Raw genomic sequence first — 72,089 nt, 5'->3', positions numbered from 1 at the left:
CTCAAAAGTATAAATTGCTAAAAAAATATCATATGCTTTTTTTTGTTGTTAATTTTACAGTGGAGATGGGAGAGCGCGGTCGTGGGTTTAATTTTCCTAGCTTTCCTCCAATTCACTAGATATGTTGTGAGTTTTTTCATCGTACTTATACAAACATAAATATGTCAATATGTTTATATCCTTAACCTAATTTTATCTATGGATGTGGATATTTACTCATGTACTTAGGTATACATATATATGGAAAATTTTAAATTTGCAGAAGCAAAAGAGACCAAGGCTGTTTTGGGTATCGGCCATAGCTCCAATGATGGTTGTCGCTACTGGCTGCCTTTTTGCTTATTTTGCTCATGCGGAGAAACATGGCATTCAAATTGTTAGTTTTCTTTTCCTTCTTCACCGTATCATGTCACACTACATATTTGGAAGGTAGCTTCATGCTTTATATGTATACTCATGCACATATATCAACTCTTTAATTAAAGGGGAAAAAAAATTACACATAGTACTTTTTATTTGTAAAAAAGTACACAAAATACAATGATGTCATTCATTCTTGATAGGACTCATAGTCCACCAGTATGAATGTTGTGGAACAAAAAATTATTCATAGTGCTACTAGCGTTGCTTGCGCATATATATATATATATACTACTTGAAAATCAAAATTCATTTCGATTAAAAAAAAATAGTTGCAAGAATTTTCAGAACTATAATTGGCATCCCATTAATATTCATCACTCTCCGTGTTCCTCGTGTCCAAGCTCTAAGTAATGTCACTCAACCTAAGAGCAAAAAACTGTGAGCTACCCAATGCGTGTGTAGTCGGAAAATCCCTCCGACGATCAAGTTAGCACATTTAGAGAAGAAGAAAGAGAGAAGAGACAAGATGCAGGTAGCTCTAATAACAAGAATTCCAGACGTGTGCATGGAGGCACTATACCGTTTATATAGTTTCTGCACGCACCACCCTGCTCATCCTTACCTAGACATGTGGATGTACCGTCCTGTTGTCTCCTTCCACGTATAGAGACAAATACTGCCAAACACTAATGGCAAAACTGCCTAACAGTATTGACGCGCACAAACGGTGGAATCTGATCACCTTTCAATTGGGCCACGTAGCAACTTCTGCCGAGCTATCTTTAACTCTGCATTGTGCCCATCTTTAGAATCATGCCTTCTGCCTGGTCGTGAAAGACATACTGCAGATTGATTTGATTGAGCTTGCCGACCCCGGTCAGCCTTCTGCTCGGCTCTACCTAATCAACGGGTGAACTCATCTAGCCCTTAACTCTAGGTTAGACCGAGCTAGCACCTCGGTCAGGCAAGTACCCTTGATCCAACCGCGCTAACATCTTGGTCCCGTGCAAGGTCTCACTCGACCCGGGCTAAAATATCGGCCCAAGGCCAAATCTTCCTCGGCCAAGGCCCAAACTTGCTTGGCCCACCAAGCTAGAGTAAATTCCCCTCTCACATAGTGCTACTAGTGTTGCTTGTGCATATATATATATATATTACTTGAAAATCAAAATTCATTTGGATTAAAAAAAAAAAAAAAAATTAGTTGCATGAATTTTCAGAACTATAATTGTTATCCCATTAATTCAACAGTTGTTTATCTTTTTTTTTCTTTTGAGGGGAAAAAAAAAAAGATAAATGAAAATTTTTAATGGGGTTTCATGATTGCTATATATGCATGACAATCCAAAATTTATAATGGTCATTCTTTTATGGACAAAATACGACAGTAATTCATGTATTTTGGTTTTTATGTTATTTTGGTGTCTGTAATTTTAATTGGTTCGATTTTAATCTTAAATTTATGACTTTATTTCAATTTAATCCAATTAATTATAATTCTTAGCATTTTTTTATATATATAAAATATACCCATATAAGTGGCATGTGCCATAGTTTTGAGAGAAGAATTATAAACTTACTTAACGCAGTGCGTTAATTTCAACCAATTCAGTGATTATTTTTCGTCAAAAACACTAATAACATTATCAGTTGAACCAAATTGATACAAAATCTAAAATTAATGATCAAAATTAAATCAATTGAAAATGTAAAAACTAAAATGATATAAGGTACAAAATATAAGTACCACTGGTGTAATTTGCCCTTCTTTTATTTATGTCTTGACTTTTTTGGGCTTCTCATATGTTGAAGGTGGGTGACTTGAAGAAAGGGATAAATCCAATCTCCCTTACGAATCTAAACTTTGATTCTAAGTATATATCAGCAGCTTTAAAAGCTGGGATCATCACTGCAATGGTGGCTCTCGCTGTAAGCGTTCTGATAGCGCCCTTTTCTTTCAGCTTAAATTTATGTTTCTATTAATATTGGCTTTACTATAATATTTTGCAGGAAGGAATAGCAATTGGGAGGAGTTTTGCAATAATGAAAAATGAACAAATTGATGGAAATAAGGAGATGATTGCTTTTGGTTTTATGAACATTGTTGGATCTTTCACTTCATGCTACTTGACTACTGGTACATGCCTACATGCTTTCTTGAACATATATATGACTTTTTTAATCTTAGAAAAATAAAAAGTTTTCTTTGGAGAGTAACTTTCAAGTGTATAGATATGATTAATTTGCAGGGCCATTCTCAAAAACTGCGATTAATTTCAATGCTGGGTGTAAGACAGCGATGGCGAATGTAGTTATGGCAATATGCATGATGTTGACGCTCCTATTCTTGGCTCCTCTGTTTAGTTACACCCCTCTTGTCGGACTTTCTGCCATTATCATGTCAGCGATGCTTGGTTTAATCGAGTATGAAAAAGCTTATCACCTATTCAAGACTGATAAGTTTGATTTTTGCATTTGCATGGTTGCATTCTTTGGTGTTGCCTTCGTAAGCATGGATGTTGGCCTCATGTTGTCGGTAAGGATTTTTTTTCAAAGTAATACAGCCTTGATTTTATAACATATATGTCTAGCAGGAGTTTTATACATTGAGCAAGACCTTTTTAATTTTACTATTTGAATATTATGTATAATTAAATGAACTTTCACTAATTTACACGAGTTCCCACTTGTTTAAAATAAGCTGACCAAATGGTTTGGTCTATTAGTTGTGAATTGGATGGTATTGATCAAATATTTGACAAAGCCAAATCAATCCAAATTATTCAACTGTTCTATAATTTAAATTGAGGTGGTTACAATATGATTACCAAGTCACTAGACAAGCTTATTGTAATCCATGGTGATGGTGGAAGTTGATAGCAACAAAGGATGTTGACTAGTGGTGGATGGGAGCAAAACTCAACAAGTTAGCAATGAAGATTTGGAAATTAGTCCCTGTAGCAATGCTTAGGCCAGTGTGGAAATTAAGGAATGATTGTGTGTTCAATGGCTGCCAACCAAATCTGATTGAACTTGGTGAGATTGTGAAGTTGAGAGTTGCTCTATGGGCAAAATCCAATCTCACAGCCATTTCCTATTCTGCTCTGATATTGTTTGAAGCTTAGTCTCAGACTTTGTATTTGAGGGGATTGTTTCTAGTTGTTGCTTTTTTTTTTTTTTTTTTTTTTTTGGGCAACATAAAAAATACTCTATTAATGAAATTCAAGGTACATTGTACAAAGACAAACATCAACTGCTAGCTTGGTGTTGTCATATTATTGTGTGTGCTTTTCGGTGCCAACTTAGTTGGGATCGTGTAGTTCATTATGATGGCCTTTATTGATGAATAACTATTTATCAACAATAAAAGCTTTTCTTTGTTGATTAAAAAAAAAGAAAAGAAAAAATCGATTCAAGCTAAAATAAGTGGGATCATTGAGAATCGCAGAAAAGGCACATATTAGGCACAACTACAAATAAGTGGTAGAATAAAAAATAGGCATCCCACATCTACCTTACCCTTGTCTATTCCATGCTTTCTATGTGAGTTTTTTTTTTTTTTTTTTTTTTTTTTTTTTTTTTTTCACTTCAATGTCTCTATAAAACAAATGCATCAAATATGCAAGATCTCCCTTTCCCATTTCACCAAATTTAATGAACACTAATGAATACTACTTTTCTTTCTCTCTCTTTTTTATTTATTTATTTTATTATTTTATTTGAATTTCAGGTAGGACTTGCCATACTTAGAGCACTTTTGTATGTAGCTAGGCCTGCTACTTGCAAACTTGGTAGCATATCAAACTCAACACTATATCGTGATGTAGAGCAGTATCCTGAGGCAACAGGAGTCCCCGGGATCCTTGTTCTACAACTTGGTTCCCCTTTATACTTTTCAAACTGCACTTACATTAGAGAAAGGTAATTTTGGCTTCAGATTTTCTAGTATTTCTGACAAGTTGATAAGTGTTGGTCATTTATGTATTCTATGCTTTGTTAACTTTGAGTAGGATTTTGAGATGGGTTAGAGATGAACAAGCTGCTACAAATTCTAAAGGGAATGATATTGAGCATGTTTTGCTAGATTTGGGAGGTATGCATGATAATCGATCCTGTAAATTCCAATCCAAGACTGACAATGTCCTAATTGGTCTGACAACAACTTTTAAGTTGGTTTCTTAGGTTTTTTAAGTGCCCCTTTTTTTTTATTTATAATCTTTACCAGTAATCTTTACCAGTAATTTGTAGATAACTATTTTTTTTTATAGAATTTTAGTCTAAAATCACATAAAAGCTTTTTTTTTAAATGATATTATCTAAAAATTACAAAATCTGCTGCCAACCCAATAATATTTATGTCACATGAATAACACTACTATATGTATTGGTGTTGCTAATGTAAATGTGATTATATAGGGGTTACATCCATCGACATAACGGGTGTTGAAACCCTAATTGAGGTGTTTAAAAGCATGGAAGCAAGAGGGATTAAGGTGGGTTATTATTTTCTTATGTACCATTTACCATATATATTAAATTTCTTATGGTCTAAACTTATTCATTTTTTGCAGGTGGGTTTTGTAAACCCTAGGCTTGAGGTCTTGGAGAAGTTAACAGTAACAAAATTCATTGAAATAATTGGTAAAGAAGATGTGTTCTTATCGATCAAAGATGCAGTCGAGACATGCACATTTACACTTAGAAGTTCAAAGCAATTTGATGATGCATAAGGTTGTAGTTGTGCAATTGATGATAGTGTAAGAAAAATCCTAAGGACATAAAAACTATGGCATATGTATATATCGTACTCAACTCCCCATGAGTGTTATGTGTCATTCTGTATCTCTAGCAAAACCGTGGCATAAGTGTAGTTAATGCACAAAGTTATTGGAATCAATGTGTTTGGCTTGGCTCAAAGAAAATATTTCTATATATACAAGCTTGCTACTCTGTACTAATTACGTATTATCATAATTCACTGATTTTCATTTTAATATCATGTATTAATAAATAAATAAAGCAATGATAAAGTGAGAAGGATGGATGCTACCAATCCGAGGGAAAAAGAAAAAAAGTCTAAGAGATCTAGGAGGATGGAGGCCAATAATTAGAAAGCAAGGATTTTGGAGACCAGTTTTCGATCTCCATCATCAAGGTTTGTTTACGGTTTTTGTGGATGAGATCTCAGAGTCCATGAAAGAATCTGTTTGGGCTATTCTCTCAGTTCGGAGTTGTGAAAGATGTCTATATACCCATGAAGAGAAGGAAGGCAACCAGATCAAGATTCGGGTTTGTGCGCTTTGATTACCTTGTGGCTGCTAAAGTGGTTGTGCAAAAAGCAAATGGATTATGGTGGGATAACAAGGAGCTCAAAGTAAAGTGAGCAGAGTATCAAAAAGGGCAAGGCATGCAGACAAACAAAAACAAGCTTCCTTTTTGGCGTAGAGTGAGTCATCTACACGCCAATTCCATATCAGAGCAGGGTCCTCATTAGAGATTCCAAACAGTAGGGTTCAAGTCCTATGTCGAGGTGGTGAAAAAAGGAAACCCCTGACAAAATAGCTTGTTGTCCATCCATGCTAAGGAAGATGGGAATGCTTGGCTGTATGACAGCATATTTCTTAAACTTAAATCCTTTTTTGCCTTTTCTGATTTTGTGCAAGAATGTAGGCAAAGAGGGCTCAAGGACACAGTTATCCGAATGGGTAGTGGACGAGTAGTTGTGCTAACATTTAACTCAATACAAGAGATGAAGAGCTATGAAGAGAGTTTAAAGGAGTGTATCTTCGACTGGTGTGATTCATTACAGGAATGGAAAGCTGGCGCAGATATTGTTCAAGAGAGGTGTGTTTGGCTTAGTTGCTTTGGTATGCCTCTTAATTTATGGAATGTTGAAACTTTTAGAAGTATAGGAGCTTTATGGGGTGAAGTGGTCCAATTTGTGAGAATAGCACCAGAGGAGTTTCCTTTCAACATGGTAAGGTTAGGATTATCACCAGTTGTATGGATTTTATCAATGGTGTAGTGATGGTAAAAAATAAAGGCCAGGATTACCCCGTGAGAGTTTGCGAAAATCTTGATTTCTCTATGGTAATGGAGAGGAGCCTATCCCACTGTTCTTGTAGACAGATGGGTGAAGGAGCATCTGTAAATGAGGATGATCAGAAGCAAAGAGATGTCCATGGCCCTATATTAGAAGGCAGTGGAAGATGCAGTGATGAGGGGACATGTATGGGAGCATACGTGGAGGAGGAGGTGGCTAACGGCAAAAAGGTCACATCATAGAGCACCAAAGTCGATGAAGATGATTAGAAAAGTTAGGTGTCAGAGACTGTAGCTGATGCAGTAGGTAGCAGTTTTGAAAAACTACTCAAAGGGGTTATTAGTAGACTGAGGGGAGGAAGGTTGGAAGAAAGAGCAGTATATCTGCATGTAGATAAACCCATTACACTAGATGAAGGTATCTGTACTCCAGGCTTCATGAAAAGTATTAATGGGTCTGAAAGGGAGAGGCCAAATATCAATTTAGAGGTCGTTATTGGCGAAGCCCAGCAGATGGTGTCTGGTGTTAGGCCTTTTGATGTGACTATTCCCATTTGTAACCTTTCAGCACATGTATCTAATTTTCTTAGTAACCGTATGGCCCAAGCCTTGAACAGTGCAGATGGGTCTAGTTCCTCTCAAGGTTCTCTAGTCAGCTCCTCTATTCGAATGTAGAGTGGTGGAACAGGTAGCAGAAGCAAAGAAAAGCGAAGACTTAATCGCAAAGGTCATCCATATCCTAATTTTTTTCCAAAGGGGAGCCATCTTTAGGGCTGCTGCAGCTACTATATCCCAGTCATTTTTGCAAAAACGTCAATCCAGTAGACTCAGTAGTAGAAGAAGAAAGTTAATGGAGGAAACACAAGGCACTTTTATTCTTGGCAAATCTTTGGGCATCAATTTTGAAGGAAAGGACTCGGAAGTGATGAGCAAACTGGTTGATTTGGAAGTTAGAGATGCACAAAGAGTAGCAGGTGGTAATCCAGGTTTGGTGGATGGCAACACTTAGCAGATCTATCAGCTAGGGGTTGTTGCAGCAAATATGTTTGTAATGAAGTTGTTATCCTGGAACATTAGAGGCTTGGGAAGATCGGAGAAAAGGTGTAGAATCAAAAGTATGGTCAAGGATAGGCAAATTGATATCTTACTTATTCAATAGACCAAGAGAAGTAATATTGAAGTTAGAGATGGAAAATCAGTGTGGCCATGGGATAATATGGAGTTTTTGGCAGTGGATGCTGAAGGGAATTTAGAGGGACTGTTATGTATTTGGAATCTTGATGTATTCATTTTGTCATATTGTTGTAGCACCAGAAATCTCATCATCCTATCAAGTACCACTCATGACCTTTTTGAATGTGTTGTTCTTAACATTTATGCATCGACTGATGCTGTTAGGAGAAAGAAGCTTTAGGATTCAATTATCAATCTAAAACGACATTTTTTGAAGCCCTGGTGTCTGGGAGGGGATTTCAATGAGATAAGGTACATGTCTGATAAAAAAGGTTGTACTAGGAGAGATAGAGGTATGCTAGATTTTAATAATTTCATTGACCAATTGGCATTAGTTGATATCCCTTTGCTAGGTAGAAATTTCACTTGGTGCAACTCAATGAAAGGTGAAAGATGGAGTAAAATTGACCGATTTCTTCTAGAGCCAATCTAGTTGAAGTTTCTGATCATTGCCCCCTGCTGCTTATGGAGGATTTGAGAAATTAGGGTCCCAGGCCTTTTAAATTTATAAATGCTTGGCTTTTCCATTCCAAATTCTTAACAACAGTGGAGAAGTGTTGGGTGGAATCCTCTGTCCAAGTATGGGCCAGCTATAAACTGATGAGGAAGCTCAATTCCTTGAAATTGGAGTTGAAAAAATGGAATGTTGAAAGAAATGTGGTGAACCAACTGAAAAAGGCTGAAGATGATCTCCATGCTCTAGATATATTAGTTGAATTGCGACCACTTAGTACCCTAAAAATAACAAATAGGAGAGAAATTAGGAATCAGGTCTGGAAGCTCAGGAAGAGGAATGATCGGATTTGGTTCCAAAAATCTAGGTTGAATTGGGAACATAATGGGGATAAAAACACCAAATTTTTTCGTATCATTGCTAGTAAAAGGCAAACTAGAAACTTGTTGGATTCAGTGCTGTTTAATGGAATTAGATATGATGATCCTATAATAATCAAACAAGTAGTTTTAAGGCATTTTTCCTCAGCTTTTGCATTGTGTTTGTAGACCAAAATTAGTTGGCTCATTTGTGACTCTAAGCTCAATCGAGTCTAGAGAGGTTTTGGAAGCTCCTTTTACCATGGAAGAAATTTGGAGGGTGGTGAAGGAAAGTAATGCGAACAAAGCCTCGGGCCAAATGGTTTTAACATGGGTTATGTCCAAAAGTGTTGGAAAGTGATGAAGGAAGATGCATTCCATTTCTTACAAGAGTTCCACTCCAATGGCAGATTGGTTAAAGGTCTGAATAGTTCATTTATTGCCCTTATTCTCAAGGTAGTTAGTCCTTCAAGCCTTGTGGATTTCAGATCAATCAGTTTATTGAACCCTGTATACAAAATCCTCTCCAAAGTTTTATCTCGTAGACTAAGCTTGGTGTTGCCAAATTTTATTAGTGAAGTTCAATCTGCATTCATAGGTGGTCATCATATCTTTGATGGCATCATGATAGCCAATGAGCTAGTGGATTGATGGAAAAAACACAAAAAGAGGGGGCTGATTCTGAAATTGGATTTTGAAAAAGCATATGATTCAGTTAACTGGAATTTTTTGTGGTCTATCCTAACAAATTTTGGTTTTGGGGATTTATGGGTTAGTTGGATGAAAGTGTGTGTGACCACAACTAGAATTTCTATCCTTGTTAATGGTTCTCTGACTGATGAATTCTCTCATAGTAAAGGGTTAAGGCAAGGAGATCCTCTTTCTCCAATCCTCTTTAATATTGTAGTGGAAGGTCTAAATTTGTTGTTGGCTAGAGCTAAAGATTTGGGGTTACTTAAGGGCATTTCAGTGGGTCATTCCGAGATTCAACTCACCCACCTACAATTTGTGGATGATACTCTACTATTTTGTGAAGCAGAAGAGACAAAGGTGGTGATTATTAAAAGAATTTTGAGATGCTTCAAGATTGTCTCAGGCCTGAAAATAAATTTTTGTAAGGGTGTGCTGTGTGGAGTAGGAATTGAGGAAACTCTTGCTTAGGTTTTTGCATCCAAACTCAATTGTCAAAGCCAAAAATTATCAATAAAGTATTTAGGACTACCTCTGCGGGCTAACACTAAGTCACGTAAGTCCTAGCAACCTGTGGTGGACAAAGTGAAGTCAAAATTGGCCCTTTGGAAAAGAAGTTGCTCTCTTTTGCTGGTAGACTAACCTTGATTAAGTTTGTCCTATCCAATTTACCATGTTACTATTTATCTATGTTCAAACTACCTGAGGGTGTGGCGAAAACTATTGATAGGCTACAAATAGCTTTTTTGTGAGGGAGCTCTGAACAAAAAAGAAAAGTACACCTTGTTAAATGGAAGGCGATCATAACTAGCAAGAAGCAAGGAGGATTAGGCATTGTGAATCTAAAAGAAATCAATAGTAGTCTTCTATTGAAATGGTGGTGGAGATATGGGGTAGAGGAAAAGGCATTATGGAAGCAGGTTATTAGTAGTAGGAATGGAGCCATAGGAAAGGGTTGGTTACCTAATCTTGAGCCTTTTGGGAGGGTGTCTAATGTGTGGAATGGAATTCTATCTGGGGTAGAGGTTCATTCAGATTTACATATTTTTTTCCTATCCAGTATAGAAATCATTTTGGGTGATGGTAAGCAAGTGTTCTTTTGGCTAGATAATTGGCTGAGGAATATTAAGCTTAAAGATGAATTCCCGAGGCTATTTAGTCTGTCTACTGATAAGGAAGAGTCCCTGGAATTTGTTGTGCAAAGAAATGAAGGTTTAGGGGGCTGGAATTTAACTTTTAGGGGGCCTCTAAGGTCTTAGGAGGAGGCCGAGGTTAATAGATTATATGTTCTGCTTGCCGAGGCACCATCCCTGAGACCAAACCTCCTAGATTCTCTTAGGTGGCAGAGGTCTTCATCTAGGCAGTTCACAGTTCCTGCAGTGAGAAATTGGTTGGCTGCTCATCATGGGCCGAAGTTGATGATCCCTACACTATTATGGGGTAATGTGGCTCCTCATAGAATTCAATTTCTGGGTTGGTTGATTTGGAAGGGTAGAGTTAAAACCACTGATTTTCTACAAAGGATTGGTGTACTTAGTAGCAATTTAAGTAATGTTTTCCCCTTTTGCAAAGCTGAACCTGAATCTTTAAACCATATTTTTTTGATGTGCAGGGGCATATGGGAGTCTTGGAATGAATTGTTACTTTGGTGGGATATGAAATGGGTAACACGTGCTGCAGCAGTGGATTTGTTCCATTGGTGGATGCGTTTTAAATGTAAAAAGATTATAATAAAACTTTGGAATTTAGTACCAATGGCTATGCTCTGGTCTATCTAGAAGATGAGGAATAATTGTATTTTCAATGGGTGTCAGCCTAATCTAAAGGAATTGAGTGGTCTTGTCAAGTGGAGAGTGGCTCTGTGGGCCAAATCCAACATTCCAGGTTTCTCTTACTCAAGGCATGATATTGTGCACAACCTAAGTCAGATAATATTATGTTGTTAAGTGTGTTGGTCTTTGTATCTGTGTCCCGCTTATTCTGATTTTTTGCTTGGCCTGCTTGTGTGCTGGCTCTGATCATTTTTCTTATTCTGTTTTGGTGTTGTTTGTTCTACACTACTGTTAAGTGTGTTGGTCTTGATATCTGTGTGCTGCTTGTTTTGATTTTCTGTTTGGTCTGCTTGTGTTTAGGTAACACCTGCCTCAGTCTTGGCTGTGTATCTAATTGTATCAGTGCTGGTTTGCTGATTATGCTGGTTGGGTAACTCATGTTTTAGTCTTGGTTGTGTATATTTATCTATCTAGCTTTGTTGAGATGGGCAACACCTGCTGGTTACCATCATTTGATGTGAGCAAGATCTGCGGACTTTGGTGCCTCTGTGCTTTTGTAGTGGCTAGATCTACTATTGTGTTTCTTTGTTTTTTGTTGGTCCCTCACCAATGATTCTTGGTTTGGTGCTGTGCATCATCTCCCCTCTCCCCTTCTCCCTTTTCCCCCCCTTTATTAATGTCTTATCTCCTTCTTGTAAGGTTTTCTTTTGTCAATAAAGTTTTTTGCTGATCAATATATATATATATATATATATATATAAGCTTGCTAGCAAGTTGTATATGCAGACTTTGCAAAGTAAAAGTAGAAAATATGCCCAAAACTAAAATCATCAATACAAAACATGTGGCATGTGTACACATCTCACCCAAAAATGAAAATAAAAAATATATATTTTTAAAAAAATGGTATGACATAGATGATAGGTACAAGAGATATTTTAGCTTTCTTTTAAAAAAGTTACGTTGTGTTTAGTTGAGAGATTTGGGAAAGAATTTAAAAAAGAAAAAGAAAAATGTATGTAAAACTATGTGAAATATAGATATATTTTATTTAAGTTTCACATATTTTTTTCCTTTCTATTTTCAAATATCTTCCCAAATTTTTCAACTAAACACAACATTAAGGTCACATGAATAGAAAGACCATAGAAGTTTCCAACTCCTTATCAAGAAAACGTGGAATTCATCCATGCATGTAAAAAACAAATAAATAAGTAAATAAAATTAGTAATTTTTTTATATGCCCCATAATTTGCTGTTTTACTAGAATAATATGTATTATAAACTCTTTTTTTTTTATTAACCTACTAACACATCACTACTTGATTGAAATACTTTTGTGTAATTAAAATGCGATATGCTTATAAACAACTAAGAGTTGATTATATGCTTTTTTTTTTCAAAACTTTAGTTTTGTAGAACCGTGACCTATATGTTATGACTCTCAAATTCTCTTAAATTTATATTTATATTTATATTTATATTTAAAGTTAAGGACATTTTTAAGTATGCAAATGCATATCATATATACTTGTGTAATTGTGAAAGTTTTTACAAACATAAGTAAGTTAACCCACAAAAATTTGAGAAATCATAACTTATGTATATTCGTGAGAACTTACATGATTTTATGAGATAACTTATGTATATTTGTGTGAACTTACACAAACATATATGGCATGCACCTTGCACATCTAAATAGAAAATCTATTTTGGTATTAATTATAATTCATTGTGATTATTATTTGAGAAAATTAGTGATAAATTCAATTTAAAGAGGGTAGAAGGCATTAAGTCTAGTGGTTATTTTTTATTGGTGAAAGGTCTACCATTTGTGAAATAGTTTAGTGACAAATCATTTTATTTGTTTATTTTCAATTTTATTTTCAATTTTATTCCTTAATTTATCTGTTGACTTTTTTTTGACTATGTTCAAATTATTTTTTATCTATTTAAATTTATATCTATATGTTCAAATTATTTTCTATCTATTCAATTTTTCCCCTTATCTATTCAAATATCTGTCCAAATTGTATTATCTGTTCAAATCTTTGTTTTTAAAATACAACAAGCCACTATCTATTAAATTTTTTTTTATTTGTTGAAATTTGTAGAGCATGATTTGTAACGCCCCTAAAATTATGCAATAAATACAGCTCATATGCTGAAGAATAATAGAAATAAGATACATTTATCCATCAGAGTTCAGAATTCGTTTACAAAGGTTAACACATGCGATATACATTCACCAATGTTCATCATGAATCTATAGCATGTGTTATAATATTGAGAGAAATAAAACTAAACATATAGTCTGATGCCCTATAGGTTTACATTTTTCTAAGTTATTGCTTGGTTACATAAAAGTAAGCCTAGCTCAATATAATCAAAGCCCTTAGCTATACAAAAGAGTAAAAACAAAATAAATAATCTCTTGCTTCCCAAATGTCCGAGGCATGTCACCAGCACCTGAAAATATTTTTCCCAAATAAGGTGAGCCAAAGCCTAGTAGAAATAATCTAATACAATATATGATGTTTAACAAAGATATAGGTACAATGTGCATATACAATGCCTGTGACAAAACATTTACATTTTTCATAATCATAAAGTACCATGTTCATGTCTTATTCCATTTTCCTTCAATCCATGAGTCAATCTCATTATCTTTCAACAATCCAACTGAGACTACAACTCAGTGGTTATCTAATCAACACAATTACCACACAAACACTTCAATCTGCCATTTTACGAAAATTTCGTCCGTGGGATTGGCACCCATGTATACACAAGATTTCGGGACTTTCACCCTGGGCACTCTGACCAACTTAATTTTAATGGAGTACATCCCCTTTCTCTTCCCAAACATCATACACATACAATGTATTTAAAACATAGTCATATTCAATGACAATTAACAATAGATTAGTTTTAATTCACCTAAACCTCATGCAATTTCTACAACAATCATAACTATCCTCCACTGATAGCCCAATACAGTTATTTCTAAACAGATATTCGATCTCAAGATAGATAATTTACTCAAAACTTCCAAAGGTGAGAGGTATTACATACTCAACTCCACCACCTATTTCAATATTCGCCCAATTTCATGTTTACAACATCAATTTCATTTTTTTATACAAAATAAATATTATAATCATTTTAGGGAAAACTCTCATTTTCAAATATCAACCCAAGGCCAAAATCAACTATAGTGTAACCATAACATCTTATATTTAACCTTATAACCATTTCCACAACATACACTTAGAAACCCCTCTTTTGATTTTACAACCCAAATCCTAGGTTTGTCCATAATACACCCAAAGCCTACCATTTTTACACAATCATCAAATAACTAAAATAAAAATCATATGAAAGTGTAGAAAATCCCTACCTCAAGAAGAGAAGACGAGCAGAGCAAAACAAAGTTAAAACTCCAAAGACACTGAAACCCACTTTTGTTGGGATAAAAAGAGAGCCCGCAACGCGCTCTACATTTTTCTCAAAGGCACTAGGGTGAAGAACCCAATGGATCTAGGTGAAATAGAAGAGAGAAGATGAGTTTTAAAGAGAGAAACTCAAGATCTAGGGTTTGGAGAGTTTTAGAGAGAGAAAAGGTGAAAAAGTGATGAAAAAAGTTATCCTTATGATCTGTTATACACGTAGTCCGCTCGAGCATAAAAAATGATGCTTGAGCGTCAAACACAATGTTCCGCTTTAGCGTAAGAAGTGACGCTCGAGTGTCGAATACACACTTTCAGAAGTTTTGCAGATGAAGGACATTGCTCGAGCGCAAGATTGGACGCTCGAGCGTCCACTTGCTCGAGCATAGAATACACTCTTCCAATATTTGTAGGTCTGCAAAAATACTAAGGGTTTGCAAACCCCGCTCAAGCGGAGGAGCAAAATGTACAAAGCCTTTCAAGCGCAAGAATGGTCACTCGAGCGGAAAAGCAAAAATCTGGGCAATAAAGGTTTAGAAAAACAAGCAACCAATCTGTTCCAAACACGCAACTACACTCCGAATGGGCAATCCAAGGAATAACAAGGGAAATAAAATATGAACAACAACATTGAACCATGAAACCCAAGTCCGAAACATAATAAAATGTCAGGTCAAAACCGGAGTCGCTATAACCTCCCCTCTTAAGGAATTTCGTCCCCGAAATTTCAAATCAAGTTCAAAATCATTATTAAACCATTCACAACAACGTTAATCTTACAAGTTCAACACCATGACCCACTCTTCAATCATTCAATCCCATCACATTATGGATATACATTTCATATTTCTAACATATTCAATGCTTATAATAAACTCATATTTCCAAAACTTAAACAACGTATACAACATTTCCAAAAGTGATACAACGCACCCAATATTCCATATTCTCAAAACATATGCAATGCTTATATTGAATTCATGTTTCCAAACACCCCATAACACATATAATGTTCTCGTGCTTTAAAACATATACAATACTTTTACATTTCATAGTATAATCAAAATCTCAATACATATTCAAACACCAACAAAAAAGTCCGGATATTTCTCTCGGACTTCTGATTCATGCTCCCAAGTTGTTTCCTTAACTCCGTGGTGTTTCCACAATACCTTAACCAAAGGAATCGTCTTGCCTCGCAAAACTTGGTCCCGAGTATTCAAGATTCTCACCAGTCTCTCCTCATATAAGGCATCCTCATCTACCTCTAAGTCGGTCTAATCCAACAAGTGCGATGGATCTGGCTCATATTTCCGAAGCATGCTAATATGGAACACATCTTGAGCCTTGGAAAGCTGCGGTGGTAATACCAAAAGGTAAGCCACCTCCCCGATCCGCTCAAGGATCTCGAAAGGCCCAATAAACCGAGGGGACAACTTCACACTCTTCTAAATCTCATCAAATCCCATCTAGGTGATATTTTCAAAAAGACATTATCTTCCACTCGAAAGACAATGGTCTCCTCCTACGGTCAGCATAGCTTTTCTGGCAACTCTGAGCCGTTACTAACCTCTTACGAATAAGTGTCACCTTCTCCGTCGTTTCCTGAACCAACTCTAGACCAAACAAATGTGCATCACCCACCTTGGCCCAACACACCGGAAACCTACACGGTCGGCCATACAAGGCCTCAAATGGTGCCATACTAATACTCGACTGGAAACTATTATTATAGGCAAACTCCACTAAAGGAAAATGCCTTTTCCATGACCCCTTGAAGCCAAGGACACAACCTCTAAGCATATCCTCAAGGATCTGAATGGTACGCTCGGACTGCCCGTCAGTTTGAGGGTGATACGCTGTGGTAAAGTCAAAGCTCTGCAAACTCTGCCACAACCGAGCTGTAAAATGAGGATCTCTGTCTTAAACAATCGTTACTGGGACACCGTGCAATCTCACTATGTCCCTGATGTAAAGGTCGGCAAGATAATCTACCGGTCACCTATTCAAGACTCATAAGTTTGATTTTTGCATTTGCATTGTTGCAGTCTTTGGTGTTGCCTTCATAAGCATGGATATTGGCCTCATGTTGTCAGTAAGGATTTTTTTCAATGTAATACAACCTTGATTTTATAACATATATGTCTAGCAAGAGTTTTGTACATTGAGCACGACCTTTTTAATTTTACTATTTGAATATTATGTATAATTAAATGAACTTTGACTTATTTACACGAGTTCTCACTTGTTTAAAAGAAACTGACCAAATAGTTTGTTCTATTAATTGTGAATTGGATGGTATTGATCAAATATTTAACAAAGCCTAATCAATCCAAATTATTCAAATATTCTATAATTTAAATTAAGGTGGTTACAATATGATTACCAAGTCACTAGACAAGCTTCTTGTAATCCATTGTGATGGTGGATGTTGACTAGCAACAAAGGATGTTGACTAGTGATGGATGGGAGCAAAACTCAACAAGATAGCAATGAAGATTTGGAAATTAGTCCCTGTAGCAATGCTTTGGCCAGTGTGGAAATTAAGGGATGATTGTGTATTCAATGATTGCCTACCAAATTTGATTGAACTTGGTGAGATTGTCAAGTTGAGAGTTGCTCTATGGGCAAAATCCAATCTCACAACCATTTTCTATTCTGCTCTTGATATTGTTTGGAACTTAGTCTAGTTAGACTTTGTATTTGAGGGGATTGTTTCTAGTCGTTGCTCTTGAGCTTCTTTTTTTTTTTTTTTTTTTTTGGAAACACAAAAAATACTTTATTAATGAAATTCAAGGTACATTATACAAAGACAAACATCAACTGCTAACTTGGTGTTGTCATATGATTGTGTGTACTCTTTGGTGCCAACCTAGTTGGGATCGTGTAGTTCACTATGATGGCCTTTATTGATGAATAACTATTTTGTAAGAGTTATTCATCAATAAGGGCTTCTTTTTGTTGATAAAAAAAAAAGGATTCAAACTAAAATAAGTGGGATCATAGAGAATCGCAGAGAAGTCACATATTAGACACAACTACAAATAAGTTGTAGAATAGAATATTTTTTTTGTTCAACAAATGAAAGAAACTTTATTGATGTAAGAATGAAGTACAAAGTGAAAAACACATTACATCCAAAAAGGAAAGGGGAGTGCAAAGGCATCACAATGAGCTAAATCATCCCAACTAGGTTGGCACCAAAAAGCCCATCATATCATTTGCTAGCACCTCCAAAGTTGGCGAGAAACCAACAATAAAGCAAAACAAGACACCACACCAGCAGATCACAACCTAGTCCATCACAGACCTAAAAAAACCTTAAAAAAAACAACCACTAAAACAAACAGAACAAAATAGACCAACAGAACAAAATAGGAACAGAACCTAAGCATAACTGAGCAGCCTGAACACCCAAAGAAACCAGCAGCCAACTAGCATACCAGGGACCATCACAACAGTATTGGTAGCATATATTTACTTCAAAGGTTGGAGAAGCCACCATTCAGCCACCATTCCAGATCTAATATAGTGCAAAATAGCAGAAACCAACTTCTTCAACAACATAGCAGCCAGTTGGGTATAGCAGACCCACAGATCTGTTCAACCATCACACCCTTCAACAATTACCAAGACTATGCAGCCACAAACTCAACCATCATTCCAAAAGCAGAACAGCATCAAGGAGGCATCAAGCACAAAATAGAACAGCATCAACAGTCAAAAAGGTAGAATAGAACAATCAAAGTTTTACACTTCATATCTGCAGTAGTTGCTAGGATGACTCCCAACTATACATAATAGCATACCCACAGATCTGTTAAGACAGAAATCAGTCACCACAAGACTATATTTGAACATAGCAACAAAGCACTAAGACTATACAGCCATAAAACTATGCAGCCAAGACTATCTATACAATTCTTGAATTGATTTAAACATAGCAGATCTGTTCAACCATCACACCCTTCAACAATCACCAAGACTATGTAGCCACAAACTCAACAGTCATTCCAAAAGCAGAATATCAGCAATGCCTCACTCCCGAATGTAAACCTGATAAACACAGACACAGATAACATGACAAAACAATCAAAAAGGCAGAGCAGCAAGCACAAAACAAAACAGTTAACTCTGGCCAGCAAATCTAGCAGCAGCTCTATATCAACAGTTGCCAAGCTTTACACTCCATATTGTGGACTCACATTTTCCGCGCCCCGCCTTTCGGAAAGGGTCTGAAAAGAAAGCCTCACAGTTCGGACTCCTGCAGTTCTGAATCTAGTCTTACAAGTGCAATGTGAAACTGATAAACACCAAAGAGTCCAAATCCAGCAAACCTTTTTGAAAAATCAATTTTCAATCAAATAATGCCAAAATAAGACTGCTTTGCCAGATATAGAGTCGCCACCTAAATATTTTGTTTTTGAAAAAATTTAGGAAACCCTGATTCGTGCCGAAGGCCACGTGTCACGTCATCACCAAGGTTGCCTCGGATCAAGAACTTAGGTACAAGGGGAGAAGGTCTTGAAATGAGCACCCTCGCTCGTCCGATCAAAGATCAGCCTCTACTAATCATGATATGATGTTTTATAAACACTATGTGTTCTTATTCCGGTTATTAAGTTAACTTTACTATGTGATGCTTACAAGCAAGTGTAGACTAGTTTGTAAGAATTGGAACATTTCAAGTCATGTTTCTTTGCGAAAATGGTTTGAATCTGCCACCCTCAAGTGGGCTTAAAGTTTGCGAATTTGCCACCAAGCATAGTGGGCTTGAAACATAATTTGCCACTCAACAAAGTGGGCTTAAAATATACATTCATTGAATCGTTCCAATTCAAACAACAACCCTTCATCCACAAGCATTCATGCAGTTAATCATTTAAGCATATAGCCTCATGGCAAGCATGCAAATCATGGCAATATGGCAATCACACTCATGCAAGTATGCTAAAGCGTAAAAGCTTACCGAGTACTCCAAGCCAAAATAAAAACTAGTTAGAAATATGTATGATCCTAACTATACAAGATGCCTAATACAACATATGCAATAATGCACTTAATAGGCTCGACTACTAATATGGCATATGAATCAATTTGAACAAGATGCGATTAAACACGTATTCAAAGAAGTATATTGAAATTGCAATGCAGTTTGAATGATGTGCCAAGCCCCGGTGCATACAACACAAGATGAATGGATGCAAGCATGCGAGCATAAGGTATGCTAATCAAAATATGTCCCTAATCTAACCATCAAAAGCGATTAAATAAAAGGGAGAAAGACGCGGGGTTGGAAAACATGCACACACGCATACACACTTATTACAACATCATGCGCTCACGAAAGAGGATCCAAATGAATAAGAGCTAAGCTAATCTAAGCTAAGCTAATTAAACCAATTAGACTAATTATTACAAATCAAATGAATAACTAGCAAACCAATTACTAATTTATTACAACACTTTAACTAATTAGCAACTAATTAATTAAAACAAATGCACACTAACTAATCATGCAAGGCATTAAACTATGCTGCCACTGCTTCGTTTCAGGAAGTGAAAGATGCATGCGCTCGATTTTTGCCCTGAAAAGGCCTCCGTTTTGTTCTTGAGAGGCTTTGTTTGTAGGGTTGAGCACACTTCAGAATCTTTTTACTCCAACTTACCAAATATCTGCTGAGGGTTACATCAGTGGCCTGTCGGACATGGATGGCTGCTACCAGCCCTCTGCTGGCCAAAGATGTACACTGCCAGCCAGAAATGAGACATTGCCGGCCACGGATGGGGCCTTGCCGACCACTGATGCTTTGGGTCACCACATTGCAATGGTATATTTGTACTGTATTGCTCCTTATCATCTCACAACCTCAAAGGAGTGGCACTCTTGGATCCAAAACCACCAATCAAGCAATTTCATTGCATGATGGCCAAAGAACCAAGTTGTATAATTTCAATAAATGCACAAATACGACCAACAAGACCACCACCCTATCATGAACGATCAAGGGTGATGGAGATCAAGGTTGATGGAGACCAAGGAAAATGGCACATCTCATCACTTTTGAGTATGAAATGTCTCATTTTCCTTGTGTTCAAATTAATTTCCGATTCGAACACATGCAATGCAACACAAATGATGCTTATCTAGCATTTTTTACTTGCCATTTTTGTTTACTCATTTTACATTACCGATCCATTCTTTAATCGACTAAGTCCATTGGTGAGTGTCTTCTAATGCGAAAGAAGTGTCAACCAAGGGGTAATTTAAGGCATGAGAGAGATCATGCCGTTGGTAATGAACCCTCAAATAGGATTAAACCATTAAGCATAACCTCAATCTTAAGCGTAAAAGATCCCAAGTTTGAAATGACTCTCAAAAGCAAATAAAAGAGTGAAGCAAAAAGGGAGGTTGCTGAGATTTTAAATGCTGAAATGGAGTGCAAAACAACACTAAAACATGCTATCAACTCAAAACAATGATATTTAAAGCATTAAAACGCTAAGCTAGTGAAAGAATTAACACTATAACTATGCAAAACAAGCCTCAATTGAACTAACCAGCCTGAAACAGAGCCAAAACAGGTCGTTTCAGAGGCAAAAACATGCTGGACTAGAGTTAAGTTAAGCTAGAAAAATATGCTAACTCATGAAGCTAACTAGGCATGCAAACAAAACACAGGAGGGGAGGCTAACCCCTCCAATTTTCAACTTCAAACCATGGTTTTTACCACTGAAAAACCTCTGAGATTTAGTGGTTAAAAGACCCAAAAGAAAGTTGTTTTCAAAGTGGTGAAAAGATGGCACAAAAACTTAACAAGCTAAGAAAACAAAAGGGTGGACAACCCCCTAACTCAAAAGGAATCAAACCACTACTTTTATGGCTCAAAAATAGAATTTTTTACATGCCAAAACCAGCCCCCAAAATAGTTTAAAAGGATGGCAAAGAAGGTAAACAAAACAAGTCTAAGCAAGGTAAGTTCTATACCTTTGAAGCACAACACAAAATAGCCACAAATTCAAGCTCAAACCCTCTTCTAGAGCACCAACAAGACTCCAAGACACCTCAGTCCCAAAGTGGTCAAGTTTGATTAAGGATTGATGTGCAAAAGTGTAGAGAAACTAGACTTTAAGGCACAAAATAATAAGAGAGAAAGAGAATTTTAGAGAGAGAGGGATTTTTTGTCTTCAAATTTTTCTAACCCCTTCACATGCAAGGGGGGTCCTATATATAGAAAATGCAAAATTCCCTTACAAAGATCCAGCCACACACGTGTTGGAAGATGCATGAACCTGTGCAAACAGCTGTGGCACAAAATATCTGTTAGAAATACTAGTGGCCGGCCGGCTATCAGTGATGGCCGACAAGGCTTCATTGACGGCCAGCAAGGCTCATCAATGGCCGGCATACCAAAGACCATGGCTGACATCCTTCAAGGATGGCCAGCAGGCCATCAAAAACTTCACCCTGAAAAAACCCTAGCATGACCCAAAGATGAGGCAAAATGGATGCTGGGTTTAGAAAACTCAAACCTATGGCGTTCTGCCGCGGACTTCGAGCATTCAGTGGGCAATCAAACTCATTATCGGATGTACCAGCAAGAACTTCCATGTACCTGCAAGAACATCCAAGTCTTAAAGGGCCCGTGAAAAATGGGGTGTCTACAGTTGCCCCTCTTTGATAGAACTCAAAAGTAATGAAATGACGGGAGTGAATGTCAAAGCCCAGAGACGACCCATTTTGACAAGGCCGCAAGACTTGGATGAACAATCAAAACAACAATATATAGTTGCGCTCGCAGGCCGCTTACGCATCCCCTTACAAGGAATCAAACTAGCGTAGTTCTGGGACAAGACGCAACTGATATGCACAATGCAAAAACATAACTTACAGTCATGTAATGAGGCCGTAATGAAACATCTAGATGCAAATGTTATGCAAAGAAATGCTATAGTAATCACATACATAAACAAGTAAACATGAACCAAACCACATTTCATGCAGAAAGGATGTAAGAAAATTATGCAAAATTAACTACGCATCATGCAGGAAAGGCAAAGAACAACACAACCATCAAGCGCACCCAAGGTGTCAAACAAGGTCTTAACGCGTCGTACGCAAAAGGAGAGAAGGGATGGTATGAACGCCGGGACGTACCCAACTATTCTTAACCAAAGGGAATGGTGATAAACATCGGAGCTCATCCAAACGTTTGTAACCAAAACAGGGTATGGCGATTAGCATCGGAACACGTCCAAATGCTTTTAACCGAAACAAGGAGTTGTATAAATATCGAAACACGTCCAAATGCCTTTAACCAAAACGAGAGGGGTATAAACATCAGAATACGTCCAAATACTTCTAACCAAACGAGGGGGGTATAAACATCAGAACACGTCCAAATGCTTCTAACCAAAACAAGGAGTGGTATAAACATCGGAACACGTCTGTAGACGTCCCCGAACGCCCCGGGAGGATGAGTCCCGTTTTGTTCGTTTTGGCCTCACTACAGTTCAGGACTCTCAAATGGTCACGGTTCTTAATCTGAACCAAAAAGTCCAAATCCGACAAATCGTTTTGAAAAACAGATTTTTGTAAAGAAGTGTCAAACATGGACTGCTTTGCCAGATACAGAGTCGCCACCTAAATATTTTATTTTGGGAGAATTTAGGAAACCCTGACTCGTTTTCCTAAGGCCACGTGTCCGTCATCAGCAGAGATGCCTCGGCTCGAGAACTAGGGTACGATTGGGGAAGGTTAGCTATGAGCACCCCCTCTCGCCTGATCCAAAGATCGGCCTCTACTAACCATGATATCTTATTTTGAAAACATTATGCGTTCTTATTCCGGTTATTAGCCTAAATTTACTATGTGATGCGCACAGCATACAAGTATAGACTGAATCGCCTGAGTTAGAACAAAACATTTCATGTTTGTTTTTGAAAGCAGTTTGCTACTCGTAAGTAGGCTAAAATGCAGGTTTTGCCACCCTCAAGTGGGCTTTAGAAAAGATGGTTTTTGCCACTATCAAGTGGGCTTTAAAAACTCACAGTTTTAATGCATTATTCCAATTCAGGTAATTCAACCTCCATCCACAGGCATTCAAGCAGTTATATCACATAAGCAAATAGCCTCATGGTAATTATGCTGTCATGGCAACACTCATACGCATGCAAGGATGCTAAAGCGTAAAAGCTTACCGAGTACTCCAAGCCAAAACAAAAGCTATGTTAGAAATCCATGCATGATCCTAACTATACAGAAATGCCCAATGCAACACATGCAGGAATGCAAATACAATAGGCTCGGCTATTCTAAAATGACATGCGAAATGCTACAACTAACACGTATTCAATTTGGAATTGAAACACAAATGCAGTTAGTATGGTGCGCCGAGCCCGATGCATGCAAGACAAATGTATGAATGCACGCATGCATAACATAAGGTATGCTAATTTAAATATGTCCTAATACTAACCATCGAAAGCTGGTAAATAAAATGGAAGAAAGAAGTGGGGTTGGAAGACATACACATACTCACATACACTTATTACACAATTGCCCTCGCTCGGAGGGTCCAAAAGAATACAGTCCGAATAATGAATCAACTATCCTAGCTAATTAATCATTACAGACCCTCTTAATTAATTAACAAATTAATCACAAAAATAATTTAAATGTGAAGCTAAAGAGACTGCTGCAGCTCTGCCTCGGAATGCGCAAATGATGCATGCTTGACTCGTCTCGCCTGGAAACCCGTACCATGCCACTGTTGCCTCTGTTTACACTGCCCTGCTCCTCTGAAAATTTGCACAAGTCCCAAAGATACTTCTCTGAACACTGGGGAGCATCACCGACCAAGTGGGAACACCACCGGCCGAAGGGAATGGTCATCGACCATTGGTTGAGCCACTGGCTAATTGTATTTGGTCGGTCGGCACTCCAAGTAACCGGCCGGCTATTTCTTCCTGCAGAATCCTGCAGTTGACAGCAGTAAAGGGCAAGCAGTGTATGGCATGGAATTTTCAAGCAAATGTGAGCATGGATACACTCCCCATCATGCAATGGACTCAAGAGAGCATGACCCTCAGCCTTCGGGCCATCAATTATGCATTTTGATGCATGATGGCCTAAGAGGTCAAGTTTGCCATTCAATGTAAAATGCATGCAACAAAAGAGATGAATGCCAACACCCTATCATATTGAGATCAAGGGCGTCGGCGACCGAGGATTGAGACGTGTTACGTCACTTGGAGTACGAACACTCTCAATCCTCATGCTTGGTTTGACACCCCAAACCAAGCAATGCAATGCATGTATACAAACATGGCTCAAGAATGCAACATGAGGCTAAGATGCAAAACATGCCAAATGTAATGCAATCTATTATGCAAGCATGCAATGTGCTAATCATGCAAGAGGCAATGCAATGCAATTTAGCATGTGATGCAAACATGGTACAATGTAGCATGCAACAAGAGGCAACAAGTCAAGCATACAACTATGTACAAGAATGGATTTAGACTGAAATGGGCGGCCTCAGCCACACTCTAAAACAGTGGCCAAAAGGGTAAAAAATGGCACAATTTATGCATGCAAGCATGCACACACCAAGGCCTATCATCTAAGCATGGAAGGAGATAACTCTAAGCATACTTAAAGGAAATATGCTTGGACATTAAACACTCATGTTAAACTCTGAAAAGCATGTAAACGATGACACCAAGACATGCTAGGGAATGGATGCAAAATAGAAGGTATTCAAGGCCACAAAAGAGAGCATTGCTCAACACCTACCCCAAGCAAACATGGCATGAACTAAGCAACCCAAAACAGAGTTTTTATGCATCCAAATATGCCCCAAAACCCACTGATATGGTAGCCCCAAAAAACTTAAATACATAAGCATGCACAATGCTCATTTCAAGGCATAAAAGGACACCTCTTCAAGGCATGAAAAGGGTGATGGATACAAGCATAGGAACATGGATTAGGGACTGAAATGGCATGTGAAATGACTCCAAATCATTGAAACAACCCAACTAAAACATGCTTATGACTCACACCCTCAAGGCTCACAAGCCAAAATACAAAGGGGCTATACCAAACATGGTAAATATGATCAAATAAGCTCCCAACAGACCTTAAGCATGGTAAGACATGGCTAAGAACTTCACAAAGTTAGGCCAAAACATGAGAGCATAGCACTTCTAGGCATAACGGGGGAATACAAAGCAAGTATATTATGCATGCAAGGGACCTTTAATCCGACCAAAAACAGAGGCATAATATGACCCAATAACACCCAAAAACCTCTGGAATGAAGCCAAGAATAACTAATCATACAAGCTACCCTTATGGGCCAAAAATGCAAACAAAAGAGAGACCAAGGGAGAGGGGTGTCCCTCCCTTATGCAATACTTCAAAACCCCTTCTTCACCACTGAAAATCCACTGGATTTCAGTGGTGAGAAGGCCAATATACAAAAGTCCCCGAAGCTTATCAAAGAGAGCACAAAAAGGGCCAAACAAGGCCTAAGAGGGGGAGATCGACCCCAAACAACAAAATGACCATAATGAAGTATCTTAAGCATGCAAATACAAGACTTTTTTCAGTTATACACGAAGCTCAAATCAGTATGCAAAGCAGGTCAAAAGCTAGTGCAAGATTAGGGAATCTAAAGCAAAAGTGTTATCCTTGAAAAACACCTCAAGAACAGCAAGTCCAGCCACCTTCTTCTGATCAAAACCAGCTCAAAACCTCAAGAATAAACCCTCAAAACCTCCCAAAGTCGAAGTATGGTGTAATGGTGTGTGTTTTAGTGTAAAAGTAAGAACAAATCACCCTTTTAGGCCCTCAAACACACACAAATGAAGAGAGAGGGAGATACAGAGAGAGAAGATGTATATCAGATATATATATGTATTTTGCTCTGGTTTTTATCTACCTCTTAAAAGGAGAGGGGATGTCTCCTTATATAGACAGGGTAATGGCTCCAAGCTTCTTAGAGAAGCTAAAATAAAAGGGTCAAGAGGGTCAAGCTTCCAAGGGAAGCTAATCCAAAGGTCCAAGTTTCTTGAGGAAGCTAAGACAAAGGGTCAAGCTTCCTCAAGAAGCTAGACCAAAAGAGGTCAAGCTTCCATGAGAAGCTTGAGTAAAAAGGGTGCAAAGGTTCAAAACAGCCACACACGTGTATGGGGGGGAGGGTCCATGCACTCCAGCTGGCACAGCTGGCTTGCACCATGCCTGAAAAAACAAAAAATGAGGTACCGGCCAAAAAAGGAGACAATCAGCCAAATAAATGGTCGGCTGGCTACTATAAATGGTCAGCCTGCTATTTTGCTGGCCGGCCAGCTAAATTGGTGGCCGGTACATGGCTGCCAAGGCCAAAAAGTAGTCGGTGGATGTCCAGATTGAAGCCTCGGAAGTTATCTTTCCAATGGAGCAAACCTTGCATTAAAATTCCTCCTGTGCAAAAAGTTATACCCGTTTTGGTGTAAAGCCGCGCAGATTCGATCCAACCGGATTGATCCCCTACTTCAACCAACCATATCTCCTCCACTCGGACTTGGCTTTAGGAGATTCTTGAGTGAAAAATGAAGCCGCAGAAGTAAGCTTTCCAATGGTGGTGGCCTCATAGCTAAAATCCAAGTATGCAAATGAATAAGCCTGATTTAGCGAGGGCTGCTCGACTCTCTTCTTCCTGGATTCATGCCGAGCTTTTCCCAAACTAGTTTTCTTCTCTTCTTTCCTCTTTTCTTCAACTCCAAACCCCTAAACAAAGTGTTTTGAAATATTTTTCAAAGATTTCATCTCTCTTTCATTCATCTCTACTTTGTCCTTGCTCGGTTTACCGAAAAGCGCAACATTTATCGAAATGCGAGCGTCGGAACATCGTAGGAACTTTATTTTCAAAACATTTTGAAAGAGAGGGTTTTAAGATCTAAAATTTTTTGATCAAGATTGTTTTGGTCCAAAAGGGGTATGAAGTTAGGATTTGACTCTCTCATTGCTGAAGAAATTGAACCTTTGCCCTGCACACCTTTTACCACCAAGTAAACCATCAGTAACGCCCAAGTCTTAAGGGCGATCAAAAATGGGGTGTCTACAGTTGCCCCTCTTTGACAGAACTCGTGAGTCAAGAAGTGACGGGAGTGAATGTCAAAGCCCAGAGACGACCCATTTTTGACAAGGCCGAAGACTTGGACAATCAAACAAAATACAGATGAATAAATGATTGTGCCCGCGGGCTGCCTACGTATCCCTTTGCAAGGAATCAAACCAGCGTAGTTCAGGGATAGGATGCAAATGATATGCAGGAAGACTTTGATAATTGGACTTATACGCTACGCGAAGCCGGTTTAAAAATTGGACTTATACGCTACGCGAAGCCGGTTTGATTAAAAATTCAGGATTTATGCAAAAAGGAATTACACCTTTAGAGGATTTGAGGTCTCCTAGACCCGAGAGGGCACAGGACATTGAGAGTGATACAAAAATACAATGTGCAGAAGACAGTGCGATGCAGAGTGGATGCACAAAACAGTGCCATACAGGTGCACAAGACAGTGCGATGCAATGCACTAACAAGTACAGGCAAAGTGTGCAAGATAGCGCGATGCAATGCACAAGCAAGTGCAGGTAAGGTGTGCAAGATAGCGCGAATGTAAACTGCACAAAACAGTGCGATGCGCAAAATAGCGCGATTGATAAATTGGACAAAATAGTACGATGCGTTAAACAGCGCGATGAGCAAAAAAGCGCGAATGCACAAAACAGTGCGATGCGCAAAAAAGCGCGAGTGTAAACTGCACAAAACAGTGCGATGCGCAAGAAAGCGCGAGTGCACAAAATAGTGCAATGCGCAAGAAAGCACGAGTGATTTGAAATGCACTAGACAGTGCAATACGCTAAACAGCACGATTGATTTTGAAATGCACTAAACAGTGCGATATGCTAAACAGCGCGAGTGATATGCAATGCACAAGATAGTGCGAGTGAGATACAACCATAAGATGCACGAGATAGTGCAAGCGAGATACAAAGTGTAAGTGCACAAGACAGTGCGAGTGAGGTAAAATACACAGGAAAGTGCGATAAAATGCATTTTCTATGTAAGTATAGGGGCATTTTCTATTCAAAAGATACGAGCATTTTCTATGCAAGTATGGGGGCACTTTCTATACATGAAGCAAGCATACTCTATGCAACTTTTGAAAGCACATTCCATGCAATATTGAAAGCAAATTCTATGCATGAGACAAACAAAGCATATTCTATGCAAAAATTGAAAACAAGCATATTCTATGCATGAATCATAACGATGCGCGGCACGCATGTAACAGAAGTGTATATGAAAGTGCACATTCTATGCAATCGAGGGACATAAAACGTGTACTCTGGTGCCTCTGATTTATCTCTCGGAGGGCTTTGTAACACACTCAGCTTAAAAAGGGCACACCCTGTTCATATTGGCAAGAGATAACATCTGCTGCTGCTTTAATTGCCATTTTGACTTGAAGCAGGCTTACACTTGGGGTCGAGATACACTCATACTCCAAAGAAATGGCGAGGTCTGAGAAGGTGCACCTGGAATGTAGTCTCGGAATTTGCCGAAGCTAAAACACACTAAGATGCTACAAATTTTCCTTTTTTCTTTTGCTTTGCAGTCTGGAACCCACATAGCTTCAGATAGGTCCTTGTTTTATTGTTTTCACATGACCTGGGTTGAACCCTACGGTTTTTATGAAAGAACAAATCTTGTTTTGCACAAATGTGGAGAATGGCACAGCACTCTGAGCACAAAATGACTCATTTTTGAAATTGAGAATGAGTTCTCGACCGGGTATTGAGCCTACAACTAACCACAGCCAAAACGACTCAAAAATGGAAAACAAAGGTAAAATAACCTAAACACAACGAGACACGCTCGGAACGACTCAAAACAAGATTTGAGACAAACAAAACAAAAGACACGACATACAGATGTGCATAGGGAGCCTGTTTCTTCGGGTATTGTTTCCCACCCTTTCTCATTTGTGATTCTCACATCGCTTGGCCCTCAAGCTCTGTTTTTCTGGAAAAAAAAAAAGCCCTTTTCTCACTTTTCCTCTCATCGCACATCTCTCTATTATTTAATCTCTCATTTTTAATCCCTCCCCTGGGTAGTTGATGAATAAACAGGAAGTCGCGGGTTCTTACCCCTAGCATTTTGCTAGATTCTCATTCTTCTGCTCACAACAGTGAACTCTCTCCACAGAGGGGTTGTGATGCGGTTGGATGTGCAGCAGATCTACAATTGACATTGGTTGACGATGCTCTACTGGGGAGTTTAGACGTGATTAGATCTGTCCAGATGAGAGAATGGAATATCCTGCTCCATTCCAGTTCGTGCTTCGCACTTAGCTTGATACCTTGTTGTTTGGAGGATGTGAGACCTTTCTGCCCTTTTGTGGTTAGCTTCAATGGTGCCCTTTCTGGCGAACAAGGTGCCCTTCTTGGCAAGTATGGTGCCTATTTTGGCAAATGTATTGTCAACGGGAAAAAGACAGAACACCTAACTCAACTGTGCCCCTAGTTCATCATTTTGACCATTTTTTTTTGTTTTGTTTTCTACTAAAACAATTTTGACCAAAATGAGAGTTTAGATTAACACGCTTGTTCGATTTTCTGATTTAAAATCATGTAAGTCAGGCTATGAGCACTGAAAATTTTCCCTTTTTTTTTGGTCCAAGAAAATGGTCCAGTTTTGAAAAATGAAATAATTTTCGAGAAATTAGTCAACCTCAGTAAAAATTCTCAAAAATTGTTTTTGCAAATGGCCACTGCTCAACGAGCACGGAACCTACTTTTGAGATGCGCAACCTCAGATCTGAAGGAAAATTGCCCCTTGCTTGAAGAGGGCTGCATGGCAACGGAAAGTTGCCCCTTGTTTGAATGGCACCGCAGCGCATTGAATGGCAACGGAAAGTTGCCCCTTGTTTGAATGGCACTGCAGCGCGTTGTAATCAGTCCTCAGAGCGATGAACACAACCAAATTCTCAGACACAGAAAAGGCTAAGATAATCAAAACCATTTCATGGACACAATCAAATTTGAAGTGTTTTATGGCTGGACTTCAGAATGAAGTTGCCTACGTATCCCAAAGATGGGAATCAAGCATTACGTAGTTCGGGGGTTAAGGTACACTCGGATATTAACCTCTCCTTTTACGCTCTAACTTTTGCCAAGGCCGCCCTTTCTGGGTTTTCAACTTTGCGAGCTTTGTTCTTCTTTTCTTTTCAATTCTTTTCATTTTTTCCTTTTTTTTTTCTTTTTCATCTTTTCTTTTCATTTTCTTTATTTTCATTTTTCATTTTTTTTTCTTTTTCTTCTTTTTCTTGCTCTAACTTTTGCCTGGGTCGCCATTTCGGGTTTTCGGCCTAGCGAGCCTCTCAAGGGTAAAAGTGTAGCTTTGTCCATGTTGAATGGTTTGAGATCCTGAAGTCATCTGAATCTAGGAGAACGGCTGTTGTTCGCTGACGATGCAGGAGTTCATTCAATGGGGGCTGAATTTGCCCCTAGTGTTGTGGATAGAAACTCGGTTGTCCTTCAGCAATACCTTCATCTTTCCTCCCTTCTGGGATTTGGCATTTTTGCCGATCTTCATTGATTTGCGAAGCAATCCATTTTGGGCTCTTCGAGCATGTCTGATATTTTTGCCCCTAGTTCGAGGGGTGCTTCTGATCTAGCTTTGCAAGCTTCTTTCGATCATAACTGATCTTCTTGATCTGACTTTCTTGCCTCTTGTTCGAGGGCTGCTTCAAATCTGGCCACACAGGCCTCACATTGTAGTTGACCTTTGAACTTTCTGAGTTCTAGTCCAAGGTTTGAAAATGAGGGGTCGAGTCTCGAGGCTGAGAGCGATCCTAAGCTGCACAATCTCAAGAGCGATTCCACACAGGTCTTCGCAAGACCGCGCAAAACATTTTTTGAAATCTTTTAAGAAAGCGACAAATTGCTTGCGCTGAAGACAGTGTAGAACCAATCTGGATCAAGCCAGGATTCTTCTCAGTACTCACGTTAACAAACATGATTTCATTCATTAAGGGCTTAGCATGCCTCTCTTTCTCTCAATTGATCAAGTTTTTGCAAATCCCAAGGAATTCCTTCCTCTTCGTTTTTATCACAATGTTCAAAAACAGTTTTGAAAAACTTAGGTCAATGCAATGATTTCGAGGCACATAAAGGCAGGTGAAAAGCACTGTCGTTTCATTCAAACTTCTAGCACAACTGGCGCAAGACAGAAGCAAACACAAGAGTGTGAAAATTACCGCTGCTCATTCAAATCTATTAGCATTACTGGCTCCAAGGCAGAAACAGACTCAAAAGAAAACGAAAAGACAAACACAAAACAAGCAAGTGATGTCCGAGGTAACACTCCCGAAATCACCAAACTCTAACAAAATAGGACTGACTCAATACAATAAGACAGACCTGACTGACTCAGTATGAAAAGACCGACTCAATACAAAATGACAAGACCGACCCAATACCCAAGTTAGAAAGCACAAAAACTAGCATTCGTAAAATGCTCATAACAGTGCGTGCCATACGCCACATCCGGAGTAAACTGAGCGCCGCCCGCAGGTGGTTCATTCCCCGATCAAATAGTCACAATATGCCCCACAAGTTCACTAATCCAGTGCCGATAGACTTTGCAGGACCCGGCGCGACGATGACCTTGTTGTCAATCAGATCTTGTATTTCATGGCGAAGACGGTAACAACTATCAGTGTCGTGGCCGACTTATTGATGGAAGGCACAGTACTTGGCCGGATCATGGGAGGGGGGAAGTTTATTTGGCAGTGGCCGCAGCTCCAGGGGTTTCAGATCCCCCTTTCTAATCAGGACCCTCAAGGCCGCTGATAGAGACATGTATAGTGGGGTGAACACCCTCTGGCCCCAAGGTGGGTTTTGAGGTTTGTGGAGTTTTGCTGGACAGGCCAACAAAGGGATTAACAGGCGCTGACTGGGTTTGCTGATCTCTTCCAAGCACGGGATTAGAGCTAAAAGGGACATTCCTGGTGCAACGACCCTTCTCCCGACTTGCCCCTTGATTTGAACTGCTCTCATTCTGAATGGCGAAAGTGTCATCCACAGTTTTTGCAACAACTACGAGTACTTGCTGTTTGTTCAACCCTTCGGCTTTCAAAGCCTCAATATCCTACTGAAGGTGTTCATAGGGACCAATGCTTGCCCCTACCTTGTTCTTACCACTTGCCTCTACTTTGTTAAGAGATTGGCCTTTTCCCAATGCAGCCCGTCCCAAGGTTAGGGAGCCCTTTGATATAAACTTCCTGGTATGTGATGCGGTTGACGACAGAGCCAAAACTCCAAAGGCCAGATCTGCCACAGTTCTTTGAAGATCTTCGATCATCCTCATCAGCTCAGAAGTAGTGGGTTCATGGGTTTGGGATGATTGGGGTTCAAATGCACCCATCATGCATAAGTCCATGCTTTTCGGGATAAACACCTCAGACTTGGATAGATGGACTGGGGTGATGTATGCACTGGGGTCGTAAGGGACGGCCAGTGTGTGGATTAGGTTGAGATGTGGATGAGGTACTTGGTCATTGGGGGCTGAAGGTGGAGCTATCGTCCGGTTGTCAATGAGATTTTGGACCTCATGACAAAGGCGGTAGCAACGGTCAGTGCCATGACCGCGCTGCTGATGGTACGCACAGTACTTGGAGGGGTTATGTCTGGCTGGGAGTGGGTCAGGAAGAGGTTGAGGATTGAGGGGTTTGAGATGCCCTCTTTCCGTCAAGACTTTTAGTGCGCTAGTCAGGCTCATATAGAAGGGGATGAAAGTTCTGCCCTGAGCTCGGGCTGGGCCGGCGGTTTGTAGGCTTGGATTGGCAAAAGGGTCGGCTGTGGCGACTGTATTGATTTCGGTGGGTTTGGGAATAACGCTACTACCTGCGTTGGTACTCCCTGAAATCACCCTCCTTGTCAGTTCACTTGTTCTGGGAATGATCCCACTATTGAACGTATTCTCGATCTGAACCCCCAGTTCATGCAAACTTTTGAAAGTGAATAGCGGAGCGACTATCAACTTTTGCAACATATCATGCTCAAGGTTTCGCACCATCATTTGCACTTGATCCCTCTCGGAAGGCCGATCTGTCATCTGTGCTGCCTTTGCTCTCCATCTTGCAACAAATTCCACAAAAGGCTCTGTTGGGTTTTGGCGGGTTGTTTCAAGCTCTTGCATGGTCATTTCAACTTGGGCGTTGCATGAATACTGATCGACAAAGGCCTCAGCCAGTTCTTCCCAGTTTTGCTTCACTTTATCTTCCAACTTAGCGTACCAAGTGGCTGCTACACCCGACAGGGTTCTTCCATACAGAGAGAGTTTCTGTGGCTTAGTCAGACCCATCAGCTTCAGGACATCCAAGAAAAGTCGGATATGTACCATTGGATCTCCAGACCCGTCGAAACGGTCAATATATGGCATTTTGAATCTGTCTGGGAGCCGTATGGCAGCCTCGGTGTGCCCATCCTCAATGTCGGGAATGGAGTTAAGGCCCCGTGCCTCCTTGAATTGCTTCTCAAGGTTCATAATTTTCACCGCGGTCGGATCAAGGTTATTAGCATCAAGGGGATAAAGCCTCTCATTAGGCTACATTGGGGGTCTGAAAACTCGGGCTTGAGCCAATCCTTCTCGAGGATCTGGACCCTACAAATCTTCAGCTGGTGGAAGTGGTCAAAGTTTGTCTGGGGTCCCAAAGCTGGATGTGAGGCAGATACCCCAGATGGGCGTTGCGTTTCAATACTGGTCTCAGCCTGCATGGCAGTTCCCTGATTTACCGCTGCTATCATGGCCACAAATTTTTTCGAACCCTGTGCCATCATAGTTTACTGAGTCTGAACAAAGGTGATGTGACTGGCGATTAACGGATCAGATGAACTGGTGAGCCCTGACTGGCCTTTCTTTGCCTTGCCTCAGCAAAAGAATACTGGTTGCCCTTGAATTGAATCTTTGACCTAACAAAGTTTATCAGCACTAGTCCAATGTACCCTGGAGATATCGGAGCCTTCTGAGGCTATGGTTCCAAGACTACCCCTTAGCAAAAGAGAAAACAGAGAGCATCTCAGCCTGATTTCACCAAAATAGATATGAGCATAGCAGAATGACCGTGCCCTCTACTGAATTTTGTCCCAAAATTCTACTTGTAAACTGGTACCCTCAGGTAAAACTGATTCCCAAATACTGATGCCCGCAGGCCTGATACCCAGACTTGCAAACTGTTACATGCATTCCTGTAGGGACACACCCTAAAAGCACATAGCAAGCAAGTGAGAGCCAAAACAACCCTATGGAGGGGTAGGTTTCCCTGTCCTATTTTGTCAGGAACTAGGGTTTCACTACGCACGCAGCGGTTTCAAACAACCTATAATCGGGTAAGCAACCTGTCCTAGCTTTGGAATGGTCACTATGGATTCCGAAGATGCACTAGGTCGAATGGTTTGGGTGCCCCGGTAAAATCGGGATTTGTGTTCCGGTCGTGGCAGAGCCTGCAACTGGTCAGCCTTATGGCACGCTTCTCGAAGCGAGCCTCCGGCAAACCGTTCAGGAATAGCATACGGCAAATACGGTGTCCTAGGCGCACCAATGAAAATGCAATGCAAAGAAACACATAAGTGTAATCAAAACAAGATATCATGAGTTTGAGTCAAGTTCTCTCAGTCCCCAGCAGAGTCGCCAGAAACTGTAGACGTCCCCGAACGCCCCGGGAGGATGAGTCCCGTTCTGTTCGTTTTGGGCTCACTACAATTCAGGACTCTCAAATTGTCATGGTTCTTAATCTGAACCAAAGAGTCCAAATCCGACAAATCGTTTTGAAAAATAGATTTTTGTAAAAAAGTGCCAAACATGGACTGCTTTGCCAGATACAGAGTCGCCACCTAAATATTTTATTTTGGGAGAACTTAGGAAACCCTGACTCGTTTGCCTAAGGCCACGTGTCCGTCATCACCAGAGATGCCTCGACTCGGGAACTTGGGTACGATTGGAGAAGGTCAGCTATGAGCACCCCCTCTCGCCCGATCCGAAGATCGGCCTCTACTAACCATGATATCTTGTTTTGAAAACATTATGCGTTCTTATTCCGGTTATTAGCCTAGATTTACTATGTGATGCGCACAGCATACAAGTGTAGACTGAATCGCCTGAGTTAGAACAAAACATTTCATGTTTGTTTTTGAAAGCAGTTTGCTACTCGTAAGTAGGCTAAAATGCAGGTTTTGCCACCCTCAAGTGGACTTTAGAAAAGATGGTTTTTGCCACTATCAAGTGGGCTTTAAAAACTCACGGTTTTAATGCATTATTCCAATTCAGGTAATTCAACCTCCATCCACAGGCATTCAAGCAGTTATATCACATAAGCAAATAGCCTCATGGTAATCATGCTGTCATGGCAACACTCACACGCATGCAAGGATGCTAAAGCGTAAAAGCTTACTGAGTACTCCAAGCCAAAACAAAAGCTATGTTAGAAATCCATGCATGATCCTAACTATACAGAAATGCCTAATGCAACACATGCAGGAATGCAAATACAATTGGCTCGGCTATTCTAAAATGACATGCGAAATGCTACAACTAACACGTATTGAATTTGGAATTGCAACACAAATGCAGTTAGTATGGTGCGCCGAGCCCGATGCATGCAAGACAAATGTATGAATGCACGCATGCATAACATAAGGCATGCTAATTTAAATATGTCCTAATACTAACCATCGAAAGCTAGTAAATAAAAGGGAAGAAAGAAGTGGGGTTGGAAGACATACACATACTCACATACACTTATTACACAATTGCCCTCGCTCGGAGGGTCCAAAAGAATACAGTCCGAATAATGAATCAACTATCCTAGCTAATTAATCATTACAGACCCTCTTAATTAATTAACAAATTAATCACAAAAATAATTTAAATGTGAAGCTAAAGAGACTGCCGCAGCTCTGCCTCGGAATGCGCGAATGATGCATGCTTGACTCGTCTCACCCAAAAACCCGTACCATGCCAATGTTGCCTCTGTTTACACTGCCCTGCTCCTCTAAAAATTTGCACAAGTCCCAAGGATACTTCTCTGAACACTGGGGAGTATCACCGACCAAGTGGGAACACCACCGGCCGAAGGGAATGGTCATCGACCATTGGTTGAGCCACCGGCTAATTGTGTTTGGTCGGTCGGCACTCCAAGTAGCCGGCCGACTATTTCTTCCTGTAGAATCCTGTAGTTGACAGCAGCAAAGGGCAAGCAGTGTATGGCATGGAATTTTCAAGCAAATGTGAGCATGGCTACGCTCCCCATCATGCAATGGACTCAAGGGAGCATGACTCTCGGCCCTCGGGCCATCAATTATGCATTTTGATGCATGATGGCCTAAGAGGCCAAGTTTGCCATTCAATGTAAAATGCATGCAACAAAAGAGATGAATGCCAACACCTTATCATATTGAGATCAAGGGCGTCGGCGACTGAGGATTGAGACGTGTTACGTCACTTGGAGTACGAACACTCTCAATCCTCATGTTTGGTTTGACACCCCAAACCAAGCAATGCAATGCATGTATACAAACATGGCTCAAGAATGCAACATGAGGCTAAGATGCAAAACATGCCAAATGCAATGCAATCTATTATGCAAGCATGCATTGTGCTAATCGTACAAGAGGCAATGAAATGCAATTTAACATGTGATGCAAACATGATACAATGCAAGCATGCAACGAGAGGCAACAAGTCAAGCATACAACTATGTACAAGAATGGAATTAGACTAAAATGGGAGGCCTCAGCCACACCCTAAAACAGTGGCCAAAAGCGTCAAAAATGGCACAACTTATGCATGCAAGCATGCACACACCAAGGCCTATCATCTAAGCATGGAAGGAGACAACTCTAAGCATACTTAAAGGCAATATGCTTGGACATTAAACACTCACGTTAAACTCTAAAAAGCATGCAAAAGATGACACCAAGACATGCTAGGGAATGGATGCAAAATATATGGTATTCAAGGCCACAAAAGAGAGCATTGCTCAACACCTACCCCAAGCAAACATGGCATGAACTAAGCAACCCAAAACAGAGTTTTTATGCATCAAAATATGCCCCAAAACCCACTGATATGGCAGCCCCAAAAACTTAAATACATAAGCATGCACAATGCTCATTTCAAGGCACAAAAGGACACCTCTTCAAGGCATGAAAAGAGTGATGGATACAAGCATAGGAACATGGATCAGGGACTGAAATGGCATGTGAAATGACTCCAAATCATTGAAACAACCCAACTAAAACATGCTCATGACTCACACCCTCAAGGCTCACAAGCCAAAATACAAAGGGGCTATACCAAACATGGTAAATATGATCAAATAAGCTCCCAACAGACCTTAAGCATGGTAAGACATGGCTAAGAATTTCACAAAGTTAGGCCAAAACATGAGAGCATAGTAGGTTAAATGCATGATGCACTTCTAGGCATAACGGGGGAATACAAAGCAAGTATATTATGCATGCAAGGGACCTTTAATCCGACCAAAAACAGTGGCATAATATGACCCAATAACACCCAAAAACCTCTGGAATGAAGCCAAGAACAACTAATCATACATGCTACCCTTATGGGCCAAAAATGCAAACAAAAGAGAGACCAAGGGAGAGGGGTGTCCCTCCCTTATGCAATACTTCAAAACCCCTTCTTCGCCAATACACAAAAGTCCCCGAAGCTTATCAAATAGAGCGCAAAAAGGGCCAAACAAGGCCTAAGAGGGGGAGATCGACCCCAAACAATAAAATGACCTTAATGAAGTATCTTAAGCATGCAAATACAAGACTTTTTTCAGTTATACACGAAGCTCAAATCAGTATGCAAAGCAGGTCAAAAGCTAGTGCAAGATTGGGGAATCTAAAGCAAAAGTGTTACCCTTGAAGAACACCTCAAGAACAGCAAGTCCAGCCACCATCTTCTGATCAAAACCAGCTCAAAACCTCAAGAATAAACCCTCAACACCTCCCAAAGTCGAAGTATGGTGTAATGGTGTGTGTTTTAGTGCAAAAGTAAGAACAAATCACCCTTTTAGGCCCTCAAACACACACAAATGAAGAGAAAGAGGGAGATATAGAGAGAGAAGATGTATATCAGATATATATATGTATTTCGCTCTGGTTTTTCTCAACCTCTTAAAAGGAGAGGGGAGGTCTCCTTATATAGACAAGGTAATGGCTCCAAGCTTCGTAGAGAAGCTAAAATAAAAGGGTCAAGGGGGTCAAGCTTTCAAGGAAAGCTAATCCAAAGGTCCAAGCTTCTTGAGGAAGCTAAGACAAAGGGTCAAGCTTCCTCAAGAAGCTAGACCAAAAGAGGTCAAGCTTCCATGAGAAGCTTGAGTAAAAGGGTGCAAAGGTTCAAAACAGCCACACACGTGTATGGGGGGGAGGGTCCATGCACTCCAGCTGGCACAGCTGGCTTGCACCATGCCTGAAAAAGGAAAAAAGGAGGTACCGGCCAGAAAAGGAGACAATCGGCCAAATAAATGGTCGGCCTGCTATTTTGCTAGCCGGCCGGCTAAATTGGTGGTCGGTATATGGCTGCCAAGGCCAAAAAGTGGTCGGTGGATGTCCAGATTGAAGCCCCAAAAGTTATCTTTCCAATGGCACAAACCTTGAATTAAAATTCCTCATGTGCAAAAAGTTATACCCGTTTTGGTGAAGCCAGGCAGATTTGATCCAACCGGATTGATCCCCTACTTCAACCAACCATATCTCTCCACCCGGACTTGGCTTTAGGAGATTCTTGAGTGAAAAATGAAGCCCTGGAAGTAAACTTTCCAACGGTGGTGACCTCATAGCTAAAATCCAAGTATACAGATGAATAAGCCTGATTCAGCGAGGGCTGCTCGACTCTCTTCTTCCCAGATTCATGCCGAACTTTTCCCAAACTAGTTTTCTTCTCTCCTTTCCTCTTTTCTTCAACTCCAAACCCCTAAACAAAGTGTTTTGAAAGATTTTTCAAAGATTTCATCTCTCTTTCATTCATCTTTACTTTGTCCTTGCTCGGTTTACCGAAAAGCGCAACATTTACCGAAATGCGAGCGTTGGAACATCATAGGAACTTTATTTTCAAAACATTTTGAAAGAGAGGGTTTTAAGATCTAAAATCTTTTGATCAAGATTGTTTTGGTCCAAAAGGGGTATGAAGTTGGGATTTGACTCTCTCATTGCTGAAGAAATTGAACCTTTGCCCTACACACCTTTTACCACCAAGTAAACCATCAGTAACGCCCAAGTCTTAAGGGCGGTCAAAAATGGGGTGTCTACAACGTCCAAATGCTTCTAACCAAAATAGGTAGTGGTATAAACATCATAATACGTCAAAATGCTTCTAACCAAAACAGGGAGTGGTATAAACATCGGAACACGTCCAATTGTCTTTAACCAAAACAGGGAGTGGTATAAACATCGAAACAAGTCCAAATGTCTTTAACCAAAATAGGGAGTGGTATAAACATCGGAACACGTCCAAATGTCTATAACCAAAACAGGGTATTCAAAGGACAGGAATGATCTCACCTGGAATTCCTCTGAATGAACCGTACATACAATATCATGCGTGCATAAGAAAGAAACTTAACAAGCATAATATAACAAGAATACATGTTCTACGCAAGATAAGCAAAGCATGTTCTATTCGAATGTTATAACAGCATATTCTATGCGTGATGACTTAAGAGCATGTTCTATGCAACGTCAGAATGCATATTCAATGCAACAGTACAAAAATGTATGAGCTATCAATAGCACAAAATGCATATTCATATGCAAGATTAGCCAATGCATGTTCTGTGTAATAGTATAGGTTGCATGTTCCATGCGATGATTAATAGTAGAAAATGCATGTTCAATGCGAGATTAACAGCATGTTTAATGCAAAACACCAAATGCATGCTTTATGCGAATAGGAAATGGAAACATGCTCCATCCGAATGTGAAACAGAAGCATGTTCTATGCAAATGCACATGTGAAATGCATGTTCCATGCAACGACAAAGAAATACAGGTTCTATGTGATGACAAAAGCGTGCTTAATAAAACCAACTCAATCGCAACCTCTGATTTACCTCTCAGAAGAGTTGCAGCTAGTTACAAAGGATACATCTCATTGATGTTGATTAGCGATGAATCATCATGCATCGAAAACATAGTTTGAAGCTTCCGCAAAAGCAGTTTGAGCCAAACACTGAGCATTCCATTTACTTATTGAAATCTAAGAACACAGAATAGAACTAAGGACCCATAGAAGACTCATGGACACCTGTCGGCCACAAGAGGGAGTCACCGGCCACCTGACGGCCACCAATGTGCCTTGCCGGCCATCGATGGCAGGCCGAGGGCAAAAGGGGTTTTTTTGGCTTGTGTATTTAAAAAAAAGGGCATGGCACCTCATTTCCACACAACCCCACATCCGAAAGTCTTCTTTCTTTCTCTTAAGGTGCTCCATTTCTCTAGATCCGTGCTTTCCACACGTTTTCCAACACACCACACAAACTTTATTCGCTAAATTCTCTTAGTTCTCTTAACTTTGAATCGATTGGAATTTGATTTCAACACTTCTTTCTTCATTTCCACCATCCTAAGTTTCGAGTTACTCTTGGGTTCTATGCCTTTTCTTGGGCCTTAACCTTTTTTCTCCCATTTTCTTTTTCCTAGGGTTGACTTTTTTTGACTTTTGGCATTCTCCACCCATTTTCCTCATTTTCTCCCACTTTCTCACCTCCTTTCCGGATGGTAGACGACATTCCTCATGATGGGGCTCCCCCGGAGCTTTCTCCAATAGATTTTGAGGCGGACTTCGAGGCTGAGCTCGAAGCGGAGCCGGAGCCATTACCATTGAGTATACGGCCTTTTGATCCAGCGAGGTACCATCATCAAACACACGTATTACCCATTGCGGAAGGCATCAGAACTTTTATTGCTTTCATTGAGGATGCGCCAGAAGACCTCTTGTTGAGAGAGCCAGCGTCTCATTTATCAGCCATTGCCGTTGAGGTACGAAACTATTTCTATGCTTTACTGCCCTTAACTAGTTGCATTTCTTGCGCTGCCATCATCTAACTGTATCTCATACATTGCCTTTATCTGATTGCATTTCATGCATTGCATTGGTCTGATCGCACTTTATGTATTACCACAGGGCAAGTCTCGCACCTTTAGGGGCTACGATACGACAACCGCTCGAGATTTGTATGGCGAGCTCCCAGCTGGAGTTCATGACATCATTGATGAGATAGGCTTCAGCCTCTTCTGCTCCAGTTTGACTTGGGTTGTAGCGAACCGTCCTCTTTGATGAGCACTGGTAGAGAAGTGGTGGGATACCATCAATTCCTTTCACTTTTCCACCACGGGGAAGATGACAATGACTCCCTACGACTTTGCCATGATCACTGGCTTAGGCGTAGGGGGCAATCCGATCCCTTTGGATCCTAATATGAGGACGTGGGAGGCAGCATGGCTCGAGTTACTTAGGGCACATCTATCGATATACCGGACGGGGTATGGTGCGGTACAATTGGTTTGAGGAGCAGTTCAGGGAGATTGAGCCTGAGACGATTGAGGAGATAGAGCAGTATGCCAGAGGCTTCCTCATGTTCGTCTTCGGTAACACCTTGTTTTCAATCAAGTGGAATATCATGGGCCTGTACTTGCTGAGTGCCTTGGTGGTCCTTCCTCGAGTTCAGTTTTATGATTGGGGCGGAGCCGACCTCACCATATTGTACGAATATATGAACTCTTCCTCCTGTTTGCGAAGGACTTTGGTTGAAGGCTATTGGCAAGCGTGGGAGGTACACATCTCAATTCCCTTCTTTACACTTTACATTTTCTGCTCAGCATTTCTTGCTTTACATCTATTTCACACATGTGCTTTCTGCTTTGTACTTTCTACAACTGTTCATACTGTATTGATTATATACCTCTGCATTCTTCCTACAGTTATGGGTATACGCATACTTCCCAGCTCTTGCCCCAGAGCCTGTGGATGAGGTTCCACTGACAGTCCCATTTTTTCAGGTATACGACGGCCAGCTCCGCTGTAGGATCCGCGAGTCCTTCATGTTCTTCCACCAATATTTTGACATGGTAGCAGTGCACGAGGTATCCCAAAACAAAGTCATTTTTTGCTTTACAACTGTTTTGATCCACACATTAGCAACTGACAGCGACTAATAATCTGTTCACTTTCTATTTCAGATCACATGGCAGCCCTAGGCTACGATAACGACAGAGCTTCGAGCCTGGTACAATGCAGCTCGGATCGTTACCTGTCATCACATTCTTCTTGAGGGCCCGATTTGCCGAGCTTGGTTTTTGGGTGAGCGCTTTGTCCGTCAGACTCTGGGCCTGTCTGCCCCATTCATACCAATGACACCTCCAGCGTCCATGAGAGCGAGACACAGCCTGTCTACCGACGAAGTGATCCAATTTATGATAGGGCTGGAGGTCGAGTATTTCCGTACACTACTAAAAACTGGAGCTTTTGTGACGAACGTAAACGTCGCAAAAGGTGCATATGTCGTCGCAAAAGACTTTTTGTGACGGAGTGGCGATGGGAAATGGGGGGTGGCGGAAGGGGGCATGACAAAAGGTATTTGCGACGGTTACAAACCGTCGCTTTCCTGTAACGACGGAAAATCAATGGTTTTTGCGACGATTTAACCTAACACAAAAAAAGGGAAAAAAATCTCTTTTAGTGACGCTTTAGGATGACGTCGCAAAAAGAATTATTAGCGACGGTCTTATATGTCGCAAAAAAATAGAATTAAATCAATAATGTATTCGCGACAATTTAAACCGTTGCTAAAGATGGCACTAATATGTATATGCGACAGGTTAACCAGTCGCTAATAACATGCAAAGAAATGATGATTCCATTAGCGATGGTTTATTACTGTCGCAAATTTTTTTTTCATAAATTAAATATATATTTTATTAATTCATTCCCTGTACAAATTATTAATACACACTCACAACCACATCCACATCCACTTCCACATTCACATTCACATTCACAAAATCATATATACGAATAATTATATATATTTATCCTGTAACGATACAATGTCAACCAAACATTCTTTACCAAAATATATAAAATATCCTCCAACAATACTAATATTTTTTGATGATTCAAAAACTCAAATTTGTGTCTAAAACGAAACCAAATATCGACAATACAAATAAAAAAACATATATATTAGCAGCTTGTTTTAGTATCAACAGTAAACTCCAATATTGATATGCGAAGATAGCATCACGTACTCAAAAGGGTAGCATCTGCAAAAAGAAACAAAATATATATATATATATATATATATATTTATAATATAATTAATTTCAAGCTTACAAAATATATAAAACATTTGATATTTATTTCATAAAATAAATAAATAAGATTGTAACATATACATAAATCAAACGTCACACAATGTATCTGCCAAGAGTTTCTCCAACTGTTCTTCGAAAAAGAATTTCTAAAGGACAAGTGTTCACAAATGGAAATTAAGCTCCAGATTCAAAATCGGAAATCGATTTCGAGTCTCATCTTTTCCTACAAGTTATTTGTGCCTAGTTAGTCGTATGTGTTAAGTTTTGTTGACATCCGAAGCCATTTGACCAATTTAGTATGTCAATCGGTTCTGAAAAAAAGTTTCTGAAGGACAAGTTTTCACAAATAGAAATTAGGCTCTAGATTCAAAACCGGGGATTGGTTTTGAGTCCCGTCTTTTCCTACAAATCATTTGTTCCTAGTTAATCGTGTGTGTCAAGTTTTGTTGACATTTAATGTTGTTTAACCGTTTTAGTGTGTCAACTGGTTCAGAAAACAAAAGTTAAAAGTACTTCAACTATTTTTGCCTCAAAAGATGCATCAACACTCTAGCAGACTTCAAAAAAAAAAAAGAAAAAGAAAAGAAACTATTATAAGTAGCTCCATAGCTAAACCAAACAATGTAAGGACACAGACGGTGAGGTAACCATTAGTTAGCCCCAAGAATAATGAGAGTAATATCATCCAGCCCTGGCTGCCATATTTGGCTGTGAAATAGAATGCTAGGATGAGTGTTAAAAAAATACAAATGGCAATTGGTCAGCCAACTTAGGTTAGTAGATTTTCAATCTATTCTTGAAAAACATTGGCATCTAAAACAGTTACCATAGTATTCCTAATTCAAGCATAAAAATTGTGACTCAGTGCACCCATAAGGAATCCGAGTAAAATTAGAAAGGTAGTAAAACATAAAAAATGAAAAATGGCATGGGCGGATTTGAAGTCTTGGGGTAATAACCTTAAAGTTATGGGTTCAAGTCTTGGAGCCACCACTTTGTGCATTATGTCAAAGGTTAGATGTGTACTAAATCTTTCCCCTCCCAAACACAAATTAACGTGTACTAATTGGGCGTTGTTTTATATATAGTTCTTTCATTGATATCTAGAAGAAAAAATAATAAATATTTCTTAAAATGATTGATGTTACCAAAACACCAGCAGCCATATCCCATGATTTTAGATGATATTCCCAATATGCTTCTATAATTCGCAAAGCTACATGGCACATATCTACTGCAGCAGCACCAAGCCTTCTCACGCCCTACACATAAATGTCAAAATGGAGAGAGAGATTACAAAAACTTGAAACACAAAATCTTCCACCCTATCTATGATGTAAGAAGTAAAGCAAGTTATCAGTAAAGCAAGTGAAAGAAAATGGTTATTACCCGGCTGACATCAGTAAATTCTTTGAATAACTCTATGTTGGTACACCATGCATCATCATGTTCATACCCAAATCCAGTAACTAGAAGTGATTGCTCCACCTAAGAAAACAAGTGAAAAAAGGTGAGCTGAAAAAAAAATTTCCAGCTTTCAGCTCTAAACCACCACACTTTTACACAATTTTTTCAATGTGATCCGTTTCCAGAATTAGAAGGAACATGATTAATTTTATAGATAGATAAGAAGTGAAATATACACAAGCATTTGAACTATCCTGTAATAAAGTCTGTTGTTGTAAATACCTTCTTCTAGTTCCTTTTCCTTGCATAAACTGAGCTTGGGGAAGGAACTGATAAGAGGGGCTCACAAAGAATGTGCTCAAAAATCCATAATGGAAAGAACTGATCACAAGGTCTGAAAGTATGTAAAGTTCGCAGAAAAATTCCTCGAGTCTAAATGCCATAAAACAGAGAGTGTTGTTGGGCACATCCTCAACCAGTCTCACTTTCATATCCACCACCAACAAAAAAAAGAGTCGTATTGAAGGTCACCTATTGAATAAAACATTATAGTCTAGATATAACATGATCACTCAGCTTATCAGTATGAATCACTTGAATCTTTTGCCCATTACAAAAAGCACCCCCGCCTAGAATAAAGGGTAACAAATATTAATAGATGATTCACAAACACACATGAAAGAGTGCACAGTAGCATACTATTGAGGAAACAAATACATACAAGAAGACTAGAACCTAAGACCTCCTGGAACGCAAGTTTTGATACCTTGTTAGATAGATCACCAATTGATTAGGGAATTGGTCCAGGAATGTTGATCAAGTCTCATACAAACAATGTAAACAAGGATAAGAACATGTAAATATAAGGGAGGGATGAAACTTCAAACCTAATTCAACTTTGGAAAGGTCAAGAATGTCATTTATAAGTTGAAGAACTAAATCTCCTGAAGATAACATGACACTCAATAATTGTTTTTGCTCCTTGTCAAGGTTTGTGGTGGAAAGAATCTCAGCCATGCTTACAACTCCTGATAGTGGAGATCTTATCTCATGAGACATGGTTGCCAACATTTGTTTTGCTCACATTGTTTCCTCTGCAAGAAGAATCAATTGGTAAAAAATGAATACCCTTTTTCTTCTAATGCTTATTCAAACCCACCAAGAATAAATCAAAGAGATAAACCTGTTATATGAATTGTTTCATTTAGCTCTGTCTCCTTGGCTTTTAGTACTGCTATTTCCTCTTGAAGTTTTGCCATCTTTTCCCTTTTTCTCACCTGTCAAGTAATAAGGCACGTATTGTATTTTTTGTTGTCATATTGTTTAAAGACCTATAAAACTTCTAAATTTTTACTTCTTTTTTTTTAAAAAAAAAAATAGAAGAATAAAAGGGCACCGTGACATTGAAAGAATCATATAACATAGGTCAAACCAAAACATTGAACATAAAAATTCAATATAATCTAGTCCAGCATTTGGACAGGATATATCATGAAAAATGAACTGTTTCTCTAACTTGTAATTCACAAAATATGAATCTGAAGTCTTTCTTCTGTGATTCAGAAATACAGCCATTGATTAGTACATAAGAAGAAAAGCTAATAAGATTTTATTTTTGAAATGGTAGTCATAAATCAATTTATAATATTACGTAGTGTTGAATTTAATGTTGAAGACCACCATGGCACAATATAGACTGTTGAATCTTGTAAATGAACTCACCTGATTAGTTACATCCATTCCCATGTAATCCACACCAATAGTATCCCCTGCATTGCTAAAGATAGGTTCAACATATATCAAAAATGTCTTTGACCCAAATAGTTCTATCTCAAAAGTAATTTCCCTTTTTGCAGTTACTCCTCATTCCAGAACTTCTCTTTTGAAGTCTTGAGATCCCTTTACACCAGCACCAGTGAATATCTCCACATCCGTTTTTCCTATAATGTCCTGAAAAATCAGTGAATTTGAGGAATGCATGTGCCAGATTCTGCAAACAGTGCTTTACAGAAATTACATGAATTACAAATGTGAACAAATCAATAAGAAAAGAAAAATGCATATTGTCAGGTTTCACACCAGCACTGAAATAAAGGATGCAACTTGTAGCAGAAAATAAAACCTCAAATAAGAAAATCACTGGCAGTCAATTACCTCATCGTGCAAACTTGGAAAATGATTATAGATGAAACGATACCACAATTCTTTATCCTGAAAGAAATGAAAATGAAGGCTAAGATATAGATGATGACTTTTCAAGAAACTTATTGTAGATGATAAGAAACATTAAAATGGCTGCAACAAAGTGGAGAAAATTTTAGTCAAGAAACACAGTTAGAACAAAATCTTATATCAGAGTTCATCCCCAAATAACTGCCAGTTAAATATTGTGTCCATACTGAGTTGCATTCATATGCACTGATAGGATTGCAGCAAAGCAACAAACTGAAGGATTTAAAATGAAATATGTTCTAAATTACCTGGTGGCCCATGACATCTGGTGCATTTTGAATAATGAAAGAGGCAGTTCGTCGAGCACCTGGTGGGTGGACAACGATTCCCCCGAAACAGAACCGACACCGAAGACCCCAAGGCAGGAGCTTTAAAGATTACAACTCTCATTCTCTTTGCAATTATTATTATTATTATAAAAGAAAGGTTTATTGAATTAGGTTATAGGAACAAATGTTGGTTTACTAGTTTTGGAGAAGGCGTGCTGTAAGTGTATAGTTCGTATTATTTGTGTAGATACAAATATCGAGTACAAAATTCTTAAATCAAAACTGAGAGAAAGAAAGAGAGTCATTACCTTCAAACTCTAGGGTTTTCCAAGTAAGTAAAAGAGAAATGAAAACAGATTAGTGCAAACTGCAAATAAATATACAAAGTTTGGATCCGCAATACCTTGAGAGGTACCGATTGAACGATGAAGACTCCTAAAGCTCTGAGAGAGGTGATATCCATGTATTGACCGAGATCGATGACGAGATTGAGAGAGAGTGGGCGGCGATGTCAACTTGGTGAAGGTAGATCAACAAACTGATGCCGGCGGAGTGAACTCGTAGATGAAAGATGAAGATAGAGAGAGAGAGAGGAAACGAAAATATCAGAGGCACCATGCGTTTGAGAATTTAGGAATTTTGGGTGTTTTTGTGGCTATTAGCGACGGGACAATAATGCCCATTGCAAAAAAACAAAATTAAAAAAATATATTTGTGTTGGGAGAGAAGCACCGTCGCAAAAAATGAGCCTTTTGTGACGGCCATAGGTTTGTTATCGCAAAAACTATTGAACATATGCTTTTTCCTTTTTGAGATAGAAATTACCATCGCAATAAGTGACTATTGGTGACGGAATATTAACCGTCGTAAAAAGTAGCTTTTGCGACTACAACATATACCGTCGCAAAAAGTTCTGTATCATATACTCCCTTTTCTAGTAGTGGTATAGAGGGCAATTATATGGTCTTTATCTAGACACATCTGATGCCGCCTCTGACTGGCGTTCGTGCATGTGAGGGAGTAGGAGCTTTTGCCGTAAGGGTGAGACGCAGAGCGACTCGGGCGAGCAGAACCCGTGGCAGAGGGACTTCCCAAGTGAGGCAAGGAACCGAATGTCCAGAGCTGCCTACTGAGCTTACCAGTTGGCAGTATACTGGGGAGGCTTATCAGATCTCGATCGAGCTCGCAGTAGCTGGGCATAGATATGTCAGAGCGCCTGATTCACCTTCGGTATGCACTACAGTTCTCATTTTTTCCATTCTTGCTTAGATACTCAGATATTCATTCCTTCTAGACACTAATCATTCCAAATTGCATTCCCAGGCACCCCCAGGGTACGTCGAGGGATTGCTCGAGATGTTGGCCTCATTTGAGAGCATGATTTTGAGAAGGAAGGCACTGCTCGTCTTCTCCAGCATTCAGGTAATTTCTTCAATTCTTTTGCATTCCGGTCATCACAATTCCACTGATACACTGAAACTGGCATTTCAACTGAAAATTTTCCCACACTACATCTAAACTACACTGCACTAATACATTGCATTTTGAATTCTGTATTTTCACACAATATTCTATACTTTGCACCTGAATTCATTATGTACACTACATCACATATTGTAGCTGACATGTACCAACTGTCTTTTCAGGTCCCACCTTTATTGACAAGACCGGCAGCAGCAGTAGCAGGACCATCAGCACCCCCTCTAGCAGCAGGGAGAGAGAGACAGGTTCCTGCACGCGGCTAGGGCCGAGCTAGGAGCGCCCGAGCTGAGAGTGGCCCTTCAGAGCCTATTATGAGCGAGGATGACACGAAGACCAGTGAGGCCAAGGAGACAGTGAGTCAACATGCTGATTCATCAAAGAGTACAGACGCTGGCTTGGATTCTGCTAGTTATGATGCTGATGCAGAGGAGGGCTCCGAGGTAGAGAGAAGCGACGACTCCGGTTCCTGTTCTGACTCAGCATTAGGTTCAGACAGTGGCGTCAATGGAGACAGTGCCGTAGAGTCCGCTCTACCGAGGAAGAGAACGAAGAGGGCCTCTCGAGCCTGACATAGTTGGCGCTGATTTATATGTTTTTGCTTAGTTTCTTTTTGCTAGTGGTGTTAGCACATTGTACAGTTCCAGACAGGTCTCATTTTCTTAAAAAACTTGTACTCCACTTTTTGTAAAAAGATGACCATGATCAGAATGAAAACCAGCTTTTGACGAAAAAGTGTTGTATTTTGCATTCTGAGCACTGCATAACATTACAAAGCATAAAAATGAGATTGAGCTTGATTAAAAACCAACTATTCATATTGTCGCAACAATCTGAATCACGTAACGAATCAACGAACAGCTAAAAAAAAAAACAAAGTAATACAACTCGATAATCAAAATAACTACAACTCGATAAAGAAAACAGTTTGATACACACCAAAACGACTCAATAACAACTCGATTATCAAAACAACTCAATAAACAAAACAAATTGATAGACAAACAACTTAAACACAACTCGACGAACTTACTAAAGTTAAAAGGACTCAAAACAGGACCTTGAAACACACAAAGAACATAATAAAACTTCTACATCCAACTAATTCCTCACAAAGGAGGACAAAAGGCACAAGAGAAAGGCCTGCCGGCTATCTATTCCTCCTGCTGACCATCAATAGGCCTCTGCCAACCATCAATGGGCAAAACCTCCAAAAAGTTGACACCTGGCCTCCACTCACTACCTTATTTTCTATAAATCTAGCTTCGTTGTTTCTTCATTTCAACTGCTATTTAGCCACAAATGGATCCATTTTTCACAGAAAAACTCACAAACTGGATTGCAACTTTAGATGGCTTGGAAAAAAATAAATTTTTGGGGTTTTGGGATAAATGCACTATTCTTGCTAAGTCATACCCGCTGTGTTTTCCTTTCCTCCACACTGCGGCTAGGTGTTGGAACCCGGTTACACATGTTTTCAGCTTCAGGGGCATGAGGTATGCCCGACAATTGAAGAATTCCAAGTTTTGATAGAATACCGACGTGACGAGAAAATCTTGCCCCAGTCCCGTTTTGGCCACATCCAAGCTTTAGAAAGGATGTGTGGGCTCACTTTACATGAGGCTCAATCATTGGTTCACAATGGAGAGCTGGATATTCCCAATCTCATTCATTGATTTTCTAACACTGGTGACCGCGGTGACCGTCTTTGGCAGAGTTTTCGGCAGCATGCCCTTTGTTTGTGTATGTTGGCTCATTTTCTTCTTGCCCCTGCTTTCGGAGGGTCTAGCATTCGATTGATTGAAGTGGCCCAAGTCTTGAAAGAGGGCAAAAGCTGCATTGGCTTACCATTGCCCGAGACTTTGATGGGCTTGGACGCCTTCCATCGGCGGGAGACGACCAAATTCGCAAGAAGTCCACTACTTTTGCAGGTGATGTTTCTTACCCTTCTCATATGTATTTCTGGCATCACTCGGCACTCAGGCTCTATTTTTCTCTCAAAATCCTTTCTCACTTTTTCTCTCTACATATACCTCTCTATTCTTTAATCTCTCTTATTTTTCATCCTTCCCTAGATATGACTCATGGACAAGTTAAAGGTAGTGGACTCTTGCCCTGCATATTCATCACAAAGCTATTTCTTTCGCCAATAACTAGTTGATTTCCCGAACGAAGGGTGGTGGTGCCATTGGATGTGCAATAGGTCCGCTACTGACATTGCTTGGTGTTGCCCTTAGTTTGATCTGCCCGAGATGAGTTACAGCTTGGCTCGGCAGCCTGGCATCCAGCTGATTAGCTTGACACATTGTGTATTCTATTTTTTGTTCTGGTTTAGGCATTAGTTCGGACACGACCAGATTTGCCCAGAAGAGAGGACAGAGTACCCGATGTCATTTCTAATCCGAGGCGCACAACTGGCTCGATATCCCACTGCATGGGGGACAAGAGAACTTCTGACTCCCACTCCCAATTTCAATTGCGCCCTTTCTGGAAAATACTTGGCTTGGCTTGAAGATGAGGCGCAAACCGGGCCTACTTTAACATCTGAAGCTTCTACAAGCTCAGAAAAGGGACGCAGGAACACCTGATTCATCTATGCCCCATGTGTATTGCTTTGATCTGTACTTTCAAGTTTTCCTTTTGAATGTAATAAAAAGCAACTTTGATTTGTATCAAGAGTTAAAGAATTTTGTATTGAAATCAATGAAATTGCAGTTGTGGGCATTGAAAATTCTCATTCTGGTCCAAAAATGGTCTAAGTTGTAAAAAAAAAGAGATTAATTTGAACAAGATTAACTTTTATTAAAACTTTTCAAAACCATTTTCGATAAGGATCACAACTTGACACACATGGAATCTATCCTCAAGATGTACAATCCCGAGTCCAAAAATGGAAAAGTTGCCCCTTGTCCGAAGAAGACTACACTATACTGGAAAATTGCCCCTAGTCTGAATAGCACTGCACTGTACTGTAATCAGCTCTTCTCTCAGGGTAAGGATCACAACCCATCTTTCAGATAACGAAATGACAAAGATGCCTTGATGGACACAGGTGATTTGGAAGTGTTTACAGCCGGACTTCAGAATGAAGTTGATTACGTATCCTGAAGATAGGAATCAGACCTTACGTAGTTCGGTTCAAGTTCACTCAAGTATTAACACTCTCCTTTTGCGGTCTAACTTTTGCCAAGGCCGCTCTTTCTAGGTTTTTAACCTTGCGAGCTCAGTTTTTCTTTTTTTCTAATTTTTTGTGCTCTAACTTTTACCTAGGTCGCCCTTCCTGATTTTCGGCCTAGCAAGCCACTCAAGGATAGTATTTCTTCAACTTGTCCATGTTGATTAGTTGGGAGAATTCGAGGCCATCTAGGTCTATAAGAATGACAGCTCCACCCGACCAGATTGATTTGATGATATAAGGACCAGTCCAATTAGGTTTGAACTTGCCCCTAGGGTCATGGATGGGAGCCTAGTTACTTTTGAGCACCAAATCCCCTTCATTAAGATTCCTGGACTTAACTTTCTTGTTGAAGCCCTAACAATCCTGCGTTAATATCCTTGGACATGGTACAATGCTTTTAGCCTCTTCTCATCAAACAACATTAATTCTTCGAACCTGCTCTGTTGACAATCCGCTTCTGCTATCTGGTACTCAGCCATAACCCGCAGTGACGGAACTTTTAACTCAATCGGCAGAACAGCTTCCATTCCATAAACCAGAGAATACGGAGTTGCCCCAGTAGATGTCTGAATTGATGTTTTGTAGCCCCAGAGATCAAATGGCAGTTTGTCTGGCTAGTCCCTGTAAGTCTCAACCATTTTCTTCAAAATATGCTTAATGTTCTTGTTGGCGGCCTCAACAGCTCCGTTTGTTTTCGGCCGGTATATGGATGACTTATGGAAAGCCACGTTGTATTTCTCCAACAAGTTGATCACTTCTCTCTTAAAATGGGAGCCATTATCTGAAATGATCTCATTCGGGACCCCATAATGACAAAAAATGTTATTCCTGATGAACTTCGCTACATGCGACGCTTTCAATACTGCATAGGATTGGGCATCGACCCATTTTGTAAAGTAGTCTATTGCCACCAGGATATACTCATGCCCATTCGACCCTGTCGGCGTAACTACCCCAATAACATCAATTCCCCAGATTGAAAAAGGCCATGATGAAGTCATGTTGTACAGCTTCGATGACAGGATATTCATGCGAATTGCATGAATTTGACATTTGTGGCATCGCCGAACAAAGCCAATACAATCCTCTTCCATGGTTGACCAGTAATAACCCTGCCTGAGAATCGTTCGAGCTAACATTACTTCGCTCATGTACGATCTGCACTCCCCCCCGTGGATGGCCTCCATTAGACGCTTCGACTCTTCTGCATCAACACACAGCTTGTGCATTCCCAGATAGCCTCATTTGTACAACCTACCCCCGCAGATGATAAACTGAGCAGCCATTCGCCGTATTGCCCTTTTATCTTTGGCATTTGCCTCTAATGGATAAGCCTCCTTTTCCAAAAAGTTTCAGATATCATAATACCAGGGGTTTTAATCTTGGACTTCATCTATTGTGGCAATCAACTCGTAGGCCGGCACATACCTCTGTTCAATAATAATCGGACGCATCCGAACTCCCAAAGGGATGTCTATCATAGAAGATATAGTTGATAAAGCGTCAGCAAACCTGTTGTTCTCTCTTAACAGATGCGTGAAGGTTAGCTTCTCAAACCTAGGAATCAGAACATCTAAGGTTTGGTGATAGATTTTCATCCTTTCTTTCTTAACCTTCCAGTCTCTTTTTGCTTGAGACACAACCAGGTTCGAGTCCCCAATGATGTTCAACCTTTTTGCCCCCAATTCCAGGGTGGCTTCCAGTCCAGCGATATATGCCTTGTATTCTGCTTCGTTGTTAGATAATTTGAATCAGAGTTTGAAGGCTAAAGGTATATGTGAATTGTCGGGCACTATTGGCAATACCCCTATCCCATAACCGTACTTGTTAAACGCTCTGTCAAAGTACATTGTCCAAATCTCTTCCTCAACCTGCAGAATAGTTTTATCTAGGAATAGATAATCTACTGCTTCGCCCCCTTTCACTGGGTGATCTAGCAGGAACTCTGATACTGCTCTCCCCTTGACAAACTTGCGCATCACATATTTCAGATCAAATTCAGAGAGAATAAGCAACCAACGGGGTAGCCTACCCATAAGTGCCGGTTTCTCGAAGAGATATTTGATGTGATCTAATCTCAAAACCAGAATTACAGAGTGAGCTAACAGATAGTGCCTCAACTTCCTGGTAGCCCATACCAAGGCTAAGCAAGCCTTCTCCAATAGGGTGTAACGAGTCTCATATTCCAACATTTTCTTGCTCAAGTAATAGATGGTTTTCTCCACTCTATCCTCAAATTCTTGCGTAAGCATGCAACCCATAGTCGTGTCAGTTACTGACAGATACAAAATCAACGGCTTCCTCGACTCTGGCAGTGACAACACGGGCAGGTTCTGAAGATACTACTTGATCTACTCAAAAGCAAACTGGTATCGGTCATCCCATTGGAACTTATTTCCTTTCTTCAGGAGACCAAATAGTGGTTCACAAGTCAAGATTAATTTTGCAATAAACCGTCTTATGAATTGCACTTTACCCAGAAATCCTCGCACCTCCTTTTCAATCATTGGTGGTGGCATTTCTAGGATGGCCTTGATTTTGGAAGGATCAACCTCAATGCCCCTTTGCGTAATCAAGAAACCCAGCATTTTTCCTGCTGTGACACCAAAAGTGCATTTCTGTGGATTCAGCCTCAACCGATATTCTTTGATCCGTTGGAAGAATTTCTTCAAGGCGATGTAGTGGCCCTCTCTTTCCTTGGACTTGACAATCATGTCGTCTACATACACCTCAACCTCTTTGTGGATCATATCATACAAGATCGTGGCTATAACCCGTTGATAAGTAGCCCCAGCATTTTTTAGACCGAACGGCCTCACCCTGTAACAGTAGGTTCCCCACATCGTGGTGAAGGCAATCTTCTCCCTATCCTCAGGTGCCATCAAGATCTGGTTATACCCGAAAAACCCATCCATAAAGGAGAGCAACGCATGGCCTGCAGTGAAGTTCACCAATTCGTCGATGTGTAGTAGAGGAAAGTTGTCCTTCGGACTGGCTTTGTTCAGATCTCTGAAATCCACAAACACCCGAATTCTACCATCTTTCTTCGTCACCGGAACAATGTTGGCCAACCAAGTCGGATACTCAAATACTAGCAAAAACCCTGCATCTATCTACTTGGTGACGTCCTCCTTGATTTTCAATGTCCAATCCAGGCGTATTCTCCGAAGCTTCTACTTGATGGGTCGGGCCTCAGGGTTAAAAGGGATCCGATACTGTACAATCTCAGGATCGATTCTAGGCATGTCTTCGTAGGACCATACGAAAACATCTTTGAAATCTTTTAATAAAGCGACTAAGCGCTCGCGTTCCTCCGAAGACAACATGGACCCGATCTGGACCAGACGCAGATCCTTCTCAATACCCTTATTAATTGGAGTGATTTCATCAACAAGGGGTTTTACAAACCTCTCTCCTCCTCTCGATCAATCAAATGTTTCAAAACCAAAGGAATTCCTTACTCGTCATTTTTATTAAAATTTTGAAAATCATGATCAATGCAATATACAAGTGGCCCAGATAAGTACTTAGAAACAGCAATGGTATCATTCTCATTCACAGATTCCAGCTCATCCAATTCCTCGGTTACAACCGACTTAAAAGAAAAGGAAAAAGACGACCTGGACAAAACAACGGCATCCGGGTTATCAACCCCAAAAATATCGGACTCTGACTCAGAAGAACTGGAATCTAATTCCGACTCCACAGACTCTGTGGAATCAGATTCTGGTTCGCTACCTGATTCAGAACTGTTGGACAAAAAGCCCTCCTCTAACTACCAAATGAGAGAGGGTGCGTTAGATGCATCCAAACTACCACCGGAAGGGTCCACACCTGATTGATCTCTAATCATGGAAATGGTGAAGTCATCCCCCAAGCTCTCTAGATTGATCGAAGGATCTGAAATGAGACAAGCCAATGCTGCTTCTATTTCAAGTTCACTGTAGTTGGAATCACCCTCTGTACTCTGTTCTGCCTCAGCAGATAGGTCAATCTGTTCCTCTGTGGCTTCATCCTCTTGCAGCTGTAGGTCAAAGAAAATCTCAAAGCCGAGTAGACGCTACTTCTCAAAGTTCAACCATGGCTTAGGAAAGCCACAAAATGGGAAGTCTTCTCCCTTCCGAACAAAGCGGTCGTTCAGAGTTCCCTGAATTGGTCTATGTATAAGCTCATAGTGCTTCCCACTTTGTTTTGGCTCTTCCTACCATTTCTTTCCCCTTTCTCACCCAGTCCTCTTTGGTAGACGCGTAGCCCAAACCAAAAGACATGAGGGTTATGTGGCACTTCGGCCAGCGCGGTAACACCCTTTCGGCTGCTCTTTCCTAATCCCATCCCGGGTATATGTTGTAGCTTGTTCATGAGGTAGACTAACTGAGCACTAACGTAGAACCCCTCATCAATAGCTAGAATATTTTGCACCACCCGGACCTCAGCCAAGGTAAACCCAGACAAGAAAAGATCCTCATCGCCGTGTACAATCTCCAGTACTGGTGTAGTAATCTCTGGTGGAGGATGTATAGAAGAATTTACAAAAACAGTAGCCACTCCTTTTCTAAGAGGATACTTCAGCATCTAATGCAAGGTGGAAAAAATAGCTTTTACTTGGTGCAACCACGGCCATCCAAGTAACAAGTTGAAGGTAGCCGGAACATCCAGGACGTGAAACTCAATATCCTGTTGGGCCCGCCCGACTTGTGTTCTGACTTGCACTATTCCCATCACCTTTCTACTTGTGTTGTCGTAAGCCTGGATCACCTAGGTCGTTGGTACAGAATCTTCCGGCTTCAAGCCAATAGCATAGGCCGTGCATGACGGAGAAACATTAATCGCCGATCCAGTGTTAACCAATACAGTCGGCACCCATTTCTCTCTACACTCAACTGAGATATATAGCAGCTTGTTATGCTCAGAGCCCTCAGGGTGGCAATTCCTTATCCAAGAAGCTCAAAGATGGCGAAGCACCTCCCGGGAAGACAAGACCCACTAGTTGCTCTGGGGTTGTGTCGATGAACAGCTTAGCCTTATCCATTGCAGACAGTACAGCTTACCGGTGCACGCACGAAGCCATAAGCAACCCCCAGATAGATATGTTTGCCTGAATCTTCTTTGGCTGCTTCAGCACAGCCTCTTCATCTAACAGTTTTTCCCTCTGTTTTTTAGCTTCCTTATCATTTCCGGATGCTTCGAGTTGGTCTAAGTGTGGGGGCTTGAAGTACCGCCCGTTTCTAGTCATATGAATCGCTTCCTTAGAGTACCAAGTGTCGTCTGGCAGGTTCTAAGCCCAATCTTCATCAGTATGGGCAAGATGCAGATCATCATCTTCCCACCATATTCCTCTGGTAACCGACAAGCAATTGTCCAATTCCGTAGTAAGTACTCCCATGTCAACATCACAATCATTTGCCGCAGGGCCTTTGGCTTTTCTAGCTTTCTGATCATTGTCATCCCTTTCCTATTCAAACCGCTTCAGTGCGGCCTCTTGCTCTGTATCAACAATACTAACCATGCCCGATGCCTAAGCAGAATTCTTAATACCGGTGCTCTTCGGTAATTTTCCCTTGTCCTCGGCCGTTTCGGCCCTTGTAGCAGTTCCTACTTCTAGCTCTTCCAGCTTTGGTTGAAGTCCCTCATCCACATCAAGTTCATCACTGAGCCATCTTGAATTGTCTGTCGACCCATTCAAATCGAACCAATTAATGTGCACATCTCCCGAATCTTGCTCATCGAAAAACTGCAGATTATCAATGTCCTCCTCCAGATCAACTAGATCATCTAACCCCTGGCTTGGGCCATCCTCCCGGACTACACTAACCTCCATTCTCGTTGGCAACTCCACATCTGGTCTGGCCTGATTGGTTGGTACAATGTAGTGACACAGGTTGTATTCCTCTCCAGTTAAGTCTAAAGATCCCTCAGGCACTGAACTGACATTCCCATTCTCCACCAAGGTTAGCCTGCCATCCTCTACCATAGTCACCACCATAGGTTCGGGTTGGAATGTGGACGTACTCATCATGCACAAGTTTGTGCTCTCAAGGATGAATAGCGCCGACTGAGGTAGGTGGGATGGGGTGATGTATATACTGGGGTCGTAAGGGACGGCCAGTGTATGGATGAGGTTTAGTTGCCGGGGTGGAAGGGCTTGGTTATATGGTGGGAGAGGATTTGTAGTGACGTTAGGCTTCTGCGGAGGCGCTATCACCTTATTGTTAATGAGATCTTGAATCTCATGATGCAATCTCAAGTATAGGTCAGTGTCGTGACCATGTTGTTGATGAAAAGCGCAATATTTGGCCGGGTTATGTTTCGGGGAAAGATGATCGGTAAGAAGCGAGGCTCTAGTGGTTTAAGGTGCCCCTTTTTTATCAGGACCCCTAAGGCTTTGGATAAGGACATGTATAGAGGGGTGAAGACCCTTTGGCATCAGGGTTGGTGCTTTGAGGTTTGTGAGGTTGTATCGGATGTACCGGCAAAGGGGTTGGCAGTTTTCGGTGTCGTGGTGACCATACCAACATCGAAAGGTCTTGTAGCTGCACTACTACTCGTAGTCGCATTGGAACTATGTGTGAAAGCCCTCTTAGGCTACTCTTTCTTGTGGTCTATTAGACCCTACTTCATTGCATCCTCTATTTACACCCCTATTTCATGGAGGTCAGCAAAAGTAGACAGAGGTAAGACAATCATCTTTTGTAACAGTCTTGGTTGGAGCCATTCTGATCTGGTCCTTTTCGGCCGGCCGGTTGGTCATCATAGAGGCCTTGGCCCTTCACCGGGTGACAAAATCCGAGAAGCCCTCCTTCAATTCTTAATGGGTCGCTTCGAGATCACGAGTTGTGACCTTGATTTGAGTATTGTAAGAGTACTGTGCTATGAAGGCCTCGGCCATTTCCTCCTAGTTTCTCTTCACAGAGTCTTCAAGGGTAGCATACCAAATGGCCGCTATACCCGACAGGGTCCGACCGAAGAACGACAGCTTTTGTAGTCTAGTGAGACCCATGGGTCGTAGAATGTCCGAAAATAGTCGTAGATGGACCATAGGATCGCCAGAACCATCAAACCTGTTTATGTGCGGTATTTTGAATCTGTCTAGCAACGTCACTACCGACTTAGTATAGCCATCCTCTATATTCGGGATTGAATTCATACCCTAAGCTCGTTTAAAGAGCTTTTCCAGCTTGCTCACATTTAGTGCAGTAGGGTCGACCTCAAACTCAAATGGTGCCTCCATTTGATAAACCGGTGCTTTGGAGATCTAGGGTAGGATCGGCTCTGCCAGAATGCCCACATTTTCCTGGACATTAATGGTGACCCCGGGTGCCAGGATTCTCATTGGAGGTGCATGTGATGCTGAGGCCACTGCAGGCTGTGGCTGCTGTTGTTGAAGCCTCTCTATTACCTCCACTTGGCGGGTTGCGCTCTTGGCTTGCCGGGCAGCATCTAGCTGCATGTTCTCGATAGTCTGTTGGAGGTTGTGGGGAGGAGGTTTGGAAATACTCTTCGGATCCTGGAAGATGCTAGTGATCCTCAGCTAATCACCTGAAAAGAAATAAGCACTGCGGTCAGGGGTGCCGGAATTAGCACTCCGACGGACAAGTTAGTTCAGAAGCTTAGGATAGCCTATTTACCAATTTTGTGAAGTGATTCTTACATACCTTTCTATAACTGTTGTTCCTGTATTTATACCTGTTCTTCTTGATCCTCAGGGCCAGGGCCTATTTTTTAATCATTGTCCTTTCCTTTATTCGGCCCTAAGTACTTATACTTTATTCGACACATATATTCTATTCGACTCCCCACTCTCGTAGGATATAGCCGATTAATATCAGTCTTCCAAAGATACACACCATCTGATCTTTCCACTATTCGACCCCCACAATTGCCCCCCGAACTCCCCATTGACGGAAGTTAATCGGCGTGTTCGGTCTTGAATTGGAAAGGTTAAAATAGGTCAGGCGGCTTCGCGTACCCCAATATAGATGTTAAGATGCGCACACCTTTTCGTTCATCATTACGCTTTCCCGCCTCAACCTTGCGTCTCGCATTTATTGTGATTTGAAATTTCAGTCCTTTTGAATGCACAGTTCGTCGAGTATTCGAGACTTTTGGACCGCCAGCAGATATCCCTTCTCTGACTCACATTCTCTGCAACTCTTCTCCGTCTACCCTCGTCTCCCTTGTTCCTCATAAGTCTTCTTCTCTTTTCTTTGCAATCTTACTTTTTGTTTATCGCTTTCATTTTGGTGAACCCTTTATTTCCCGTGAAAATGGCCAAACACTTGAAAGACCTCCTTTCTGAGAGTCGTGTCTCCGGATTTCGGCGACACTTTTCCATCCCCGACGATGTTCATTTATCTCTAGTGACGGACAACAGTTTGGATATGGAGAGAGAGGATCAAAATTCAATCGTCTTTCCTCTCCTATCCATTGCAGAGGGCGGGGTCCGCTTTCCCCTACATCCGTTCCTTAGGGCCATCCTCCACTATTGGGGTCTGATTCCTTCTCAGCCCAACGTGAACTTTTTTCGGATCGTAATGGGGATCGTAGAGTTGAACCGGCGCCTCAGGATCGACCTTGGGGTTCCGGCCATTTGGCACTGCTATGTTTTAGCCAAATCCTCCGGTCGGCTTGGGCGGTACTTTCTTAGGACCAAGGATACTGACCATCATTTGGTAACCATGCTCGCCAGTTCTAGCAAGCGTGTGGATAACGTAATGGTCAATATCCGAGGGAACTGGGAATTTGGCGAAGGCGAGGATCGCCTGGACCCTATTCCCAGACGGAGGGGTGAACCAGGTTGCCGTGTGCCTCCTTGTGTTTTACTGAACTTTTCTTTTACTTGGCTTTCCCCCTGTATCTAACCCCTTGCCTTTGCAGGCAATAATTTGAAGAAGATTCTGGTTTCTGCCGATGACGCGGTCCTTTCGCAGGTTGCGACTGCACTCGGATACTTCGGTCGTCCGAACTTACAGAAGCAAGGGAGAGCGGCCCACATACTTCTTCGATACGAGCCTACTTACACTACTTTTTCGGCCGCTGACAATATTCCAATTCCATCCGGCGATCGACAGCCTGCGGCTCTTATTTTCCCTAGCTTCAAGAGTCTCAAACAAGTTGGTCTCGAGGCCTCTAACTCGGGGCAAGACGTCGAGCCGGTGGTAGAGGTAGTCGCCAAACTAGATAGAGAGTTCGCTGAGGAGGCCGAAGAGGTTGACGAGGCCCTAAACTCGGCGTTTGAGGCAGCTAAACGTAGTCAACCTACCTCGCCATCCACTTCGGGTCAGGCCGAGTTTTCTTTTGGAGATATTTTTGGAAGTTTGGGAGATTTACCCGGCGATTTTTTTGAAGGTATGGCTGCGGAAAGCCTCACGCAAATGGCTCGAAAGAAAAATGCCGAGCGTATGGCCGCCCGAAAAAAGGCCGAGGCCGCCCATTCTGGACCTGCCTTGGTTGTGTCTTCCGAACCCGTTATTGAAGAGCCAGCTAAGATTGTTGAGGCCGAAAAGGTGAAAGAGGTCGAACAACCAGTCATTGATGAACGGTTGATTCCGGAAGAGCGGGGCAAGAAGCGTAGCACCGAGGGAGAGGCCGGTTCAGAAGATAGTCTTGCCGACAAAAGGCCTCGCTTAGAAGAATCAGACGTGGTTGTTCCTTTTATTGTTCAGCCAAAGATTAGAGACACGCCGATTCCTTCTGATGCATCCATCATTACCGACCCGGCGGTAGCCTTGAGCCTGGCAGCGTTAGTCTCCCTACCAGCTGATAAGGTGTCCTTTTATGTCATGCCGAATTTGGTGGCCATAGCTCTATCTGCGCAGTCGGCCCTTTTGGTAGGTGAACTTTGACTTGTTTTGATTTTGGTTGCCTATGGCATCTAACGATCGCAACTCGTTTTGCAGATGGTCGGCAGGATCGTCGACTTGGGCCGCCGCCTACATGACGCCCTTGAAAGGATTGACCGTTTGCAGTCAGAAGTAGTCGATCAAAAGAGCAGGGCCGAGTTTGAGATGATGAGGGCCACTATGGAGGCTGCGCAAGCCAAAGCCGAAGCGGAAAGGGCTCGGGCTGCCGATAGGGATGGCAATTTGAACCCATCCCGACGGGGACCCGACCCCCCGTCCCCGATAAGAATGATTGTTTCCCGAAAAATACTCCCGACGAGCCGGGGATGGTATTAAAAAATAAATCCCCAATGACATTCGGGCCGGGGACGGTGATATATATTTTATCCCCGGCCCCGGCCCCGCCCCCCGCCCCGGTCAGCCCCCCGATTTATATATATATATTATATATATGTTGCACTCTCTGACAACATGCTCTATCTCATATATTATATTATATTTGTATATTATATTATATTTATATATTATATTAAATATATTTCAACCCCTGTTTGTTGAATAACTTAGCAGCAGAAGCTGTATCTCACTCACACTCTCTTCTCTTCTCTCACTCTCTCTCTTCTCTTCTCTTCTCTTCACACAGACACAGACGCAGGAGCCTCCTCCAAGCCGCCTCTTCCTCCTCCTCCTCCAGGCCACTATAGCCTCCTCCTCCGTCGCTACGGCAGATCTAATGGAGTGTAGCACATCGTCGATCTCTACCGCCGATCTCCTTCGCCGATCTCCACCGCCGCCCTCCTCCGTCGATATCCTCCTCCGCCGCCCTCATCAGCTCAGATCTGTAAGATCTGTTATTCTTTTTTTTATTTGTTATTGATTTTTTGATCTGATGATCTGTAATTTTTTTTTTTTATCTGTTGATGATCTGTAAATTTTTTTTTTTTTTTATCTGTTATTTTTTTTGTTGATCTATGTTGATGATGTTGAATGTTGAAACAGAGTTGATGGTGTTGAATGTTGAAACAGATCTGTTTTTTTTTATGATCTGTTATTTATTTTTATTTTTTTTTTATCTGTTGATGGTGTTGAATGTTGAAACAGAGTTGGATCGGGGACTTTTCGGGGTCGGGGAAACCCGATCCCCATTGGGGACGGGGATGGGGACTGTGGCAGGTTCCCCGTCGGGGATCGGGGCCGGGGACGGGGAAGTTTTGGCCATCGGGGATCGGGGACGGGGAGGGTGGTCCCCGGCCCCGCCCCGCCCCGTTGCCATTCCTAGCTGCCGATCAGCACCATTCTGAAGCCGAAGATAGGGCGAACGTGAGCAAAGAATCGCTTAGGCTAGCCGAGAAGGCATTTACTAGAATGGAGATTGAGTTAGCAGAGTTAAAGGCGGCCAAGGAAAAGGCAGAATCTGAGGCTTCTGCCGCATTCGAAGCAGAAAAAGGCGTCGCCTTCAAAGAATACATAGATAAAGTCCCCAGGTTTGAGAATCGGGGGTTGAAACACGGGTGGCTCAAGGCCCTTGGTGCCGTTGGGGTTACATTGGCCTTGCCAATTCCTTATGAGCAGGTGGACGTTGAGCCACTTGAGTCTGACCCCGAGGATTGATCTGGGAGTCAGTCGAATATTATGAAATACTTTCCCTTTTAATGTATGTTGTTGTTTTTAGGACTTTTATTGGTTTCAAGAAGTTTTCATGTATAAATTGGCTATTGTCTGCGCTTAGTTTATTAATGAAAATTATCTTCTTGTGTCACTACTAATGCGCAGTTTGTGATGTTATCTTGGTGTAGAATGTTTGCCTTTCACTACTTTAGTTAGAATGACTACTCTGTTGACCTTTCTATGATTGAATATCATGATTAATCTGCCCTTGCCCCAGACGGTGCAAGATCATTCGTGTGCTTGAGGAGGCAAACTTAGGTTTGTTGTCGATTCGTGAGCCGGTTAGGGCACTTAAGCCGAATGTATTGATAAATCTATCATGCCCTTGCCACAGGCAGGGCATTTTCATTCGGGAGTCGATTCGTGAGCCGGCTGGGACACATAAGCCAAATAGATTGATTAATCTATCACGCCCTTGCCCCAGGCGGGGCATGATCATTCTGAAGTCGATTCGTGAGCCGACTGGGGCACATAAGCCGAATAGATTGATTAATCTATCGCGCCCTTGCCCCAGGCGGGCATGATCATTCTGAAATCGATTCATGAGCCGACTGGGGCACCTAAGCCGAATAGATTCATTAATCTATCACGCCCTTGCCCCAGGCGAGGCATGATCATTCTGAAGTCGATTCGTGAGCCGGTTAGCGCATATAAGCCGAATAGATTCATTAATCTATCACGTCATTGCCCCAGACGGGCATGATCATTCTGAAATCGATTCGTGAGCCGACTGGGGCACCTAAGCTGAATAGATTAATTAATCTATCACGCCCTTGCCCCAGGCTGGGCATGATCATTCTGAAATCGATTCGTGAGCCGACTGGGGCAGCTAAGCCGAATGGATTCATTAATCTATCCCGCCCTTGCCCCAGGCGGGCATGATCATTCGGGCGCCGGTGGGTCTATCCAGTCGGCACTGGGTGATTGAGGTTTTCACAATTAATGAAATTGCCTCGAGGGTGCTGCCTCTGTGAAGGATAAATGATTATGGGTACAACTTTTATGAATATAGTAAACAACTGACTCCAGCTTTTAAAGGAATCGTGTGAATGTCGAACAGACTTTTCTTTAACAGTAGAGGGGAAGCGAAGACGCTAGCTGAGCTGGGTGGAGACATGCATCGAGGTGGTGACCCTTCGCGCACCGGGGGTAGGAGTTCCAAGGATCGAGAGAGGCGTCAGTCTCCCTGACGTCGGAGCAGGTCGCCCAGGCAGGACAAGCAGTCGCAAGGTAGGTCTTCTCAATCTTGAGTTGAGAAGGGATCTGACTCGAATCCGTGCCCATTAAGCTTTGCGGTGTTTGTGGGGAATAAACCCATGACAGAGGCAGATTCGATTGTGCGGGACCCAAATGTAGCGGTAGAGTTTGCTCGACAAATTTTTCCTCCTGAGGTTCAGCAATCGATGGTAGGTCGTCAGGACTACGAAGTATTTCGCGAAGGCATTCACGGGGCAGTGAAGGGGCTTTACATTGCCTATGAAATCGGCATGCGGTTGCGTGCTGGCCGCCGAGAGATGGAGAAGAAAGAGGAACGTATTCAAAGTTTGGAGGCTCACGCGGAGGCTGCTGAGCGCGAGTTAAGGAAGACCAAGGCGGCCCAGGCACAAACCGCCGGGCACGGAAACCCAATCGTGGAAGAAAGGGTTACCAGTCGGCTCATCAGTTCTGCGCTTATTGATCGTGAGACGGTGAGTATGTTCGCACTGGAGAACGCGAAGGGGAAGGCCTATGAGAAAGGCTTTCATGATGCCGAAAAGTTAGAATCGAAAAGACAAAGAAAAAACTTGCCGAAGAAGTTTGCCGATGTGAAAATCGTGGATTTAGGCACGGTTGGATCATGGCATCTCAAGCCGCAGAAGCTCTTCGAGCGTCGAGCATTGATTTGGCATCGCCATTCTACCACAGTAAACATTTTCCGTTTTCTTTTTTTGAGGTCGAGAAGAGTGAGGATGAGGGTCACGCCGTATAAGTGTACTTGTTGTAAGGTTGAAACGCAAATCGCGTTGAAAACTATGTAATATATTGCCTGTTTTATCAAATAAAAAGCATTCTATGATAAATATTTTGTTGCAGTTCGTATTTGGTATGTATGCATTTCGTTTCTGTATATGTTTGAATGGATGTATAAACGTTGATCGGCAGGGTCGACCTATACGTGATAGCCGTTTATCCCTGAATAAGGCTATTGTAACTTGAGGAAGCCAAAAGCCAGTGGGTAAGGTGGCTGCGGCAAATTCAACTCGGCTCGGGGCCTAGATTTTTGGACGGTGCACGTGCTTCAAAAATTCGTTTGGATAACTACGCCGTGGCGAATGCCAACCGACGTTTTTCTCGTGGAGTTTAGAGTTAGTGAAATCGCCTCGGGATTGGGGCCTCGAGATCGCTGCCAGTATTGAAAATAAAAGGAGTGGGCGCTTCGCGCAGATAAACAATCACTCATGTGTGCTAGAATAAGTGGGGATGTTAGTTAGAGAGACTGGAGTTCAGCCGATCTTAATGTTGCCATGCAGCGCGGCAGAGGACCCATCCGTATGGGAAGTAGGGTGTCCAAACGTTGGCATGAATCTTTGAGTCGTCGAAGCAGATCACCCCGAAAGGAAAGGCAACGACCGTCGGGTTTTTATCCTTCCTTGTCCTGGATCTTTGCCTTGACATTGTCAATGGTATCAGTGGAGGACTTGGGCACAGTTGGCTCAAAGCATTGCAAACCGCGGAGGACTTCCGGGTGACGGGAGGTGATTCGGCGCTGCCGCTTTACTAATGCGTCTTCTCCATTTTTTAGCTTTTAAGTTTGGAGATGGGTATTGTAATGCTCAAATGCAAGTTGCGTTTATGTAACAACTATGTGATTAAATAAAAATTGTAACGCTCAAATGCGGGTTGCGTTTATGTAACAACTTCTTGATTGAACAAAAAGCTTTATTTTGAACATTTGCGTCTTATTCTGAATTTTTTTATATGCTTAGTTAAGCACCTTATTTGCGATGTTGGCGAGTTTTGTTTTGTTCGTGCCAAAGGTTACTCCGAATCCGGAGACTTAGTTTGGCCAATTGTGATATCCACGAAGGGCGCTCTGAATCCGGAGTCATAGTCGGCCCTAAGGTGTCACGCACCGAAGGGGGGGCTCCGAATCTGGAGACTTTAATCGGCCCTAAGGTGTTATGCACCAAAGGGGGCTCCGAATCGAAGACTTTGATCGGCCCTAAGGTGTTATGCACCAAAGGGGGGCTCCGAATCCGGAGACTTTGTTTGGCCAATCATGATATCCACGAAGGGCGCTCCGAATCCGGAGACTAAGTCGGCCCTAAGGTGTCATGCACCAAAGGGGCTCCGAATCCGGAGACTTTGTTTGGCCAATCGTGATATCCACGAAGGGTGCTCCAAATTCGGAGACTTTAATCGGCCCTAAGGTGTTAGGCACCAAAGGGCGCTCCGAATCCGGAGTCTTAGTCGGCCCTAAGGTGTCATACACCAAAGGGGGCTCCGAATCCGGAGACTTTGTTTGGCCAATCGTGATATCCACGAAGGGCGCTCCGAATCCGGAGACTAAGTCGGCCTTAAGGTGTCCTGCATCAAAGGGGGCTCCGAATCTGGAGACTTTGTTTGGCCAATCGTGATATCCACGAAGGACGCTCCGAATCCGAAGACTTAGTCAGCCCTAAGGTGTCATGCACCAAAGGGGGCTCTGAATCTGGAGACTTTAATCGGCCCTAAGGTGTCATGCACCAAAGGGGGCTCCGAATCCGGAGAATGTTAGGCCAATCGTGATATCCACGAAGGGCGCTCCGAATCCGGAGACTTTAATCGGCCCTAAGGTGTTATACACCAAAGGGCGCTCCGAATCTGGAGACTTAGTCGGCCCTAAGCTGTCATGCACCAAAGGGGCTCCGAATCCAGAGACTTTGTTTGGCCAATCGTGATATCCACGAAGGGCGCTCCGAATCCGGAGACTTAGTCGGCCCTAAGGTGTCATGCACCAAAGGGGGCTCTGAATCCGGAGACTTTAATCGGCCCTAAGGTGTCATACACCAAAAGGGGCTCCGAATTCGGAGACCGTTTGGCCAATCGTGATATCCACGAAGGGCACTCCGAATCCGGAGACTTTAATCGGCCCTAAGGTGTTATGCACCAAAGGGCACTCCGAATCTAGAGACTTAGTCGGCCCTAAGGTGTCATGCACCAAAGGGGGCTCCGAATCCGGAGACTTTGTTTGGCCAATCGTGATATCCACGAAGGGCGCTCCGAATCCGGACACTTTAATCAGCCCTAAGGTGTCATGCACCAAAGGGGGCTCCGAATCCGGAGACTTTAATCGGCCCTAAGGTGTCATGCACCAAAGGGGGCTCCGAATCCGAAGACTTTGTTTGGCCAATCGTGATATCCACGAAGGGCGCTCCGAATCAGGAGACTTAGTCGGCCCTAAGGTGTTATGCACCAAAGGGGGCTCTGAATCCGGAGACTTTAATCGGCCCTAAGGTGTCATGCACCAAAGGGGGCTCGAATCTAGAGACTTTAATCGGTCCTAAGGTGTTATGCACCAAAAGTGGCTCCGAATCCAGAGACTTTGATCGGCCCTAAGGTGTTATGCACCAAAGGGGGGCTCCGAATCCAGAGACTTTGTTTGGCCAATCATGATATCCACGAAGGACCCTCCGAATCCGGAGACTAAGTCGGCCCTAAGGTGTCATGCACCAAAGGGGGCTCCGAATCCGGAGACTTTGTTTGGCCAATCGTGATATCCACGAAGGACGCTCCAAATCCAGGGACTTTAATCGTCCCTATGGTGTTATGCACCAAAGGGCGCTCCGAATCCGGAGCCTTAGTCGGCCCTAAGGTGTCATGCACCAAACGGGGCTCCGAATCTGGAGACTTTGTTTGGCCAATCGTGATATCCACGAAGGGCGCTCCGAATCCGAAGACTTAGTTGGCCCTAAGGTGTCATGCTCCAAAGGAGGCTCCGAATCTGGAGACTAAGTCAGCCCTAAGGTGTCATGCACCAAAGGGGGCTCCGAATCCGGAGACTTTGTTTGGCCAATCGTGATATCCACGAAGGGCGCTCCGAATCCGAAGACTTAGTCAGCCCTAAAGTGCCATGTACCAAAGGGGGCTCTGAATCCGGAGACTTTAATCGGCCCTAAGGTGTCATGCACCAAAGGGGGCTCCGAATCCGAAGACTTTATTTGGCCAATCATGATATCCACGAAGGGCGCTCCGAATCCGAGGACTTAGTCGGCCCTAAGGTGTCATGCACCAAAGGAGGCTCCGAATCGGGAGACTTTAATCGGCCCTAAGGTGTCATGCACCAAAGGGGGCTCCGAATCCGAAGATTGTTTGGCCAATCGTGATATCCACGAAGGGATCTCCGAATCCGGAGACTTAGTCGGCCCTAAGGTGTCATGCACCAAAGGGGGTTCCGAATCCGGAGACTTTGTTTGGCCAATCGTGATATCCACGAAGGACGCTCCGAATCTGGAGACTTAGTTGGCCCTAAGGTGTCATGCACCAAAGGGGGCTCCAAATCCGGAGACTTTGCTTGCCCAATCGTGATATCCATGAATGACGCTCCAAATCCGGAACTTTAATCGGCCCTATGGTGTCATGCACCAAAGGGGGCTCCGAATTCGGAGACTTTGTTTGGCCAATCGTGATATCCACGAAGGGCGCTCCGAATCCAGAGACTTAGTCGGCCCTAAGGTGTCATACACCAAAGGAGGCTCCGAATCCGGAGACTTTAATCGGCCCTAAGGTGTCATGCACCAAAGGGGGCTCCGAATCCAGAGACTTTAATCGGCCCTAAGGTGTCACGTACCAAAGGGGGCTCCGAATCCGGAGACTGCTTGGCCAATCGTGATATCCACGAAGGGCGCTCCGAATCCGGAGACTTTAATCGGCCCTAAGGTGTTATGCACCAAAGGGCGCTCTGAATCCGGAGACTTAGTCGGCCCTCAGGTGTCATGCACCAAATGGGGCTCCGAATCCGGAGACTTTGTTTGGCCAATCGTGATATCCACGAAGGGCGCTCCGAATCCGGAGACTTTGTCGTCTCTAAATTGTCATGCACCAAAGAGGGCTCCGAATCTGGAGACTTTAATCGGCCCTAAGGTGTCATGCACCAAAGAGGGCTCTGAATTCGGGGACTTTGTTTGGCCAATCGTGGTATCCACGAAGGGCACTCCGAATCCGGAGACTTTAATCGGCCCTAAGGTGTCATGCACCAAAGGGGGCTCCGAATCTGGAGATTTTGTTTGGCCAATCGTGATATCCACGAAGGGCACTCCGAAGCCGGAGACTTAGTCAGCCCTAAGGTGTCATGCACCAAAGGGGGCTCCGAATCCGGAGACTTTGTTTGGCCAATCGTGATGTCCACGAAGGGCGCTCCGAATCCAGAGACTTTAATCAGCCCTAAGGAGTCATGCACCAAAGGGGGCTCTGAATTCGGAGACTTTAATCAGCCCTAAGGTGTCATGCACCAAAGGGGGCTCCGAATCCGGAGACTTTGTTTGGCCAATCGTGATATCCACGAAGTGCGCTCCGAATCCGGAGACTTAGTCGGCCCTAAGGTGTCATGCACCAAAGGGGGCTCCGAATCCGGAGACTTTAATCGACCCTAAGGTGCCATGCACCAAAAGGGGCTCCGAATCCGGAGACTTTGAGAGATGAATGGAACCCCGAAGAAAAATGGTTTATATTGCAGAAGTGATACATATACAAGTATCAAAGCCCACAGATCGGGTCAGTGATATGGTTTTCATTAAGTCTCTGCTTGGACCGATTAGGGGGAGCCATGGATTTCTTCAATGCCATGGGCTGTCGAGAAGCGCACAAGCTGATGATAAGTGCTTGGAACAGCCTTCATCATATATATCCAGGTTCGCCCCATGTTGACATTATACGGCGAAGGGAGCTTTACGACCAGGAATTCTACTTCGACCGTTCTGGAACCCGCTCGAACAGATAGTATGATCTTCCCTAATGGATATTCGGGATTCATATTAAAGCTGAACAATGGGTAAGGCGACGGAGACAGATCTGACTTGTTGAGGTCGAGTTTGATGAAAGTTTGGTAGTACATAACCTCTGAAGTACTCCCCGGGTCTATGAGAATGCATTCGATGGTGAACCGATTTATCCATAATTTAATGACCAACGGATCGATATGGGAAGTTGTTGTGCCGCTAAGATTGGAGTTATTGTAAGTAATTATCGAAGCTTCTTTGGGCCATTCAGTCGGAATACGTTGCTTTTGGGGGATTGGATGCAATTGAATTGTGTGCACGGCTGGGGGTTCAGGCAGGCTGTAGATCATATGGATCACGCCAAGTGGAGGTGAGTCCTGCCTCAAGGCCAGTGCCATGGTTGGTTTTCCCTTTCTCACGTACTGTTGCAGTCTGCCGTCTTGCACCAGTTCTTCCAAGTGATCTTTTAATGCATAATAACTCTCCGTTTCGTGGCCGTGATCTTTGTGATATTCGCACCGCCTATCCCTTCTTCGCATGTCGGGCGGCCACCATCTTTGACGGCCATTTGAAGAATGGAAGTTGTTGGACTTTGGTCATTATTGCAGCGATCGGTTCTGACAACTCTGTGTACTTCTTGTCGGCACGTCTCGAACGCCTACTGTCGACTTACAGTTGTTTATTCGTCCGGTGGGAGCATTGATCGCTTGATCGATGAGTATCCCTCCTTTTGTCTCGTTTAGCGCGTTGCCGAGGCTCTGGGCTAGGAGGTGGCGCGGAACTTATTGGTTGAGCAATTTCAAGGGGGGCTATTTTGTTGGACATTTGGCTGGCTTTTATTCTCAAGGCATCATCTTCCACCTTGCAATACTCTTCAACTTTCTTCATTAACGCCCAGACTGTTTTGGGAGGTCTTCTGGTCAGGGAACTGCGAAGGGGACTGTCAGGATGTAGTCCCATTTTGAAGGCGGTGATGGCCATAGAGTCGTTGCAAGCGTCGTTGACGAGGTTGAAGCACTCCCAATAGCGCGCTGAATACGCTCTAAGCGTTTCTCCTAACTGAATCTGCATAGCCCAAAGAGAGTCGGCCTGTTTTGGCTGCACCTCGTTGGTGATGAACTTGGCCCCGAGGATTTCTGTAATTGATGGAAGCTTTTGATCGAGGCCGGCTCCAACTTGTAATACCACCTGACAGCTCTGGCCCCAAGGATTTTTGTAATTGATGGAAGCTTTTGATCGAGGCCGGCTCCAACTTGTAATAC

The 72,089-nt window shown here is 41.8% G+C and overlaps 1 protein-coding gene and 1 long non-coding RNA gene across 12 annotated transcripts in view; one reads left to right on the top strand and one right to left on the bottom strand.

The window, feature by feature from the left end:
- The window catches only part of SULTR3;5 (sulfate transporter 3;5), a 10,528-nt gene extending 5,243 nt beyond the window's left edge, over window positions 1-5,285 (top strand). The window contains exons 4-12 of the mRNA XM_028224969.2: window positions 61-126; window positions 263-376; window positions 2,176-2,292; window positions 2,374-2,500; window positions 2,613-2,899; window positions 4,094-4,284; window positions 4,374-4,456; window positions 4,780-4,856; window positions 4,935-5,285. Coding sequence (XP_028080770.2) covers window positions 61-126; window positions 263-376; window positions 2,176-2,292; window positions 2,374-2,500; window positions 2,613-2,899; window positions 4,094-4,284; window positions 4,374-4,456; window positions 4,780-4,856; window positions 4,935-5,093 — 1,221 coding nt within the window. The 3' untranslated portion in view covers window positions 5,094-5,285. The remainder of the gene's footprint in view (window positions 1-60; window positions 127-262; window positions 377-2,175; window positions 2,293-2,373; window positions 2,501-2,612; window positions 2,900-4,093; window positions 4,285-4,373; window positions 4,457-4,779; window positions 4,857-4,934) is intronic.
- A 38,210-nt stretch (window positions 5,286-43,495) lies between these two features.
- On the bottom strand, window positions 43,496-48,345 carry LOC114282317 (uncharacterized). 11 transcript variants are annotated; one of them, XR_014330434.1, is made up of 9 exons: window positions 48,111-48,345; window positions 47,361-47,417; window positions 46,929-47,196; window positions 46,390-46,483; window positions 45,928-46,300; window positions 45,489-45,835; window positions 45,189-45,287; window positions 44,948-45,061; window positions 43,496-43,748 (listed from the first exon to the last, which is right to left on the bottom strand). It is a non-coding gene; the product is annotated as an uncharacterized LOC114282317 (long non-coding RNA). The 11 variants fall into 11 exon arrangements; XR_014330435.1 differs by having other exon boundaries at window positions 46,094-46,300; XR_014330437.1 differs by having other exon boundaries at window positions 45,489-46,300; window positions 47,687-48,345.
- Window positions 48,346-72,089: the final 23,744 nt, after the last annotated feature.

Source organism: Camellia sinensis, chromosome 5 (genome assembly GCF_055761805.1).
Source record: "Camellia sinensis isolate YWXY chromosome 5, ASM5576180v1, whole genome shotgun sequence".
NCBI lineage: Eukaryota > Viridiplantae > Streptophyta > Magnoliopsida > Ericales > Theaceae > Camellia > Camellia sinensis.
The sequence above is the reverse complement of the archived record's forward strand: the minus strand, read 5'-3'. Positions and strand labels throughout refer to the sequence as shown.